The sequence below is a fragment of the Ixodes scapularis genome, unplaced genomic scaffold (genome assembly GCF_016920785.2).
Source record: "Ixodes scapularis isolate PalLabHiFi unplaced genomic scaffold, ASM1692078v2 PGA_scaffold7__128_contigs__length_106722199, whole genome shotgun sequence".
Classification (NCBI taxonomy): domain Eukaryota; kingdom Metazoa; phylum Arthropoda; class Arachnida; order Ixodida; family Ixodidae; genus Ixodes; species Ixodes scapularis.
This window is the reverse complement of record NW_024609882.1, coordinates 58,190,586-58,262,674: the sequence shown is the minus strand read 5'-3', so window position 1 is coordinate 58,262,674 and position 72,089 is coordinate 58,190,586. Positions and strand designations below refer to the sequence as shown.

Genomic DNA, 72,089 nt, shown 5'->3' with positions numbered 1-72,089 from the left:
ATGCTTCGCAATCGATTGTTCTGCGTTCTTAACGGCATCATCTTCGGAGCGATGATAAGGTGACATGGTCTCCGTGCTTTAAGAATTTCTTAAGCTGACGGCGAATCGGTGACTGTAGTTGAAGTGATCCTATTGAGGCGGGATTCCATTTTTCATGTATTTTGTCAATAAAGGCAACATGGGCAATATTTTGTTTTCATGCTACTAGAAACTCGTTACATGACACGTAAACAGCGTCTCGGTACGGATCATGGCCGGGCCCGGGGGGGTGGGGGGGTGGCACCCCTCAGGATCTCACCAGGGGTGGCACGAGCCCCGATGCCCCCCCGTAGTCTACGCCTATGTTTCCACTGAAAATTTGTCCTGAACTTTCCCAGTACATTTAGGCTCTGTCCGCTCGCGCCCGTTAATGCTACGTCAGCTTTTTTCAGCTGGCCTGGAATGCCTGGGAAGGTTGAGGGTACTACGGTTACCTCGGCGCCTGAGTCAATCTTTGCAAAAACTGGTACCCCATTGAGAACTATTTAGGTATATCTAGCTTTCGCACCTTCTGTGTTTAGGGCTCCAAGAAAGAAGTGTCCAGTCTCTTCGTCTATGGCCGAAACCGGTACCCTCTTTTGAGGTATGCGAGATGTCTTTCGGCAGACCTGGCGGAAGTTTCCCTTATTCTGGCAGTTGAAGCACTTTTGGCTCCTCACAGGACACAGGGACCACTGGTGCTGGTCTCCATCGCAGAACTGACACGTCTTTTGGAGAGAAGATTCGTCCGGAGTATTGCTCTTCCTGTCCGGCAGCTTGGAGTGCCGGCGCACAGCGTCGACATCCAGGTCAGAGTCGTGGGTACCTTTGGACGGCAGGGGATCGGTTGCTCAGAGAGTGTGTTGCTGCTCGTGCAAGGTTTCTTTCAGTCTCACCTTGGATGTCGCAGGGGCAAGAGTAAGCTTGGCATCCATCTGCAGGAATTCCGAGAGCTTCTCGTCGAGAAGGCCAACCACGAATCGGTCTCGAATCATCCGCTGTTTCATTTCGCCGAAGTCACAGCGTTCAGCCTGCACGTGCAGCGCCGTGAGGAACTGATCGACCGTCTCGCCCTTCTTTTGTTGCTGACGGTGGAAGCACGCGCTCTCGAACACGACGTTGCGTTCCTTGACGAAATATTCATCGAACTTCTTTTTTACGATGTCCAATTTCTTTGCGTCTGCTTCTGCTACGTCGAACGTTGCAAAAATGTCTCTTGCCTGTTTGCCCATGGAGTATAGCAGGATACGGGCTCGCGCCTCTTCACTTCGCTCGTTGATACCAGACGCGTAGCGGTAGTCATCAAAGTGCTGTATCCAGCGAGGCCGCTCCGACGAATTATTGAAATCCAACAGAGCGCTCCACCTCTGCCGGCAATCTCAGGTCGCAATCCACGGAAGTCTCTGGATGACGCTTGCCGAAACTTGAGGGCTGCCATTCATACGTCATTCAGTTGGCGGATCGGCAGGAAGGACCGCCACAACCGCGATGCCACCCTATCGTTTTTTCAACCGCAACAGAAGATCAGACATGTGTTCTAGAGTGCTCCAAGTGGTCCACTATTCTCGAAAGTTTCAAATGCAACTGCCTGCACGATCTTCAACGAGATCACCTACAACAAAAGTACGTATTGTCTTTTAATACAGCCGCATGGGTAAAATTTTATGTTCAAGGCCGGACTTACATATACAAGTGTACCAGTTCATTGCACCGTGACGTCATGTGATCACTGCTGACAGGGCCATTATTTGACAGAACCGTGGTGACATTTTGATGGAATTTAAGGTGATATGGAATTTATTTAAAGGTCGAAGTCTTTTTACATCACTCGTCAGACAAACAGGATGTCAGGCAAGGGATCGTCGATTCTTGATGGAACGTTTTTTGAGCCCACTGAAGACTCTCCTTCATCCGGAACCACTGCCCTCAACGCGAGAAAGTACCAAGGTTGCAAGAAAGTAATTTCGGAATCAACAACTTCCACTTAAACTTCAAACTTCATCTCAGTTGGCGTCTCAAACAAATATATAGAATGCATTGTAGTATCAGTATTTTAGTATTTGTATTTCTGCCATCCCTAAATTGTATTCCTGTATTTTTATTTCCAACAACTCTTTGCATCCTTCTAAAATGTATTTCCAATACGTGTAGTGATACATTTTTACAGATATCTTTGAGTAACAGTACTTTAGCTACTGTTTTCACGTATGCCAGTATTTGTATTTCCAAATACACTTTTGAATACTTCTGCCAGACCCTGAAGACAACACAAGACCCACCCTCTCTGCTCAATCCATGAGCCTGCCAACTACGAAGAACGCAGGTACGAGATCCTCGAAAAATGCTTCCATTATAGTGCCTTTCCCGCAGCTGACCCTGTAGGCAGCACGCCCGCGGCCTAACGCTTCTGGTGCTTTGTTCCCACGCAAAGTGCCACGGTTCGATTACAGGCAGCGGGCGTACATTTTTATTATCTTCGTAACTCTCACATTCTTGTAAATTCGAAAACCCTGTTGTGTAGTTGAGGTCCGAATGTTTCAGGTGCCGAATGTTCTACGCCGAATGTCCCAAAAGCCTATGCGTGTACATGAGGGGCTCCACGGGGCGAGCCGGAGTCAGTTTCGCCCCAGCGCTCGGTCCTGCTGCTTCGCCGACATCGACGCCTGCGACGCTAACCTTCTCCTCTTTTGTTCTGAGCACAAGTTCGCCCCATTAAGCGATCAGTTCCTTTCGTTATTTGCCGCCTCATCATTTGTCATTCGTGACATTTTGGTAGAGGTGCGGGATACCACGTTACATGCCAGTGAAACGTACCCCTCAGACGATCTGTGGAGTTCCATATTTCTCAAGTCCCGGAAAGCGTATCCCCGTTGACGAACCAAAAACCTGGACCAGCACCCGTACTCAAGGCCTGCCCTCGGAATTCGTCCCTGTACCGTCGAAGCCAACGAGGATTACGGCCACGACGCGTCGGCTCTCGTCGACACCGGAGCAGACTACTCCGTCTCGAGTCGGAGGCTCTCCCAACGCCTTCGGTAAGTGACGACACCATGGGATAGCCCGCAGATACGGACCGCCGTTGGGCACCCCATCACACCAGTCGGGATTAGCATTGCTCGTGTCGAGATTCACGGTGAGACGTGCCCTTTCAAGTTCACCGTTCTGCAAGACTGTGCGAGGGATGTTATCCTCGGAATGGATTTTCTCTTCGAGTATGGCGCCGCCATCGACCTCGAAGCAAACAGGCTCACGCTGCGAAAACGTGCTCTACGACCGAACGAACCCAAAGCGACGTCATCTGCGGTCCGAGTCCTCACAAACCCCGTAAACTAACAGCCGCGGTCAAGTGTTTTCGTACTCGTCGGGATCAATGAGGCTTTCTGCGGCGACGTTATGCTCGAGGGAAGCCTCCAGTTGCTTCTAGGAAGAGGGATCGGTGTTGCAAGAAACATCGCGGAGCTCGAAAACAGACACACTGTGGTCACTCGTAACGAACTTCCGACAGGATACTCGGCAGCTTATGAAAGGCACTGTCGTGGGTCACGCCGAAGAATTCCCGGACTCAGCCGCAGTCACCGGAATATCAGAAGACCTCTCTTCGTGGCCACCCAAAACAACGCTGTCTTCACAGTTCGACATCGATGAAACCCTGCCTACACCACAACGACGACAACTTAGTGACCTTGTCGACGAGTTTAGTGAATGCTTCTCCACGCGTCAAAGGTGCACCCAACGACGCTTCCGAGGCATCAAATTGTTACTGATGACCCAACGCGCTTTCTCTTCATCAATCGCCGTACCGTGTCTCTTTGAAAGAGAGAAAGAGGTCATCCAGAAGCAGGTCCAAGAAATGCACGAGGACGACATCGTCCAGCCCCTAAACAGTCCATTCGCTTCACCGGTAGTCCTGCTGAAAAAGAAAGGCGGGACTATTCTGTTCTGTGTGGACTCTTATAGACTGAACGCCGTAACAAAAAAGTGAAAGCTGTTTACAACTCCCTGTAACACCGAATTAGAGCCCAGCTCTTGAGGAGGAGGAGGGAAGGGTACCGGGGGGGGTGAAGTGACCTGGGGGAGGGGGTCACGTGACCCCCCAAGGTCACGTGACCCGTGATGACGTCATCAGTGACGATGACGATGCGGACTCCGATGACGTCATCAGCGATGGTGACGATGACGATGCGGATGTCGGTGACGTCATCAGCGACGTCACTGATGATGTCATCTGTGATGATGATGACGATGCGGACGCCGGTGACGTCATCAGTGACGTCACTGATGACGTCATCAGTGATGATGACGATGACGATGCGGATGCCGGTGAGGTCATCAGCGACGTCACTGATGACGTCATCAGTGTTGATGACGATGCGGATGCCGGTGACGTCATCAGTGACGATGACGTCATCGGGGAGGTCACGTGACCTCGGCGGGGGGTCACGTGACCCTAGGGGTGGTCACGTGACTTTGGGGGGGCGTCACGTGACCCTGGGGGAGGGGTCACGTGACCTCTGGGGGTCACGTGACCTCAGGGTGAACTTGAGGGTCAGGTGACCTTGGGGTGACGTTGGCGGTCACGTGACCTTGGGATGACTTGTGGGGGCCGCGTGACCCTGGGGTGACCTTGGTTACGTCGACGCCGACGGCGACGCCGACGCCGACGCCACTCAAGCCGGGAACGGGCCCCTAAGAGCTGCGCTCTAAAAGGGCGTCTACCCGGTGCCACGCATCGACGACACTCTAGACCGGCTGCGCCACGCCCGATACTTTTCGTCGATGGACCTGAAGAGTGGGTACTGGCAGATCGAGGTCGACAAACCGGATCTTGAGAAGACTGCCTTCGTCACGCCGGACGGACTGTACGAATTTAAAGTGATGTCGTTCGGACCGTGCAAAGCACCGGCGACGTTCCAGTGCGTAATGGACACCGTTGTTTCCGGCTTGAAGTGGCCAAACCTGTCTCGTCTATCTCGACAACTTCGTGGTATTCGCAAGCGACTTCGACGAGCGCCTGAGAGGTTTGCGAGCCGTGCTACAGGCTATCCAGAATGCTGGACTGACACTGAAGCAGTCAAAATATCGGTTCGCTTACGGCAAGCTCAAATCCCAGGGCCATGTCGTGAGTGCTCAGGGTGTAAGGCCTGACCCTGCGAAGACATCTGCTGTCGCCGAATGTCCGAAGCCATGAGTCAAGAAAGCCGTACGAAGATTTTTTGGGCTGTGCGCTTGCTACAGACGTTGCGTTCGCGATGTTGCGAAGATTTCTGCACCGCTCACGCATCTGACGAAAAACGACTTGAACTTCCGGGGGGGGGGGGGGGGGTGGTTGAGGAGCAAGAACAGGCTCTCAACCAACTGAAGGAAAGACTCCAGTCGACCCCTATCCCGGGACATTTCGATCCATCAGCGAAAACAGAAATTCACGCGGACGCCACCAACGCCGAAGTCGGCGCGGTACTCGTCCAAAGACAAGACGGAGCAGAGAGGGTGATCGCTTACGGAAGCCAGCCACTGTCTAAGGCAGAGAAAAAATACTCAACGAGTGGCAAGGAATGTCTCGCTGTCGTCTGGGCGTTAACCAAGTTCTTCCCGTACCTGTAAAGGACCCCGTACCGCGTTGTGACGGACCGCCACGCTTTCTGTTGGCTCGCCAACCTCAAGGACCTGTCAGGACGCCTCGCACGCTGGAGTCTTCGACTGCAAGAATTCGACTTAACCATTGTGCATAAGTCTGGCTGTAAGCATAACGACGCCTACTCTTTGTCTAGGGCCACAGTTGAATATCCTTCCGACAGCGCCGACGACGACGATGATGCCCGTTTTCTCGGCGCAGTTCCAGATACCGACATGGGAGCACTTCAACGAGACCACCATGAACTTCGCGTCATGATCGACCACCTCTAAGGTCAACGAAGTTCAGATCAGGGAGCCTTGGCCCGAGACTTGTCAATCTTCGTTCTCCGGCGAGGCGTGTTCTTCAAGAACTTCCGAACAAGCAACCCTGCCTGGCTGTTGGTTGTTCCTGCCAGCCTGCGAGAAGAAATCTTTCATGAATGCCATGACGACCGGACGGCTGGACACCTTGGCTAGAGAAGGACGCTCGCCCAAATTCGTGACAAGTACTATTTCCCGATACTCCCGAAAACCGTCCATCTGTAGACATGGTCGTGCCATGAGTGCCAAGGACGTAAGAAGCCTCCGACGAAGCCAGCAGGATTCCTGCAGTCGAAATCCCGACTACGCCCTTCCAGCAGGTCGGAATGAATTTGCTTGAGCCGTTCCCTTCGTCGACGCAAGGAAAGCGGTGGATTAGGGTCGCGACCGATCGTCTTACACGATACGCCGAGACGAAAGCCCTTCCATCGTGAACAGCGATTGAAGTCGCCAAGTTTTTCGTTTAATTCCATTCTCCTTCGACACGGCGCACCTGAAGTGCTGATCACAGATCGAGGGTCATCTTTCATGGCACAGCTGACTCAAGAGGTAGTTCGGCTCAGTCACACCAGCCATCGCCGAACCAGCGCTTATCATCAGCAGACCAACGGGCCAACGGAGCGGCTCAGCAAGGCGATCGCCGACATAATCTTCATGTTCGTCGATGTAGAGCACAAGACGTGGGACGAGGTGTTGTCGTATACGTCATGTTTGCGTACAACAGAGAAGTTGAACAAAACACGGGAATTGCGCCGTTCCAACTGGTACACGGTTGAGCGGTTATCACGATGCTCGACACCATGCCGCCCCACGTGCCAACCGACAATGGAAACGACGACGCTCATCAGATCTCTCAACGCACGGAGGAAGCTCGTCAACTGGCAAGGATGAAGATTCAAGACCAACAGCGAGTCGACTCACGGCGGTATAACCTTCGGCGCCGGGACATCCACTTTTAACCCGGAGACCGGGTATGAGTGTAGACACCGAAACGGCTCTGCGGTCTCAGCGAGAAGCTTCTGAAACGCTATTTCGGACTCTACAAGATCATCCGACGCCTCGGCGATTTAAGCTACGAAGTTCTTCCTGACGGAACGCGCCCATCTGCAAGACGCCAGCCGCGACCCGAGGTGGTGCACGTCGTCCGGCTCTAGCCGTATTGCGAACGATAGAACTTTGGACTCTCGTCAAAGAGTGAACTGTTGCTCACAATTTTACTGTCCTTTTGTTATGGATTTGTTTTTTGTTTTGTGCTGCATCGGGACGATGGGTTTTTTTTAAAGGCGGAATAATGTCGCGCGCGCCCGTGGCCTAACGGTTATCGTGCTTGGTTCCGCGTAAAGGGCCACGGTTCGATTCGAAGAAGCAGACGTAGATTTTTATTATCTCTGTAACTCTCGCATTCAAGTAAATTCGAGAACCCTGTTGCGTATTCGAGGGCCGAGTGTTCTAGGCGCCGAATGTTCTACGCCGAATGTTCCAGAAGCCCATGCTTGTACATGAAGGGCTCCGCGGGGCGAGTCGGAGTCTGTTTCGCCCCAGCGGTCAATCCTGCTGTTTCGTCGACATCGACGCTAACCTTCTCCTCTTCTGTTATGGGCACATGTTCGCTCCATGAATTGTTCAGTTTCTTTAGTTATTCGCAGCCCCATCATTCGTGATTCGTGACAACATCACAGAAGAATTTGAGATTCCAAGAGGTACAATGAGGAACTTGAATGCCTAGCAAACAACAAAAGTAGGAAGCAGATTGCCGCTTCGACCGAATAAAACTGCTCCTTCAGCAAATACTAAAACAATCAGCCAGCCTCCTGTGACCACAAGGAATGCCCGAATGCGCAGAGACGAGAAAAAACACAGGACCCTTCGTTATCCGCCACATTTTGCAGTGGAACTGACTTGTTCCTTAGGCAGTCTCATAAAAACTGGTCCTCTGTCTGAAAAAACAAAAACAAAAAAAGAACACTCTATCTGTATTTTTTTACAGCCTACAAGTCCCCTTCCGAAGGCTTGACTTTAGAGTTACAAATCATACCCCATAAACGCGAAAGAAGGCTTGTTGCAAAAGAGGAAAAAACCCCAAGCGACCCAAATACGCAAAAAGCGAAGCGTCTGGAAGCTCTCTACGTGATGGGTCGATACCCAAGTCGACACTGATTACAAATAACCTCTGTACGCAGCTCAGGGAAGTAGTAGCGGTGGTCACTCAATTTGGAAACACGCGAATCACTCTTGTCTTTCTTTCTATAAGGTGACCCAAGTCACCAGGCTCTATCTAACATTAACCGTAAAAATTGACGCGTGCACGTAGCAATCTAAACTTTTTGCCAAAGGTGTATTCTACAGGTCAGTTTTTTCTTGTAAAATTAAAAAGCATCGCTCTCTTTCTGCGATAAATAGGGCCAGGAAACTCGCCAGGGTATACGGTGGGCAGCGACGCAGACGACCGAATCCAGTAGCGAAGTGTGTTTGGCGTTCGTATTCACAGATGGCGTCGGGAGCAGCTTCCGTAGGTGGAGCCGACCAGCGAAAGAAAGCAGACGACACTGAGACGAAATCTGTTGGCAGCAAAAGCGCAACCATAATGTGGACACTTTTTTTTTTTTTTACTTTCAGTTTTACTTTCAATGTCCACATTTATTTTTTATCCAAAGGTACATTTCAAAAAGATTATGACCATTTTAAAAAACCGTGGTGGCCACAATCTGTCGCGATAAGGAGATAGCGTTATCTATTTATACAAACGCCAAACACACCCCACTTCTGGTCTTGTTCGCCTGCACCGCCACCCACCATAGACCCTGGCAAGTTTCTTGGCCCGAATTTGTTTACAGAAAGAAAGCGACGCATTGTAATGTTACAAGAAAAATCCGACCTGTGAAATACAGCGTTGTCGAAAACTCTAGATTATTACGTCCAGGCGTCGATTTTATGGTACGTGTTAGATCGAGCCTGGTGATTTGAATCACCCTATTTACGACCGCAACAAACAGATGCAGACGACATTGGCTGGCTTCAAACGGAACGCGGTCGCATCACAACGAAACTCACACTCGTTGCTGGAAAGAAATGGATGCCTGCCACACGATGTAAGGATACCCTAACACGACAAAGGTGGACAAAAGCTAGTGAAGGCTATACGCCTCGCAAGTGGGCTCATTTTCGTCTTCTGCGCATGAGAAAGGAAGTAGCGGTGACGTCAGAACGCCGAGCCCTGATTGGATGATCGCGACCCCCTATCTGCGCGTCGTTTGCTCTTTTGCAACGTCGTCTGCTCCTTTGCAACGTCGTCTGCGTCTGTCTTACCTTTCCTGCGACTTTTGGAAGTGCAGGTCTTTACGAGCGAGCTCGACTTCGCCTTTCAGAGAGGGTAGACGAAATAACTCGAGCAGTACGTTGTTTTTGTCTAACAAATAGCAGACGGGCATCCTGGAGGGAAGTCAAAGGACTCACTGGCGAGGTGTCCCGAGGCGCCGAGGTTTGTTTGCTAAGAACTGGGAGGTGAGCGGAAGTTCCCTCCCGAATACTTTTTGTCACCTTTCGTGTGCGGCGAGACCCCTCCTTTAACGGCGTCTGCGGGTTGGCGCAGTTAACGTCGTCTGCTTTACGTCTGCTAGTCAAAGCGATGGCTGCTTTACCTTTCCTGATTCTGTCGGAGATTCACCGCTTTTTCACCGGCGAGAGTCACCGTTGCCTCGGGAAACAAGGAGATAACAAGAGGAAGGTCAGCGATCAAAGTATAATACGGGAAGGGTTCACAAGGGTCGTGCAAGCATATTCCACTCAGCACGCCAGCCGGTCGTGGGCAGACGGTCGCCGAGTCGCGGAGTGCCTGCTAGGCCTAACTGCCGTGCTCGCTTGGTCGCGTTCGGTGGAATCGTGGCCGTTGGAGCTTTTCCCGGGTGTTTGTGGATCCAGCGTTCTTGTTCGTCGTGGTCTGTTTCAAGTACTTTTTACTTTTTTCTTGCTGCTTGAAGTCGGGACGCGTGAGGAGCGCACGTAGAAAAATAAACGTCCATGGGTCGTCGCGACCGCGACGCTGTCGGCCATGGTGATTTGATCGTAAGAAGTCCGTAAGACAGCTTCGGAGCTGTCGTAGGATTTCGTCGTAACCTGCGCAAAACTTAAGAAAATTTCGTTTCGTGAATACGAATTTGTTCTTAACTTATGTCTTCCGCACATTTTTGGCGTAAGATCGTTTCGTGAATCTGGCCTCTGCACTTCCGAAAGTCGCAGGAAAAGTAAGACAGACGCAGACGACGTTGCGAGCAGACGACGTTGCAAAGGAGCAGACGACGCTCAGATAGGGGGTCGTGATCAGCCAATCAGGGCTCGGCGTTTTGACGTCACCGCTACCCCCTGCGCAAGAAGCAGACGAACTTGCCCTCCGCATAGAGAAAGCCGAACTTCTGCTCCCGAATAAAGCTATTGTCGTCGCTGTACCTGGAGTGTAGATACTGCCGCCTCATCTTCGGGAGGGCTTCGCTCCATGTCTTGAACAGGACAGGACAGGTCCAGGACAGGAAGTCGACGTTCGAACGTGGTAGAGTGCTACCGGTCAGCCGACGCGTTGCCTGATGACTCAGCAATGAAGTCCACCTTCGGTGTCCGTCTCCGGGTCAGCATTTGAAGTGGCCAAATTGGCCCCTTCGTTTATTTACACGCCTGGACGGAGTAGTAGCTGATCCGAGAGCTTTGCTGTTGATCAAAGGAGACGGCTGGTATCGATGTTCCCTCTCGGGCTGGCCGGCCTCGAGTCTGAGTGCCCAGGCGGCGCGCGCTACTAACGTGAGGCTCTTGTCACGAGCCACATTGTTATTGTCGTCGCCGCTTAGCCGCAATAAGTAGACTTAAAGGAGCGGTGCAACGATATTCAATTGGAATGTTTTTCACTTTACACGAGCTTACTGGCACTAGTGGGACTCAAGGATACTCGCACGCAACGCCACTGACCAAGAAACTCCTTTGTTGCAATGTAATTTCGAGGACAAAACCGAGCATTTTCATTAAATCTCTCCTTCGCAAAACCTGATGACGTAGCTGGGCAATAGCAGTACCGCCCAGTGACGATTTTGAATGCGGCTCATAGATTGGACCCGAGCATTGCGTCGGCACTCGATTTGGGCTCGTCATAACTACTAGCTCGAGAAGCATTCGGGTAGTGACCCGTGTCCAATCGCTGCAATGACGACAACAGCCGAACCATAACAATGTCTGGAACGCAGCGCGTGTCCCGTGCCTTGCCAACCCCAGCGCGTGGCTATGATCAACACTGGCGGCATATAATCGGCTCCAGATCACGTGGCCGCTTGTTCTGGCTGCGAGTTGAGGGAATGAACTCTGCTTGTTTTTCTTTATTTTTTTCTGCGACTTCGATTGCGTGTGGTGAAAAACGAATGGGTATTTCACAGGTCATTAACGCCAGGGATCCGCTCTAAGCGGTATTTCCGCAAAATACAAAACTCGTTGCATCGCCCCTTTAAGGCCGGTTCAGACACTTGCGTTTGAGTGCGTTTGACTGCGTTGCGTCGAGTACCGAAAGCGAGTCACCGTCACATCTGTGCTTCGTATGAAGCCTGGAATTCAATTCAAGAAATCATCTTGGCACGCGATATAAGCAGCACGGATTTCCTGGTTTCTCACTGCCACAACGCAGTCAAACGCAGTCAAACGCAACTGTCTGAACCATGCTTTATAGACGCTTTACACACGCGCCAGAATACAGCCGCCATTGCTGACCTTCTCTTGTTTTACCACAAAAGCCAATGCTGGGGAGAAAGACAGAATAAAATCTAAGATTGTAATAACCTGGCCTGCTATAGTAATAATGAAGTGAAGTAAACGTAATAAGGGGAAACAAAAACTGAAGGTCAGTTATGGCGGTGCCCATGCATAGCTGCTGCAAAGCGTCTACGACAAGAACAATGTGACTCGTGACAAGAGCCACATTAGCAGCGCGCGCCGCGTGGGCACTCAGTCTCGAGGCCAGCATGCCCGAGAGGGAACATCGATACCAGCCGGCTCCTTTGATCAACGGCAAAGCTCTCGGACCAGCTACTACTCCGTCCAGGCGTGTAAATAAACGAAGGGGCCAATTTGGTCACTTCAAAGCAATGGTACCGACAAGAGCGGCGGCTACAGATATAAATATTTCTCACTTGACGTCATTCTAGTTGCCATTCGCAGGTACTAAGCGTCCCATTAATGCAGTCGAAGGTAGGTTTGCACGCCCCTCCACGAGCGTCTGACATCGTGCTCTTTATTCTGTAGAAGGCTGGCCGCACGTGCAAAAGAAGCCATTGCTGGGTACTGGTTGACGTCAGTGCAAGCTATGTATACAAGACGACACCACACCGAAAAATAAAGCATCGCGGCAGACTCTTCCGGACTGAATGGGTAGCGACCACTTTGCAATAACCGTTCACATAATAATCTTCCATCTCTAGACAGGCAAACGAAGTGAACAGTAAATATAACTGTTCACTTCGTTTGCCTGTCTAGAGAAGATCCAACAGGCCAAGAAAAGTCCCACGCAAACCAATCGAATCCGACCCGAAGATCCGGTCTCAGACCTTCACACCTTAAATAATAATTGGGTTGTGTGTGTGTTTGTACAGCCTAGAACTTGGTCTGCCTCACGGGGGCGACGAGTCTCCCAGCTGTAGATGAGCGATTTTGCCAGTGCGGTACCACCGCTAGCCTGGGGTTTTTAACGTGCATCACGCAGTAGTGATACACGACCGCACGCCGGTACGATGCTCATCCAGATCGAAACGGGCAGGGGTGGGGCTCGAACCCAGGATCCCTGGGTTCTGCAGCGCGAGCTTTCGCTCCACGTGCTCCGAGCTGGTGTGCGCTAGACCACTCGGCCACCGATCCTTTTTTTTTCTTTATTGCATGGGAGGATAAACGTAAACCACTTATTCACAGTTCACGGGCATGGTTCAATGTCATTTGTTAAGTCAAAATTCTTTGATATCTATGAGACTACTAAACAAAGGTAACCATTCCGGAACTACTTCTTGAATGTCATACACACTTTTGATACGGGTTACAAGGTCAATGAAATGTAAGCGTACAGTCTTTGGGTACAAATTCTCATTTCTAATGTCAAGGCGTGATTTCCACATGCTGTATAACGCTACAAGCATCACCAGATCGAAACGAAACGTATCTTTATATGACACAGGAAGAAAACGAATCGTGTAAGTTGTAATATCAATGACTTTCTTTAGTGTGCGCTGCAAAACGTCCCAAAAGAAAACCGTGTCCCAGCAGTGAATAAATACGTGTTTGCATGTTCGACTGTTTCGGGCATTTTACATAATGTGCAGTTTACTGACCACGGAACATATAGGCCCTTTTCCTGCAGCCATACCTTGGTAGGTAATACCGAACAGTGCAGTTTAAAAAAGAAAGTTTTTGCCGCCGGGGGGGTGCACATTTTTTTCACCCGGCGTAGTACATCTTGGTCAGGACCATCGCCGAACATGGTGCGATAAACTGGCGTTGGAAAGAGGACACTTACAAGATCTCTTGTCAACTTCTTACGTGCTACAGATGTCAGATAGTCTCTTGAAAATCTTACTGACAGAAAGTGATAAGCATCAACTACTTCCTTTAGGTATCCTACCAAAGCACATGTTTGATATCCCGTGGAGGATACAATAAAGTCCGTAAGAAAGCATCCCAGCTTGTTCTGAATGACATCTCGAAGAAAAGGATGTTCCTGGTCCCGTAAGAAAAGAAATCGCCAAACCAATTGGCGAATAAACAAATGAGGAAGGCCTAGTCTCCCCTCTGATACACGTCGAAACAAGTTGTCACGACGCATGGGTTCCCAGGAGGACTTCCAGACAAGAACACTAAACACCCTGTGCAACTTCTGTATATTTATCCTTGCACAGTGCAGTACTTGCAGGACATACCAAAACTTCGCCGCTAGAAAAATGTTGCAGACTGTCGAACGTGCAAAAATGGACAAATTTTTCTGGGACCAGTTCTTGGCTCGTTTCTCCAAGCCAGTCGCAATTCCGGACCAGTAGGACTTGCTATTCCGGAAGTGCCTCAAGGGCACACCTAGGTAGTCACACGGAGTGCAACTCCACTGCATGCCTTCATAATGTTCTGGCATCGTGGCCCAAGCTCCATGCCAGAAACCTCGGCACTTTTCTAGGTTCACTGAGGCTCCGGTGGCCTCGCAAAACCTGTGTGTGAGTTCCATAGCATGGGACACACTGTTCTTGTCTTTGCAGAAGTAAGCAACATCATCTGCATACGCCAGTACTTTGACTTCGGTGTTGCACATGGTGAAGCCTTGAAGTTTCTCACTTCTCAGTATACTTTGGCATAAAGGTTCAAGATATAAAGTGAAAAGTAAAGGCGATAAGGGACAGCCCTGTCGAACTGAGGAACGGACTGGGATACTTGCTGTGACTTCGTTATTTATGACTAAGCGTGTGGAACAGTTACTGTAAGACATTTGTACACCTTGAACTAGAATATCCCCAACACCAATATGAGACAAAATTTTGAAAAGAACATGATGACTGACACGGTCGAAAGCTTTCGCCAGATCAACTTGGACCATTGCAATCTGATCACTACTGTTGGTCACACACTCTAACACACTTCTCGCAATGTGTACATTTGTTTGAATAGCTCGTCCGTGAATCCCGCAAGTCTGGTGATCTCCAACGAGACCACAAATGACACTTTGTAATCTATTTGTCAGGAGTTTAGCAAAAATCTTATAATCCACATTACATAAAGTTAGGGGCCGATAGCCGGTCACTTGTAATAGTTTGTGTTTGTCCTCGGTTTTGGGAATGAGTATAGTATGCGTTCGCAAAAATGAGGGGGGAAGACTCTTGGTTTTGTAGGCCTCTTGAAAAATCTCAAGCAGTATGGGACATAAAGTGTCTTTTTGTAGTTGATAAAATTTTGCAGGGATGCCGTCTGGCCATGGCGTTTTTCTTCTTGGAAGGGCATTCACTGTTTTTTCTACTTCATCTAAGGTGAAGGGGGTCTCAAATTCTTGTTTGCATTCTTTTTCTAATTGAGGCAACAAAGAGACTAGTTTATCTAGATATTCGTTATCTGTCGAGGCAGGACCATTGCCGAATATATTTTGGTAGTGTTCAAAAAAGACATGTGCTATAGTTTCTTTATCTGTAACGATAAGGCTGTTCTGTTCTATTTCATGGATTTCTTTAGATATTGCATAAAGTTTCTCCTCCTCCATTGCCCTTTTCGTTGGCTGTTCTCCGGAGCAAAATTTTTCAGCACGGGCGCGCACAACCGCGCCTTCATAACGCTCGTGATGAAATTTGTCCAACTCAGCTTTCGTTCGAGTTATATCTTCCAAACCTTGCCCAGGGCTTTGGCATTCTAGTTCTACCAGAACACGCAAGTTACGTAGCAATGTTTTTTCTGTCTCAGCCTTCTGAAATTTAATAATAGTACCTCTCTCAATTGCTAGGTGTTTTAGTTCTTGTTTAAGGAGCTCCCATTTAACAAATATATGTTCGGTTGTTTCTCCTATTTGCTTGATTAGATCTTTCGTACTGGCTACAAAGACTTTATCTTTTAATAATTGAACATTTAGTTTCCATACCTTCCAATTTATATTCTTTTTTTTTCGTTTCTTCCCAACAGTTACTAACACCATGCAGTGGTCTGTGAAAAATACTGGCTCAACTACATAACCACTTAAAGTGTTAATTAGGTCTACAGAACAGTAGATTCTGTCTAACCTCGCGTGAGAGGAGTTCTGAAAATGTGTAAATTGCAGGTGGTTTTCTTCCAGCTGGAAAGGGGCAACGTCAAAAAGATTTCCTTCGTCAACTATGTCCAGCAGTAGACGTGCGCTCTGGTCAATTCGCGGTTTAAATGGAGTTCTGTCTGCCTTGTTGCAAGCACAATTAAAATCTCCTAAAAGAACTAACATTCTATCTGATATTAAATATGGACGCAGGTTATTAAAAAATACAATTCTGCTACTAACCTCATTCGGAGCGTAAATACATATAATTCTCCACCTTATGTCAGAGACTTGAAATTCGCACATAATGAAGCGGCCACAGAGGTCTATGGTGACCATTAATTCATACAGTTGGAAAGACTTCTTAATAAACAGTAAACAGCCCCCAGAGTAACCAACAGCGTGACTGACACATACTTCATAGTCACGCAGAAAATGCTGCAGGGCACGCTCTACCTGTTCATCTGATGAGAGCTTTGTTTCCTGTACGGCCAGAAAGTCGACCTCCTTGTCTTCAAGTAAACGTTTCAGTTGATATTGTTTTTTTCTAGAATTCAAGCCTCTAACATTTAGTGTTGCAAAACGAGGGCCATCAACTAGAAGGGAAGGAGGAGAGAAAGGGGGAGGGGGGGATGGAGAAGGAGGGGAGGGAGAGGAGAGGGGCTATGAATTTTGGTTTAAACACTAGCAGCTTGGGTGCAAGGTAGGTTTCCGGTTACTCGCGGTGGTGGTGTCAGGTGGTGCATCTTGTTTTCGTTTGGTGTCGTTAGTGTCCTTGAAACTGTTTTTGATCACGTCCATTGAGTCCGGTAGGTCGTCATTGCCTTCTGACGTCGTCGGCTTCTCAGCAAGATCTGCAGGCTGCTGAGTTAACTTCTGTTGTAGCGGGGTATTTTTGTCCTTGCATTCCTGCAAGTTTTTTCCTTCATTCTCTGTCTCCGAGCTGGTTTGTGGTGTTTCCGAGACTTCCTTGACAGCTGGATCTTCGTTCTTATCGGAAATAGGAGGTCTGGCTTCTGCAGACCCGGCTTGGGTTGGGAGAACCTCACCAGTGGCGTCTACGACCTCGGAGATATCCGTGAACTCTTGGTTGGCATCTGGTTCTGTGCCAGAGCCCCGTAGCACGGCTGCATAGCTGGAGTAGCACTCGTCACTTTCGTGTCCGAATCTGTTGCAACGCGCACACTTTGGGGTGCGACACTGCCTGCGTATGTGACCCACTTTCTTGCATCTCAGACACAAGGGTGGTCGCCCGGACATGACCAGAAGGGACTGTATGCCGGCAACTCTGAGCAGATGGGGAATATCTTCCGATGTCGTCATGTCATGAAGAGTCAGACAGACCTCTCTGTTCAGCGTTTCCATGTTTTCCATCCCTGGCACGCGCCACTTTTCTCTCCAGACGCTACGCACAGTTCCAAATGGCGATAATGCTTCAGCAATCTTCTTATCTTCTAAGTACGACGGAAGCCAGAGGAGCTTGAGCTTAACGTCTTTTGAATTCGGGTCGATGACCATGCACTTTTTGCCCTTCGCCGTCAGCTCTTTTGCCGCTTTGAGCTTCTCCGCGGCTTCAGAACTCACTAGCGTAACCATCCAAACGTGGCTCATTTGGAACTGTCCAAGGGACAACACTTCTCGGAGTTCGATGGCGTCTTTGAGTCCGTCGCGAAAATCAATTGCACGGTAGGGCCTGCCCGACATGTCGGCATGAAGAAAAACAGAATTGATGCAAAAGCTTCCGGGAGGAAACCGTGGAAGTAGGATTCGATACTCATCTGGGCTAGGCGACTGAGCTTGGCTCTTTCCTGGGGCCGCGGGTGCGGCTGCAGCGTTGACCGGTTGCATCGTTTGAAAGTCGTTGTTTGCATATGAACCAGAAGGAGAAGGGTTTCCTCGGCCTGGGGCCGATTGTTGATTTGCAGCGGAGAACATGAAAACGCGTCCGTTCGAAACGGCGTCTTCTTCTTTCTCCTCGGCCACCGATCCTCCCAGCCTTCACATCTTCTCAACTTGAAAGCAGTGATTCTACGAGCGCCGTGTAAACACCGACAACATAAAACTTACCCACGAGCGCGCAGTGAATACCACAAAGAAATCACCCATGTGCGCGAATATACTAAAAAAGCTGCGGCAGAAACTCAGAAACAGGGGCGAGAACTCATTGGAACGTTCTCTGCAGCGATTCACCGAGCAAAGATGTGGCGCGAGGTGAACACCATGAATTTCATTCTACCGGCCAGAAACGCCGTTCCATCGCTTGCACTTAAGCGTAAAACACATGAGCAAACATCTCGTTGTTTCGCATCGCTGAGAGGCGTAAACATAACAACCGTTGCTGCCATTAGCGTTACTATAGTTATGCCACGCGGCGCTGCGATGCGAAGCAATTTTCGCTCAAATTAGAGGAGATCAGTGGCCGTGTGGGCTAGCGCACACCAGCTCGGAGCACGTGGAGCGAAAGCTCGCGGTGCAGAACCCATCCTAAGTTCAATCCCCACTCCTGCCCGTTTCGATCTGAATGAGCATCGTACCGCCATGCGTTCGTGTATCATTACTGCGTGATACACGTGAAAAACTCCAGGCTAGTGATTGTACTGCACTAGCAAAATTTGTCATCTACAGCTGCGAGGCAAGTGGCCTGTTGAGGCAAACTAATTTATAGGCTGTATAAACATAGGCACACACAAATTATTAATGCGAAAGCATTAACTGTCCCATGGAGCGAACCGACGTCATCAGCTTTGAAACTGCGCCAAACGGCACCTTAAATCCTTTCTCCAAGTGAAGCCAGCTCCCGGCTATGAAACCACGCGAAACGCCTAGCCAAACGCGCCTAGTTTCCCCGATCCCAAAGGAGCGGAGTAAAGCTGATGGATTTCGGCTTCGGTCCCGTTGGCTGGCGCACGTCGACGAGGTTACCATTTGCCGCTGCACTTCAGTTTCAACGACCGCCACCCCATGGCGCTGGGTGTCCGCGAGGCAGCACCTCTACCGCTCCACGCCCAAGGTCAGCGCGTCTCCAGCTAGTTGCTCGCCCTCCCGCGGCGGAAAAGGGAAGCGCTCTAGTGAGGGTCCTCCGACTCTCCTGCTCAGCGGGCACGGCGGAACCGCTCGCGATCATGGCTAGTAAAATGTCATTTTTGAATGCAAACAACTCTCCACTCTCCCAATGTAGTGCTGCAGCCAGAATGGTATTGTACCTTACTAAAGAGTTTTAGTATTGCATATAGAAGCAAACGCAAACGCTGTGCGTTTGTGTTAGAGTTGCGTGCTCAACGTTACGCATGTGCGTCATCGCCATGCGCGATTACCAGTATTAGCAATACTAAAATTCATTACTGTTTCACCGGCTTCCAACGCCAACGAAACGTGCTGCAGTGAGCATACGTGCGAGCAGGTAGGCGTGCCTTCGAAATAGAAAGGATGAGATTGGCAAAAAGATGGGGCGTAAAAATGAAAGTAACTAAATGTTATGAAAAGGTGGGTAATTAAAAAAAACATTCGTCTGTTTCTTTGTTTTCTTGAGGAAAAGGGGGGGGGGGGGGCATTTTGTTTAGAAAGATATTAGCTGCGACTTTGGAAGAACATGGTTAAAATTGCGCTCAAATAGAAAGGAACAGAGAAGAGGGAAGAGAGAAGAGGCAAGCGCAAATCCACAATTCGATGTATTGAAGGAAGTTTTGCCGATTGTCAAAAGTTGCCACTTCGATAGCACAATATGCTTTACGCACAATTAGTGCAATTTTAGACGGATTTCTCACACTAGCTAGAATGTTTTCATTGATTTTACACTCTTTTTGTTTTATAACTTGGTAATTAAAAATGCTGCAAGTGGAGCCAGTGATAATAATTTGCACCGTTTTGATTGTCATACTTGTTCACGGGTTTGAAATCAGATCATAAGCAACAAATTATATTTGTGCTTTAAAAATTACGTATTAAAATATCTTAATTTTAATATTAATAGTATTAATACACTTCGCGGCAATGCTTGCCACCAGTTAATGCCACGATCATTAAAATACGCCATTTGACTATAATAGTATTTCCAGAAAGGTATAATTTTGTTTTCTTTCCAGCATATAAAAAAAACTCTGACATTGTTATCAAAATAGACAAAGAGTCAAACACTGGATTGAACATAGAGTCCTATGCTTCACGGGTTGCTTTAAAAGACACACACATTTCAGCTCTCTGACTGAAATTCCGTCTTTGTGTTTTTTGTGGTGAGAACAGCGTTTCTTAATTTATACTTTTTGGGAACATACGGTAAAAATTGGATTTATTATGTTATTCCTGTGCTGGGAATGTAAACGCAATTGATAATCTAAATACCCCAAAATTCATTAAAAGGCCCGCAGTTCATTATTTTTCATGATAAAGGTATTAGCGAGAAAAGGCAGGGAAAACGCGCAAATATAAGCACTGATTTTTTCAGCAAATGCAATATGCTGTTACCTCTTAGGTGTACGAAAGACACTTTCTCTAAAAGGACACTGAAATCTCAAAACTGCTTTGAAGTGCCTGGACCGAACACGTATGCCACAAAATAAAGTTTCCCTGAACAACTTATTGAACTAAATAATTTTGATGTGAGACACATCATGAGTTCTGAAATAATCCGAAATTAAGACGTATACGGAGAAATTAAATCCCAAATAGCGGTTAGTTTCGGTTTCACTCCAGAATTAAAACGTGCCTCCTGGTGTAAGTATTGCGCTAAACCCCGTTTTAGTTTTCAGAATAAAAAGGTGACCTGCACTCATGACACCCTAGCTTCCTCGTATTACCAGAAATAATTTGTGTCGCTCAGTGAATCCAAAACACCAGACAGGCTCAGCAGCGGCACGCAACTCCGACCCTCACTATACCAGCCATTTTGAAAAACGAGTGGCGCCACCTATAGTGAATTGGAGTCGCGAATAAAGAGAGAAAAACCGTTGTAAAAAGAAGGCCGCCCCTCTCCACTTCAGCCTTCCTACGTGTGCGCCCTTTTGCCCCTCGCCCTGGCTTTCTTATGCTGTATCTGACTGTAGCGCGCGCGCTTAACCGTCGACGCAAGCACGCTGCAGAAGAAATAAGGGAGCGGAAGAACGACGTGCATATTTTCGCGTTCACATTCCCTAAGGAGCGTTTAGGTGTACCTCGAGCCTTTTTTTTTTTTTCTGACATCTATTTCAAGTTTTAAACCCGGCTGCTCATCCGAAGAGCTGGCAGAACTTCTTAGTCCACAGTTTTTCCCCTAGAAGCACACCTGCTACAACCAGCCCAGAGGAGAAACTCTCTCCAACCACACGCAGCTCGCACGGAGGCCTGATAGACAAATCCTTCACGCTTTTTGAGTTTCACGTCGCACTAGAAATGACAAACATAAGAAGCACACAACGGGCATGGGTGGCATTACGTGTTCAGTACTAAAACCCTACCAGACGAACGACTGAAAGAACTCGTGGCATTGTACAACAATATCTGGGCAACCGGAGAAACACCGCAGGAATGGAAAACCTTGAAAATCACACCGACTGGCTAGCGGGGAAAGAGGATTGACTCGTCGAACAACATGCGACCAATCTCTCTCACCTTCACCGTATCCAAGATCTTTTGGCACATAATGTCTATGCGGCTACGTTGGTTCCCCGAGCGTAACTAAAAGCTGGCGCCCAAAACAACCCGGCTTTAGGAAACACTTGTCGGCCAAGGGTAGCCTGTCCATGCTCCACCAAGACACGGCAGACACCCGAGGAAATCGGGGGAAGATTCGCAACGTGGCCACCATCAATGTACAAAAATCTTTTGACAATGCATCATCTACATTCGTCGTTGACAAGCTCAAAAAGATGGAACTGGAGGGCCGATTGACAAACTTCCTCTCTGCCTTCCTTAACCCACGTGTGTTCATGGTCACAGTACAGGGGGCAGAACCTTGACCGAGGGAACTCTCGCACAGTGGACCACAGGTCTCCGTCCTCAGTCCCCTCTTATTCAACGTTCTTTCGCCGGGCCTATCGTAACCACTCGACCGGGTCGAGCACCTGGGTCACTTTCTGTATGAGGAAGACGTTGCAATCGGGAGCCGATCGGTCTCTATCGAAGAGCGGCAAGATGCCATCCAAGAGGGCCTGGATATCATTGACGCATACTTGACCTTCGTGTGCCTTACTCCATCTCCCAGAAAATTGTACATCGTACTCAGAGGCAAGCATGCACAAAAAGAGGCGGCTCTACCTTTCTAGGCTCCCCTTGTCGCGGATCATTCGCTGCCATGAAGAGTCAATCACTGTCCTCGGCCTTCCTATCGTTGCCAGCTACAGGCAAGAGAGCTGCGCTGCTCCGTTGCTGTTGGCAAGAGACCTACTACCTGATAGCGACCCTTGTCAATCCTCTTCGACCGCCGGTTGTGAATAACAAGGTCATCGTCGACGCCGTGAAAAAATCCCATGAACGCGAAGCCGTCTGAACTGTACTCAAGGCACGTCTTTTCGAAACGTGACCAGCAAGATGGAGAATCTATCGCTGACTACGTCAGCGCCTTGCGTACGCTAGCTCAAAAACTGCCGGGTTCGGGGAGCCACAGTTTCCGCTTGCTATAATGCTGCGCGACCGTTTGGTTTTTGGAATTGCAGACGGCCTGGTACAGCAACGACTGTTGAATGAAAAGAATTTGACGTTCGAGGCGGCATACGAGGTAGCAGTCACAACCATAGGCGTAGACTAGGGGGGGGGGGGGGGGGGGCAACGGGGCTCGTGCTCCCCCTGGTAAAATACGGGGGGGGGGGGAAGGCAGAGCCCCCCCCCCCCCGGGCTTGGGCCATGATCCTTACCAAGACGCTGCTTACGTGCCATGTAACGAGCTTCTAGTAGCGGCATGTAAACAAAATAACGCGCACGTTGCCTTTATTGACAAAATACATGGGAAATGGAATTCCAGCGTGTTTTACGTTAGTTTTAATCTCCAGATCTGGCAAAAAAATAGCGCGAAGCACCGCCCCCCCCCCCCCCCCACCCCCCGGGAGAACTTAGCCTCCCCCCCCCCCCCCTCCCCCCGGGAAAATGGAAAGTTAACGCCGCTGGTTACAGCGGAAACTGCTGCCAAACAGTAAGTTCAATCCCCACCCCTCCCAGTTTCGATCCGGATGACCATCGTACTGGCGTGCGGTCGTGGATCGCTACAGCGTAATGCATGTTAAAGACTCCAGGCTAGCGGTTGTACTGCACGGTCTAAAGTTTTCATCTACAGCTGGGTGACAAGTCGCCCGTTGAGGGAGACTAAGTTCTAGGCTGTATTAACCTGCACACACCCATTTTAGTTTACTGCCAAACAGCAAACGGCAAGAGAAAGGTCATCAAAAAGTGACCAAGAAAGTGTACGCGGTGCCATAAGGCACGATAAGGAGACAGGCCGAGAAGGAGCGGGACGGGAAACAGTCTATGCTTCGAAAATCACCAAGCAATAAGCTGCAAGTTTAAAAACGCAGTTTGGTTGAGCTGCTCGGGCAAGGGGCACATTTCAAAAGCGTTCCGAGCGAAGAAGAAATCATAAATGCAGCAAAATGTCGGCAATGCTGCGAGTCCAGCAAAGACAGACTATGACAAGTTATTCAATATCGGTCAAGTAAGTAGCGGCTCCCTGAAATTTATTGTCACTGTAGAAATTGGTAGCGAGAAGGTGTCCATGTAAGGAGATTTTGGAGCGGCACGTTAGATTATCGGCGAAAATGATTTCCAAGATCTGCAAGTAGCGAAACGCTTCCAGCTAGAAGAGCCGGACAAGCAGATCGTAACCTGGACAATGAGAAACCTGGGCGTCCTTGGAAAGACTATTATGCCTGTCAAGTTCAAAGGGCTGAATCTTCATTAGCCGCTACTGCTGCTAAAGAAGGCAACATGCTGCTGGATCGGCATTGGTTCAGTCCACTGGGAATCGAGGTAACGGCTCTGCATAAAGTCAGCAACAGCCTGGCAGTCACTGTTTCAAGGTTTCCCCAGGTTTTCGGCGACTCATTTCCCGGTCCTTCTTACCGCCAATCCACATGAAGCTCAAGCAAGACGCCCAATCAAGGTTATTGAAATGCCGAAGCGTTCCGTTTGCGCTTAAGGATGACGCCGTGCCCAAGCTGGGCAAGTTGGAGCAGCAAGGGATACTGGAGCCCACACAATATTCAGACTGTGCCACCTCTGCCGTCGTGGTGAGCAAGAAGAACGGCTCCCTGGGGATCTGCCGAGACTGCAGAAGCACAGTGAATCAAGCGATAAAAAGAAACTTTTACCCTTTACCTACGAGCAAAGATCTTTTTGCCAAGCTTGGAGAGGGCTGTATTTTCTCTAAGCTGGATTTAACACAGGCGTATTAGGAACTGTGTGTCGATGACACGTCAGCGGATTTGCTGATGATTAACACGGTGGTCTTTACGAGGTTCGTCGGCTGACGTATGGGTATCTGCGGCGCCTGGTATATTCCTGTGAACCATGGACACGATACTAGACATATTACCACAGGTAGCAGTGTATCAGGACGATATTTTGTGACCTGTGAAACTACCGAGGAGTATGATCAGGTGCTCCCCGAGGTCCTCAGCCGCCTGGTGAAAGCCGGACTCCGGGTCCAGGGCAACAAGTGAGAGTTGTTCAAGCGGAGATTGGGATTTTTGGCACATCGAATTGACGACCAAGACACCTACCCTTCAAAGGCAAAGGTCGAGGCTATCCACCAGGCCCTGCACCGACGAAAAAGAAGGAACTCCAAGTCTTTTTAGGTATAATAAACTTTTAAAACCGTTTCTTAAGGGGTAACACCGAAGTCGCCGACTCTTGGACAGAAATGTTACGTGGAAGTGGGACGAGAAACACAAACAAAATCTTTTGACGCTTTGAAGCAACTACTCACATCCGGCTACTCAGATGCAACTACTCGTGCACTTTAATGCAAGCACTCTTTTGTTGTCTTTTGATGCATCCCCAGTGAGCGTTAGAGCAGTACTCGCGCATCGTGACCAAGAGGGACGAGAGCATCCCTTGGCCTACGCCTCAAGAACGCTAACAAAGACCGAGAGGAATTATGCCTAAGTAGATGGAGAGGCACTAGCCGGGGTTTTTGGGGTTGCGCTGGGGTTGTACATTTTCACCAGAATCTATGTGACAGAAACTTCTTGATCTTGACTGACCACAAACCATGACTTGGAATCTTACAGTTGGAAAAACCAATACCAGCACTAATCTCATCTCGCATGCTGCGGTGAGTCTGATGCTTGCAGCATAAGTAAAAACGTCTATTCAGGCGTGCCAGGCACCGTGACAGTCCCTCCCACTGGCATGCATACCATAAGTGCGAAACAGAATATAAACAAAACGTTGCTATAACAAGAAATTCTTACTACCAAATCACTCTCCCCAATATGTTGCGTAGAAACCCTCAAAAAATTTTAGACAGTAATAAACCCTAAATCGGCTTATACACAAAATCTTATTGAGATATCAGGAAATTCACTATCTGACCTCGAAAGTGCTCGTGTTTTGGACTCTGCATTTTTTTGCAGTATTTTCATGTGAGAATACGGCCCTACCTATTTTGGATTCGTTCTTTGAACATGATCAAATGGAAAGTATAACGATTCATTCCTCTGGTGTGGTAAAGCTAATTGATAACTTGAAAGATTCTTCTTCCAGTGGTGAAGACGAAAGTAATTGGAAAGTTTTAATGAATACTAAAACAATTGCCAGTGTCATATTGTCCGGAATATTTTTGCACAGTCTTTGCTTTCTCATTCAGTTCCTAGGGACTGAAAAGTCGGTAACATTATCCCGTTATTTAAATGAGGTGAACGCAGTTCCCCCTTAAACCATAGGTCCCTATGCATTACAAGCATATCCTCAGATATTTTTGAACATATATTGCATTCGAAATCCATTCGCTTTTTAGAGGCAAATCAATTAATTTTCAATTACCAGCATGGGTTCCGGAAGGCTCATTCCAGCGAGACCCAACTCGCAGGATTCATTCATGATATTCATCTTTTCATTGACTTCGGTTCCCAAATTGATGTTATATTTCTTGATTTTGCCAAAATGTTCGACCGGGTCCCACATTAGCGTCTGTGGCAAAAAGTTACCCATCTAAAGTTAGATAGTAACAGAATCCTGTGGATCAAAGACTCGCTTTCTGACCGAAGTCAGTACACGCTCGTAAACTCTCATAGTTCAACTTCTTTTCCTGTGCCTTCGGGTGTACCTCAAGGCTCCGTCCTTGGACACTTGATTTTCTTAATATATATTAATGACTTACCTTCATGTATTCTCTCCCGCATCCGTAATTTTGCAGACGACTGCGTTGTATACAGAGAATTTTCTAACGAAAAAGATAGCATGCAACCACAACATGACCTCACTAACCTATCATTGTGGTGCTCGATCTGGCTCATGAAGCTTAACCCTTCAAAATGCAAACTCGTCTCATTTGTTAGGAAAGAGGCCTCTCTTTCTCATAAGTATTTTATTGATACAAACGTTGTTTAGTCTGTTTCCTCATATAAATATTTAGGTGTTCACGTCGATTAGCATCTCTCCATGAAGGTACATATTCGGTCGTTGTTATTATCGTGCAATCGTTGTTTGGGCTACCTAAAACATACACTTCGTTGTGCTCCCCCTCACTTAAAGAAAACTGCATACCTTTCGTTGATTCGGCCGAAACTTGATTACGCATCGAGCATTGGGTATCCTCACCATGCATATTTGATCACTCAAATAGAAGCCTTTAAAAAACGTGTCGCGCGCTTTATTTTTTCTGAGTATTTTCGACATTCCAGCGCCACCTTATTAAAACAAAAAGCCGACCTCCAAGAACTGGCCTTAAGACGCAAGCTTTCTTGCTTACGCCTTTTTCATTGCATTTACTATGTACCTTCTCTCAGCCAAGGCACCCTAACACAGTCGCATTTCATTACACCTCGTCTTAATCACTCATGTAAGATTGAACGTTTCACCTGCCGCACCTCTTCTTTTTTGTATTCCTTCTTTGCCAAAACAGCCGTGCGGTGGTATGATCTAACAGAGCGCATCGTCACCGAGATTAACCCTGATAGTTTTTGTTTTCTTATCAGCAGCCATTTAGGTATTGTATGACTTACGATTTCCTGTATGTTTGCACTGCTGTGCAAGATTTTATTTTTTGTGTTGCTTGATATCCGAATTTTTGTATGGTTGCACTGCTGGCCATGTTTTTATTTTATAATTTTTTGTGTGCTTCAAATATAATGTACTTATCCCCCCCCCCCCCTTATGTAATGTCCTGCCCAGAAGAACCTTTAAGGTATTTCAATAAATAAATAAATAAATATAACTAACGCCTGGAGTACAGAACGACTCAAGATCACGGCAACGCTGACTGCTTGAGCCAGCTGTCAACCCCTTCACTCCGACTGGAGATCGAGCGCCCCGGAGACGTACTTCTGCTGGAGGCTGTGCAGTACCCGCCAGTTACAGCGGCTGAAGTTTCATCACTCACGCAGTGCGAGACCAACAGCTCTCAAGGGTCAAGGCGCGGATCGTTTCAGGGCGGCCCCGGGAAGGCGTAGCCGAAGAGTACTCGGCATACCAGGTGAGGCAATAAGAGCTGTTCATTCATCCTGACTGCGTTCTCTTTGGAAACCGGGTCGTTCTGCCTGAAGCATTACACAAGAAAATCCTTGTTCTTCTACGCGTTAAAAACACGGGGGTGCCTGCGATGAAAGCGACCGCGAGGTCTCTTATGTGGTGGCCTAAGATTGACGCACAGATAAAATAACATGTTCGGCACTGCAAGCCGTGGTACGAGAACAGGCAGAGTGAACCTAGGAAGCCTTCTCATTTCTGGACTAAAATGACCTTGGAGCCGAATTCACCTCGGCTTCGGTGGACCCGTCAAGGATCGTGTTTCCTAGTTGTTGTGGACGCGCTATCCTGCTGGGATGAGCTGGAAGAGATGAGGTCCTCACTTAGCTCGTCCCCAGTTATCGAAAAGCTGCGTAGAATGTTTGCCAGCTACGAAATACGAGATTTGGTAGTGTCCGATAATGGCACCCTTTTCGCAAGTCGGGAGATGCAAGTATATTTTTTTAAGTTATATGGCGTCCGGTACTTCTGTAGTGCGTCGCACCATTCTTCAAATAACGAAAGAGCTGAACGGATGGTCTGCGAGCTAAAGGGAGCGCCTCATGAAGCGAACCAGTGCCACAATAACGTGTAAAGTGTCTTGGTTTTTGTTCAAGCATCACTCCGCGCCTGACTAGGAGACAGGGAAGGCACCAACCGAACTCAAGCTGCGAAGTAATCTACGATTGGCTCTTTCAAGATTGCATCCCAACGTGATCGGGGAGGTGGCATGTGCCTATCGCCTTCGGGTAGCTTCCAGCGCGGCGACTCAGTGTACGTACGAAACTTTTGTCAAGGTACACAGTGGTTAGCAGCTTGTGCATTACGACATCTTGGTCATGTCATGTATGAAGAGCAGATGTCAGAAGGCAGTGTCCAACGACGCCACCGGGACCACCCGCGAAAGTCGTGCGAGCCAGCATAATCGCCTCAAGCCAAGGGAACCAGCCCTTCCTTCGGACTGACGACACCGTCAAGAACCGACTCTCGCTCCCCTGCTCCAGAGGTAACACAGCCACCAGTGCCACCTTCCCCCAAGCTGCCGTCAGCGCCAACAGACATGCCTGGTTCCCCCCCACCACCACCGCCACCTGAGCTACTTCGACGTTTAACCCGCCAGTGGTGACCTGAGCATCGGTATGGCATTGATGAGGACTAGGGAGGAAGGAGTGTGATAACTCACGAAGATAGCGAGCGCGCCTACGTTTTGTTTTTTGCACCGCGACTCGCGCGTCCGATAGGAATTGCTGCCGAGACAACTTGAACGAATGTTTTTTTCCGGAAGCAATTCTTCTTGAAAGCGCAGTTGTTACGCTCGCATCGGTCACTACAATTATAACATTTTCAAGGTACTTCACCGGTAACATAGTTGGCGTCCTATCAAAAGCTGTTTTACTAACATACTCTCTAAATGGACCGTCCGGAGGAAACTTCGCCGCACAGACAATAGACCCTTTTAAATATCCCACGAATCAACATTCGCTGTCGCCATTGCTTGGGCACAAAGCCCCTGATTGAACCCGTGTCTCGCCGAACGCTGACCCCGCCCTCGTTTCCAGTACATACTCGTAGGGAACCTGCAATACTGTTTGGTTTGGCGCCATCTAGCGACTGAAGCAAAACATTGGGTATATCTGCGGGAGGCGACGGGCATTGTTCAAACATGAGCTATTACTCTGGGGGCGCCGCTTAGCCCATTGTCTGAAGCAAGAAATGCCCGGTGGGCCAGGTAGCCGTGATCGCATAACATGCCAGTACGGCGGAAGCTACGGCCCTGGCGTGCCAGTCGGAACGTGACTACGTATCACCGGAGTGCGCTTCCACTGAAAAGAAGTATCAGGCTTGTCGCTACGTCAAGCTCCAATATGTGTGCGTCGCACTCTTATACGTAGCCCATATCGAAACTGTCGGCACTCAATGGGTTACAACGAGACAGGGTATAACCGTGGGCTCTCACACTGCTCGCGGCGCCTGGCTGTTTCCGGCTGGTTATAGGAAGCTGTTTATTTTGGGGGTAAAGAGAATTCGGCCTAACAGCGGCCGACTAGAATTGTTGGCATAGCAGCTGCTGATAGCACACCTTTTTGAAAAGTCTCATCGCTCCACAGCCATAATGTATCATTGGTAGTTATTTGTGAGCTGCGGAAAAAAATAAACATATTAATCTTAACATATTTAGACAGCGCACTCTAAAAAAAAAAAGGGGGGGGGGGGCATAGACGCTACGCCTTTTTATCACATACACGACACCCCAAAACTTCAGTTGGATGTACAGCGCGCTGACGTCGAACTGACTGCCCCAGCTTTTGCGAGAGGGTTGATGACGGTGCGATATATTATATTAAACAGCTAAAGTACGTATAAAAGTCAGCACAAAAAAAACACAGGTTTTGCAGTTGAGCCTAGAAAAGCCCGATGGGTTTTTGCAGTCAGTCACACTTACATTAATTATTTTAATGAGTGGTACAACTCGGCTATCAACCCGCTCGTGAAATTTGGTAGCGTCGTTACAACGTCAGTGCGCTGTACATCCAACTTAAGTTTTGGGGTGTCGTATATGTGACAAGCGGTGTAATGTCTACACCCCCTTTTTTAGAGTGCGTGATTACAGTCTGCCAGGGTATGCGACATTCTTACATGCTGCGGTTGAGAAATTTATCTAGTGCAGTACCACTGCTAGACTGGGGTCTTTCACGAGCACCATACAGTATAATACGACAGCACGCCGGTACGATATTTGTCCCGTGGCCCTAACCTGGAGCATAGCCTCCTCTATACTCACAAAGCCTGGCAGTTCGATGACGGAGCCATAGAGTGCCCGGTCGCAGATTTGGAGCGCAAGGATCTGCTAGCACAGAGCATTTCTGGGGAAACCTGGACGTCAGCGCACAGCTTTTGCAGCGGCGAGGACCCGAAACACACTTGTTTGTTCGCGAGAAGTGCGTTTTGGCGTCTCGCCGCAGCGGGATGCCAGTCATGTGGGTCCCCTTTCATCCGTCGTCTGCCGCTCCTCCTTTTGCATTTCGGCGGCCGCTTCTCGTGGCGATCTGCCAGGCCTTGTCAGTATACGGGAGGCTATGGCAGTGCTCTCTTTCGCCAAGTCCCAGCTGAGACGCCGTTTCAAGCAAGCCGGGCTAATATCCCTCTATATTGCAGCGTTACCTTTTGCTTCAGGCTCTTCAAGTTGCGATGCGTTACAGAAGAGTGCGGTGTTGTTTATTTGCACACGAATAAGTCAACCCGCTCCTTAAAGCTGATTTATTACTTCGCGAGAAAAGGAAAGAGGGGAGTAGGGTTGGTGGCTAGAAAGAACAAATATAAGAAAAATCATAGGCAGTAATATAAAAACCAAAGACGTTTACAATTCTCTATAATGCCGAATTAGGGTCACGTCTGACGTTACGGGGGAATTTTCCACCGAACAATGTTCCCGCCAAATTTTGCGGAAGGCTTTTCCGCCATATCTAGCAAGAAAATGTTTCCATCGTGACGTCACACGGGATGTCACGTGTGACGTCGTTATGGGGAACGTCCCATAATGAAATGCGCGGCTACGCCAACGGCGACGGCGTCGCCACTGAAACCGCAAACACGCGCCAGGGAGCTGCGCTCTAAAAATATGTGTACACACTATGTACACCTAATTTTAAAGTATTTTGTATAAACGAGTACTGGTAAGATAATTAATCATTGCGTTTGTGGCCTCATGTCTATCGTAACGCGTTGGCCCAAGAAAATAGTGCAGTTCGATTTCTTTGCTTGTTCTTAGGCCCGGTTGTATCTGCATCGTTTCACTTTGGGAGTCGTATGTAGTGTAGTTGCATAACGCGTGGATGCTATCTTTGGAGTAAAGAGCACGAAACGCACACATAGGTGATCCTTCCCTGCCAACCAAATTGATTTTTTTGTGTATGTGTGAGCTACATTGAGACACAGTCTGTGAATTATTGTTGATTTAGCTGTTAAAGGGACACTGACAGGGTATTTATGCTCGCCAAGGTCTTTATTTGTACACGACTCATGAGAGCTTAACTAAGCAGAATACAATTTGCGGCTCAAAATTTTCTTTCCGCCCGAAAACCGCCGATTGAGAGCTGGGTGGTTTGAGTCGCGCTCACTCTCCTCTCCATAGTCACAGGCCGTTTTCTATGCTTTACACACAACCACCCACCAAAGATAATCAAAGTCGTGTTTTATCGAAGGCACACACTTTATCCTACGAACGGACAAAAAGTAAAGTACCCATTGTTTGCGACTTTTAAAAAACTGCAAATAATACCCCATTCACACGGTCAGCATAAAGGTGGCTTTAACATAGGTCCCTTTGCTATCGGCGAATCAGCCCGTAGGTGCCTTCACAGTCGTGTGAATGAGGTATTAGTTGATTGAAAAGAAAAAAAAAATATAATTTGCACAGTCACGTGACTTTTGGTATCTTCAACCTTGGATATATTTCTTCTTCCTCCCCAGTCCAGTTTAAGTTTCGGTTTCGAGCAGTTGCGTGTTTTTACTTTATTAAAAATATATGTGACACTAAAGCAAAATACTAATTAAATAAGCTTCTGACAAAAAAAAAAAGAGAAAAAGATTTTGGAATAAAACAACATTTTTTAGGGAGTGTCAGTGTCTTTTTAAATGTCCTCGTGGCATATGAAATCCTAATTTTGGACCAATATGTTTTAGGCATCTGCAGTAGTAAAAGAGATCTGTCCATAATAACGATATAATTTCGTTGCCTATTTTGGCTCACGTAGCTTTCTTTGTCTGCATAATCTCTGTGGAAGTTTGTTGCCTTAGAGCGTGCGAATGAGACAAAAAAAAAAAAAAAAAAAAAAGCTGCATGCGCCCGCTGCTGAGCTGGGCATCTGTACTGCCGAAGCCGTGCTAGTCTTGACTAGGACATTGAGGCACCCTAGTCTTGACCATGCAGCGCAAAACGATGGACACCGAATAAATTGTGGGGCATTTAAGGAGTGATGCGCGTGCGCTAGAGCACTCAAGCTGTTTTTGCGCCTGGGAACCCAGAGCTTTGAGTTCTGTACCCCAGAAAGCTGTCGCAGTGTTCCTATGTGTAATAGAACGCGTGGCCGGAATACATACATATTGAGATGAAAGTATACAAATATGTAAAATATAATCTCTACTCTCTACAATACAAAAAAAAAGTATTGCACGCTAACTATACGGCTGCGTAAGCTTTCTTTTTTCTTTTCTTTTTTTCGCATTCGGTACATTTTGTGTTATCTGTTTGAAAATATTAGGGCTAAAAAAAGAAAAAAAGAACAATTAGCGCAGTTTATTTGTTTTTTTAAGAATAATTCCGCGATTTTCAGGAGCTCAATATGTTCGTAAAAGTGTAACTCACAAATAAACGAAGCAAAAAACGAGCACACTTTTGTGTTCACCGGAATACAGCGACGCGTTAAAATCATCATCAGTATTGGGATTATTAGAACAAAACAAAGAAAGCAAAATCGAATAAAAAATAAATAAAAAAAGAAAGCCGGTGATTGAAAGCGGCAGTGGCGCACAATAGAAGCGTCCTCGTGAAGAACTGCACGTTCTCGGCACGTACACCGGGGGGAACGCTTGACCCGAGTGCAGTGGCAGCCAGCTTGAACGAGACAAGAAGGTAAGACTGCGTGCCCTGAGATGCGTGATCTTTCGCCACTTTTTCACGCGTTCCCCGCGACCATCACGCGATGTCCGGTCGGCAGCGGTCTTTGCAGTTTTCCAGACGCTGCGGGGCATCTGCCAAAACGCGTGGACGCGTTCCATTCGTGAGGCCTGCCTGCATCGTCCATCGCGTGTCGGCGATCAAAGATCTTTTTTGCCTCTTCGTTTTGCCTAGTCTTCTCCAACTCCACCTCGCTCCCTGAATGCTCGCTTAGGAGCGATCAGGTTTATTTCACCCGATCTAGAGGCTTTTTTTGTTTGTTTTTTTTTTTCCCTAAAATACAGTTTTTTTTGTTGTTTTTTTTTTCGTGGCATTTCAAACGTGTCACCTACCAAGGTCGATTTATTTCGTTTTGCTTACGTTTCGAGTAACTGACGGAATCATCAGGTGTGATTTATTAAGGGGGAAGAATAACTCATTATTGCAGGAATCGCAAAACGTTCCCGGTGTCTCGAAATTTCGCTTTCCACGACACACTTATTCGCCGCGTGGCATTGAAGAGACCAGCTGATCTTAGCCAAATTGTTTCTTCTGAAATTTGAATTTGGTGATCCCATGTTTACCTTAAACTTTTTCAATATTTTTTTTTACATTAATCTGGGTGGTAATTCTACACTTTGACACAAGCTTCTGCAAATAAAAACAATAATATTTTTCAATAAAGTTTACATATGCTATTCAATTTACTTTCAATGCGGATTTCTTGCCGACCAGTAAAGATGAAAACGATTGCCAAATACGGTTGCGTTGAGTAGCTGAGCTTGAAGATATATTGTTGCGAGACGCGAAAACTTGATTATTGTGAACGCAGTGCATGTCTCGACATTTTAACTCTACAATTTTTTTATTTCTTTAATTTTTGCCTCGTCATTAGGCAATAACTTTAATCCTTGTTTCTTCTTATATTTTTCTTTTTTGGAGGGCGGAGGGGGAGGGGGGCGAGGGGAGAGGGTCGGGGGTTGGTTGGACCGACACTGGCATTATTTTGAATGAAGTGTGATCCCAGCGCTCAGTACTGACTAATTTGGTGCCATTAATTTATTTTTGCTTATTCACCGCGATTTTTCTCATGAGCGTACTTTGTCTCATTGCAGTTTATTTCGGCCTCTTAAGTGAACGCGCGCTGAGTGATTCGTCGTTTCGATAATCCTGGCCGCTTATATTCTGACTAATTTGTGTTATTAAAAATTATTGGGGAAAGAATTGTTTTTGTTCAAGAGAGCTTGCGCGTTTACACTCATCTGCCAGTCACTCAGTGTGCCAATCGCTGCGCGCGTTTAGCAAATGGCGAAGGGCCAAACCAGGTTTGACCTAAGGACACAATCACCACGGCGTGAATATGGGCTAATAAAATGTCACTGTCATTTTTCACGTTTCTCTTTAAGCGAATCCACCTCACGGGCCTCGCCAATCGCTGGATGAGCAACGTCGATAACACAGATTGGGCTACCGGATTCTCCGCACGAGCGTAAAGGCCCGCTTATTTATTTAGGCAATATTAATTCAGTTTCTTCGTTTGTTCTGTAATTGAATGGGCGGGTTGTATTGATAATCACTGAGAACCTAATAAGAATAGGATGGGTTTTGCATCTGGCCACCTTATTTTCTATCACCAATCAGAGGTGTTGCAATACAATTTAATAGAATCGATCAGGAGCCAATCATGAATTTAAAAAAAAAATACGAAGAAAAAATAATTGTGCTTTGTCATTTTGCCGTTTATAAATATATGATTAATTTTAGCGTATGGCAAAAAAAAAAAAGTTAATTGGTGTTTACATTTTTAAAAACTTGACGCGTTTAGTTTTTCGCACAGCATTGGGGAAAGCAAATTGGTGCAGTCAACCGACGGAGCTCGTCGAATGACAAGTCTAAACATATAAAAACAGTTGGCTCTGTTGCACTAAGCGTGACATTTGACGTGCTTACGTCACGCTCAGCCTTGTCATTTGCCTAGCTCCGGGAATATTGACGCATCAAACTAGTTTTAAAAATGTACACAGATTTTTTTTTTTATTATTATTAAAATCCTCTGTGGTCAACACAGTAATAATGAGTGTATAACTAAATTAAAACCTTGTCTCTGATTCGTTTTTTTTTTTTTTTTTTTTTTTTTTTTTTTTTGCATTCGACAGCGAGAATTTGTGAGCCATGTGCGACAAGATTGAGAAGGAGGGCGGCGACTTCCAGCGCAGCCCAAAGTCCGAGCACTGCGATCGCCCGGACTCGTTCACCGACCCCGTGGACAGCCTGGCAGTGTCGACCACTCCGACCGAAAGGTGACGCCGCCGCCATGATCACAATACCAGCCTCGTTCAACGCCGATCGGAATTATGGTCGAAACATATTCTGGAGAGGTTTGAATAAAACAGTTAAGATGCTCTGGGAAACCGACACATTTGCCCTTCCGCATAAAGCTGCCTAAATAGATTTTAGCCAATCGCTTCAGGCATGCTTATATTATTAGCAAACAACATTTGAAGGTCAAAATGTAATATTAATTTATACTATACGCTGTTTCACCTTGTGTTGTACCGCAGGAAAGGCTACAAGCGCGAGCTCCTCGCTCTAGGGCACATCTCGACGGCACACGCTCTCGTGCAACAAGGGAAGCTGCCAACGCTATGAGCTCGCGCTTCTACCCTTCGCTGCGGAACAACATAAGGTGAAACGGTGTATAACTACAACCACGGACACCGATGCCAAGTATTCGCATGTTCAAAATATTTTAAATATTAGCTTTTTTTTTAAGATATTTTTTTTTTTTTTTTACCACAGAAGAGAAGAGTCGTATTCGCGAAGAATATAATAGCATGGGACTCATAGCGCACATTTGACGTTAATCGCGTGCATTGTTTTTCTCTGGAAGTTTTTATACGGAACTATTTTTGATTATCTTGACACATGCCTCGTGGACTTTTATAATGGTGACATTATTGCGTTCAAGAGAAGCGTTGAACATTTGATATAGTGTGCTACCAATGAGGTCGAGGACTGGATTTGTTTTTGTTTTTTGTTTTTTTTTTTAATTTGTGTAAACTGACTTGTTGTTTTGCCGTTTTAGGCTTCCCGCTATATTTAGGCACTGTAAATAAATAAATATAAAAATAAAAATAAATAGCACGCAGAAAATATATATATATTTTTTTATTTGTTTCATGTGTACGTTTCATTCCTGAGGCAAAAGGAAAATACCACGACCCACCTTTCGTGCTCCGTTCACCCTTAAGTTAAGACTGCAGCCAATGCCACAAACAGGAGAGCTCAAGGTTGTTGCTTTCAAGCGTTCAAACGCGCAACCAGCATTCGCGCCCAAAATGCACATCTCAAAGCCAGAGCTCTGGCTACCTCGCGCTTGTGCATTCTGAAAAGTGCCTGCGCATCTGCTTTCCCGCAAAACATTGGAAAGCCAATCTCTGCGATCTAGGAAATCAGCTCATCGAAGGATGAGGAGGAACATCCGTTTAGACCTGAACGTATGTTGCTGCCGCATTACGGAATGCAAACATGACGCTTTGCATTGCGCGCCACTTTATTTTTTGGTCTAAACGGATATTCCGCCTCATCCTTCGCTGAGCTAATTTCGTAGATCACAAACATTGGCTCTTCGAGTGTTTTGGGGGTAGTAGACGCCCAAACATTTTTTTTTTTTTTGAGTGTAACGTTGGCTGCAGTTTCAGTCGTTGGATGCGCTAAATTGCTCGCAGTCGTCGACCCTCCACCTGATTTGCGAAAAAGTATCCACAGAGTCATCACTATACAGTGACTGACACCTGTGATAACGTTGGACGTGGCGCGGTCCCAGCATGTTGCTGTCGCTCTGCGATCAATGCGATTGCCGCCTTCACCGATAAGGACAGCGAATAGCGATCCAAGAAGAAAGAATTCACATATTAAGCCACACCCCATATTTTCAAGCTGTCCGTCATCCTGATCACGAATATATGAAGGTAACAAGCGCCAGGGGAAAAAAATTTTTTTTCTTTGATATTTAAATCGAATTCTTATTGTTTATTGTACTCGATCGTCTTTTCGTAAACCTGGTGTTAGTTTTGAAATCGCATGTTTTTTTTTACGTTGTGCATGCAATGAGCATGCTAAAAAAATGCGTGCATGTGGGGCATGGCAACACACTCAAAATAGCCTAGAGTATTGGGCTAAATATATTTTTTAAACTACTGAGTGCAATAAACAGCAAAGGTACTGTTTTACGATGACATTTTATTTTAAAATAAATATAAAATTCTCTAAAACGTAATTTTTAACCTGCAAAGATTTTGTTTTCGTTTTAATGAATGCTTCAAGTGCACAGTGCACGGAAACTAATAGTTGCACTCCGCATAACCTCAAGCTTGGGTATGCGAATTTTTGGTGTCATAGGGCGACATTAAGAACACGAATTCTTGTGCACAATCAGTGAAGATTCCTCAAAATCGCGAAAAGAAAAAAACGCCTTTGGACATTACCATAGCTGTGTAACTTCACTCATTCTCGGGGGTGGGGGGCGGGGGGGGAGCAAATTATAATTCTTATTCGTGAAAAAAGTGAAGCTACAAAATATGGCGATAGAGAGGAGGTGACCACGCCTACATCTCAAGTTAACTGTGAAGGCAAGCAACATTGCAAATTGAAGAACGCGCACAAAGACATGCTTCACGTTGATGCCTTTCTGGGTTGCCAGGATTCCTTCAAACGGGAATTTGACAAGTTAAGCGGCCACGATCAAGCCTTTTTTTTATGCATAAAATACACGCTACACCTCGATATCACTATTTTTATTTTTAATATTGCCATTGTGTCTTGCATTTCCCCCCAAGCAACACTAAGATGACGAATTCACAGCCTGTTTTTATTGGTCCGCCATCCAGCACGTTAACTATCATTCACCAATAAGAACGCAAAGAAGAAGAAAAAAAAAGATTACGAAGCAAGCAGTATAAATATATTTAAAAAAAAACACGCTCTTCATTTTATTATCAGTGAGTGATTATAATAGCCTCGCGTCTACCTCGCCCCAGAGAAGCTGGATAGTCCGTGACTGCGACGTTAGGGGAGATTATCAGCTAACCACAGGCTGCAGTGGATGTTCCCTCCCATGCCTGCGATTCGCATTGCGGCACTCTGCAGGTTCACCGACAAAACCTAATGTACCAGAGCAGATCTTCTTTTTCAGCCAGTATTATTTCTATGACCGCTGTTTTCAAATAACCACCTGGTTAACATTTTCACTTTTATTGTAATATGTGTGTGCGTCGATAAATATTGTTTTAAAGTTTAATGAAGCCGCGTGGCTAATCATTACTAATAAAAGATATACATTGGGTCTAGCAAGAGGACGCGACATGCACAAGTAAGCATACTTTGACATGTCATGTGTGTAGTCTTTCTAGTCCCAGTGTCGTTTATTGGGAATCCTGAGCAGCGCCGTTCAGTCAGTGCACGAAATACAACTGATTGGCGAAACCCCAAGCACTGTTTTTTAGAATGTTCACCGTACATCTAGGCCAGTGTTATAAATGCCACCACCATTCGATGGGTACTTAAATGTTTGTTTATTTTGGGTGCGTTTACTTTTTCACTGGGCATGCGCACGCTATTTCGGTCTGAAGTAAATTTTACCTCCCAAGGAAACTGATGGTTTAGATGACCTGAGCCCTCGCAAGCAGGAGAGTTCTGTGACCTTGCGAAGGCTTCAAATCTGATGATGTGGTTGAGTTTAGACGTAGAACAGATCCTTTGTTGACCGCCTTTTTGTCGCGGATAAACGAAAACGCGCCCTTCATTCTAACCAACAAATATATTATGATAAGAAAGCCTGTTATTTTGCATTCTAAAAATTTTGGAGAGTTTAGTTTCCCGGAAAACAACTTGGGAGAGCCAGACGCTGCATTCTACACACTCTCGGTAAATGATGGGGTTGAAAATATCTTCAGACTTATAAAAACAACATAACACGAGAAACTGGGCATGATGTTGCGACGCGCTTGCGTCATTCTAATTGGCACAGCAGTACATGCTTCTTGTTTTAGTTCCAAAGTTATTTTGATCTAATCTATTCGACAAGCTTCCTCCGTAGGTTGCAGAGTGTGGCATTCTCAATGGACATAGTAACCCTAAAACGTGAGGAAAAAAAAAAAAGAAAGAGGACGGAGAGAAGCGAAACTCTGAACGCAGCTAAAGATTTTTTTTTAAAAACACCTCCTTGAATAGGCCCACAAACCCACGAGAAGACACACGTCGCCGTAGGTCACATAACCATGGCAAAAAAGACCGATAAATAAAATAACAAAAAAGAACCGGGCCACCGAAATGAGGGCACTAGTTTGTAGTCTATGCTTTACCAGCTCGCCGGCCTACTTGCCTTTACTCTCTCTAGATTTGCGGCGAAAGAGAAGCACTGAGTTTTTTACACATCACTGTCGTGCATAAAACAGAGACAGCCAATAACGGCGACAAAGGAAAGAATGTCAGCGAAGTTTGAAAGGCTGGGGGGGGGGGGGGGGGGGGAGGGGGGGGGGAGTACTTTCAGAAAATAAAAAGGGATGTGCGTTGTGACACTACTCATGAAATTTTATACGCCTATTATCCTGTTCACAACGCATTTTCTCAAATTATATCTCATTCCGAGCTTCGTCGTAGTCATTATTTTTGTGGCCTCAATGGGCTGTGCGTGTTCTGCGGGAAGGTAATTAATATCACGAATGTAGTTCTGTATTGCGACGCCCTTCACCTGAAGGCGATAATCGGCAGGGACGCCAATTAGTGCGGCGTGTCTATGACTTTGGCAAGCCGGAGGGATTATCTGTTCATTATTTTCTACTAAATCCACCTTTAACCGCTCGCCCCCATACTCGCAGAAAAAATGAAGACTCAGCATCCGCCGTCGCTGGAGGACACCAAGGAAATGACGAGCTGAAAAAAAGGTACGGACCTCTTCCCAGTTCCCCTCCGCAATCAACCAACAAAATGTAGGGGTACACAGACCAAGTGTTGTTGCACGCTCCCTGTTCAAGCGGAGGTAGTGTCACTGAGAACGCAAAAATCCTGGACATGGCTGATAATATTTTCGCTTTTTGCCTCGTGATTACTTTCTCTGTAACCTTATCGACCAAATAAGTAACCTCATTGGCCGCCGAGCGATGCTAGCATGATTGAAGTCCACGTGGCCCGGCTCCTCTGAACCTGGCAGTGAGGATGAGGGAAATGGCAATAAAAAAAAAAAACGCAGGACGTGTTCAGTCCCGAGAAAATCATTATCGCTTCGCAGCATATAAGATTTCGAATTTCGGTAATAGGATAGCCGACCAACAAATCAGAGAACAAGAGGCCTCAAAATTTAAAGTCGAGCCTTTTGTTTTTTTTAAGATGCCAGGAACTGTACGATGCTACTTCAGGTTGCCTAATCATCTGCATTTCATGATGGAATCGTATAGATTCAATATCTGCATGCCCTATTAGAAAAAGAAAAATGTCGAGGCTGCTTGATTTCTATAAAAAAGCTGAGATGCCTAGAACGTGACGCGGAATATTTTTGTTCGTTCGGTTCTTTATTATTATATTGGGGTAAAGGGTCACATTACAGCGTAAAGCGTTTCCCCACTAGAGTTATTGGGAAAATTAATGTATACTTCTATGACCAGCAAGTATTTCTTCCTGTAGTTAGGGGGATTATTACGTGTTATAGCTGTGAGTTACCGTTTATTTAGCATATTCTTTTTTTTTTAATGAAAATGAGCCTTAGCCATTTTTCGTGCAAAAAGTAGCTGTCTCGTTGGCACTTACCAAAGGCCTTCCAATGGATAGCAATTCTATGACTTCTTCGCACTTTTGTTTTTCTGCACACAAGAACGAAGCGTGTCAAGACACGTTATGGTGTCGCATGAGCGTCACGTGATGTGACAGTGTCACATGACGCCATGTCGTCACGTGGCGGGAAGCCACGATGTCTAGTCAAGGTGTCACTTGATGTAAAAAGACGACGTGACGGTAAGTCACGTCACGTGTCACCGTGTTGTAACGATGTGACGTGACATCGTTGTGACACCATAACGGCACGATATCACGCATTTTCGTGACATCCTCATATCTTTTATTCATTTTAGCATTTATGATATCACATTGACACGGTAGAGTTCGACAGCATCGAGGCTAGATCAGAGGAATCGTAAACCTTAAAGCTGGGCGATCCCAATTCAACTTAAGACTTTAAATACAATTCACAGAAGGGGACACCTGTATACAATATTTAGGATCGAGACACGGCTCGTTTTGTACAAACGACCTCGTCGATTTTGCAGGCCCGAGAGTCCGAGCACCACCACGGCAGGCCCCGGCGACAGGCCCCAGTTCTACATCGAGGTGGACGCCAGCGCGATGGTGAACCTGAAGGCCGGCACGCAGTACACACTCGTGCCCGTCGACTCGGAACAGGCTGCAGCGGCCGCTGCCGCCGCTGCGGCCGCGGCCGCCACGGCTTCCGGAACCTCACTGCCAAGCTCCGATCTACAGCCGCCGCAGGCCCTGTGAGAGCCTCGAGCACGTCTGCGCAAAACTCTTAAAATCGCAGAATTTCGGTTCGCACTAAGAGTGTCATGCTGTGTGTATATTCTCAAAAACCCCCGGCGTGTGGCTCGTTTCAATAAGACTCCGCCCCCCGGAGAGTAACAACATCCCTATACGTCTCTCAGTACGGACGCAGCATTTTCATGAAGTCACGGGACGGAAGGACCGACCGCCAGACTCCCTTTCCCTTTAAATGACTGGCGCATACAAAAACAACGGCCCGCCTAATCCCCAGCTCGGCTCTGCATATTGTGCACTGAGCCAAAAGTTGTAATTTTATTCTAGAGCCTCCCCTACACTGGTTTACAATCGCGCTAACTATGAATACAAAGCGCGCTTCGCGGTTTTCACACGTAGCCACATACTTTAGAGCACGGAGTGTCGTAGCAATGCCGAATGTTGAAATAAAATGTTGCGGAACCACGAACCGGCACACTCCGGACGTCTAGTAATAGTCATTATTTGGAAAGGTCGGGTCGCACTACTGAGTAACTTTGCACAGTGAAAATAGTACCACGACTTCTTCCTGCTTCCCATTGATGAGAGTCGTCATACTGGTCATCTGGCCACCTGTGGTGCTAGCCATTCTAAACCAGTTCTCAACAAACGCCGACCGTAATGGCTTGCCGCGTTTTCAACTCGCATTAAAATAGTCTTCATTGCGACACTTATCTGTGAATCCTTATGTTGTTCCACATGCTCGCGCCGTGCTCACAGTCCCATAGCACTTCTCTTTCTAACGTGGAGCAATTTTTATTTTATTTTTTCTCACGTTCATTTTTGTCCAGCTGCTTGCAGAGATCGAGAAATTTGCTTACGTAATTGCTCCTTTAAAAAAATAATTTCATGAGATTTCTTTTTCTAATGGTGAGACTATGTTTGGTTACCGCAGTTATTTTGTTTGGCTCTGTGCGAATCGTCCAGCTTTTTCTTATCCGTTACATTCCAAGGGCTCTGGTGCCCCTCCCTTCCCGCGAAACACGTGCGACAGCCAATAGGTAAATCTATGTAGGAAGTTCGGCGAATGGCGAGACTTCAAGTATTTTTAGACAAAAGAAAACTGTCTTCTCTTTGGCAAGGAGCACGCCCTTTTACGTGCTTATGACACGCGCAGTATCAACGCGCGTGCTCTCTTTTGAAGGACGAAACATATTTTTAGCTCCGTTCTTCGCCGTGCATTGCAACGACTAGCATTCCCACGTGTTTAGCGCGAAAATAAATGTACTGTTTTTGTTTTTTCTTCTATGGGAGTCTGATTGGGACTTTTCATGTTATATTAAAGTATTCTTTTCTTCAATATATATGTCGCTATGTTTTGTGCAGCTCCTGGGGTCAAACAATGGACGGAAAAATACCGGACGAAGACGGGAACGGAAACCCAAGGGAAGGACCTACCAAGGTGCCTAACGATCATCTACCGTGTTTTCTTATTATACTCAAATGTCTCATTTCTTTTTCATGCAAAAAAACAAAAAAAACAAAAAAACAAAAAAAAACAAAGAGTTAGAAATGACCTTCTAATAAGTTAGCGCTCGATGCTTGTTATTATCGACTAACGTATATTTTTAGTAGACAATTTGCGCAGGCTTCGCAAATAATGTACAGTGACTGACAGCTTAAGAATTGCAGGGCGTGACTCTTACATTCACCCTTTTTTTCTTGGTGACTCATGACTAGTGACTTGGTGATCGTATCGGCTGATGCGTCAATTTCATTGGCTACAGACCGAAAATGTGGTGCATAAAGTTCTCTGCGGGACAGGCCTTCCATGTTTTCAGCTGTCAGCGAGAATGCAATGTATGCCGTTTAATAAATCCTCAAGTTTCGATAGCCTGTTGAGACTCTGGAGAACCAATATGTGTAACCTAACAGGAACCCATAGCAAATCTCGACGGTCTGAAGCCATCTCGACACGGTGCATGCTCGTTATTATTTATAATTAAGTTCACTTGCTACACGCATAGAAACAAATCCCTATCTCCCTGTTTTGTCTCGTAAATTGGAGGGCCGATATTTCAAATAAACTGCACAGATAAATATTGAACGTTCGAAGTTTAAAGCTTAGGTTTCAGCACTTACGTTTCTGATGGTCTGTCTGTCTAAAGAGTTGTGATAAAAGCCTACTGACGGAAGGAGTAGGCAACTACTATAGCAGAAAAAAGTAAAAGAAAAAAGCGCAATGAACATTAGGAGATCAGCTCTACAATTAAGACTTCAAAAGTTGTTATAGCATGTTTATTAACGATAAAACTATTTCTCACTTTTTCAGAATGACCACCATTTCGATCAATTAAATACAATAAATGTATAGCTTTTGCACCTTATCCATTAAAAACTCACAATGCTTTGCAGCCTACTTTGTACTACAATATGTGCGATCGTTTCTAAACACACAAACACGCTTTGCACAGGGGCCCCATTACAGCCGCCAATGCTGACCTTGTCTCAGTTAGATGCCGAGGAACTGAAGCGGACGTTCACGCGCCCCCACAAAGGACAACGCTGGGTAGAAGGACGCAGTAGAATCTAAAATGGTAATCACTGACCCTGCTGCGGTAACGATGAAGTGAAGTGAACGTAATAATATAAAAGAAATATCATGAGTCATTCCACTCTGTGAAGGTGGACGAGCAGCGAAGGTGTTTAGCAAACGACATAGACGTGACACAGAATTTTGAACAAAGGTACGAACACATTTATTGTCTCGATAGGTGGTCATCGTGACGAAAGGTACGCACACACAAGTCGAGGGGTATTGCCGCCCCGAGGAGCCGGAGAAAACTAGACACGCGCGAACGGACAGCCAGCCGGCAGAAGGAAAGGAAACTAGGCACGCAAGCGCTTGGAATGACGACAAAGAGAGGGCGGTGTGAGCCCTCTCTGAGTTTTTGTTGACGCCCACGAAAAATCCACAGAACCCTAGGTATAAAAAACTTCGCTGTAAAACAAGAATTTGAAGGTCGGTTATAGTGGAGCACAAGCACAGCAGCTTCGAAGCGTCTATAAAATATAGATTAGCTATTGCAAATATACATTTTGTTTATGACGCAGAGCCGTTAATTTGCGGCCCGTGAGTGACGCGTTCTAGAAGAGAATTTTAGAATATAGGAGGCCTCCACATATGAGTGCGAATAAAAAAAGTGGGGGACCCAAATAGAATATGCTAGGCGATACCGGCTAATAGAATGCGGGGCGCAAGTTCGTCTGCTTCTTTTCCAGGAGTCGCGGTGAAGTCAAAAAGACACCGAGCTCTGATTGGCTCTGATTGAAGTATAGTAGATCTGGTTGAAGTATAGGCCTCAAAGCAAGCTGCCTTGAGTTTTACCGACTATCCTTCTGTCAGAGCCAATCGGCGCTCGCCGTTTCGACGTCCACCACAACCTTTCTCTCTCCTGGAAAAGAAGCAGACGAACTTGCGCTCCCCGTAGGGTTTTCGCAACGCAGAACGGCGCGCTTGAGTTTCAAGCTTGCTGCAGCAATGCGGCTAACGAGCGTAATATTCAATAAGAAAAATACTAAAAAGACTTAAAAAATATGCGCTTAACAAGTACTTTTTGTTTAAATGTAGTAGACAAAATTGAGTCAATATTGGGGGATAAGTTTTTCAAATCCGGTATGGTTTGGAAAAAAAAAAAAAAGATTTCTTTCTTGGCTAATTGCGGAATCTCATTGGCGGTTGCGAGATAACAAGGTGCTCGGAATTTTCCACGCCATATGTTTCTTAAGCTGTCCGTTAATAGTATTGTTTTTGTCTTGCGCCTGGCCCGCAGGAAGAGCTTCCGGGCGACGCGTTCGGCCTGGACCAGACGATGCTGAATGGCTTCGAGCCGACTCCGGGCCAAGCAAGGAAGCACGAGAGAAGCCCCGAGACGTCCCCGGCCCTGGACGCCGACTTCGAGTCGTCAGCCCCCGGAGACTGCGCCGACAAGGAGATGACGTACACGCCGCTGGTGTCTGTGCACCAGCAACAGCAGCAGCAACAGCAACAGCAGCATGACGCCGCAGCCGTGGCTGCCGCCACGGCCCACCTGGTAGGACTTGAAACAAACGTGCACCACGCTGACCGAATTTTTGATCTACCCAAATTAAACTTATTTTCGGAATACGTAGGCTTCACTCTTCCCAGCCTGCTGTTGATTTCCTCTAAATTTATAGTTGCTCTTAAGAAAATGGCAACCTTCAAATGTTCCCACATTTGCAGCGGAGTAATGTTACAGGTTGTATACCTTAAAAATCGAGGACATAAAAAAATAAGCATTTATTTTTATATTTTTTATTTTGTTGTGAGCTTTCGCAGCATTCATTTGACATCGCCACATTTCGTTTTGCACCAAGCTCTACTGCCACCTTATTACAACAATTTACGTCACCTTTTCAATGTTGCCTGTAGAACTACTCTCCCTCTAGGACGAACCTTGAGAATTCAGTAAGTTCGTAAACCACGGGACTTGTAATTTGAGTTACTAGTTCAGATGTGCTTATTAATCCGTCGAGCCAGTTTCCAGGCAAAATAATAACAATCCTAATTTCGCCACATAAAAAAAATAAAAAAATAACAATATAAAACGCGAAAATAGCAATTTGCTGCAATTATATACCAGTTTTAGAATATCTAGCATTATGGGTCACTCCGAGGCAAAGCGCGGGCATACGGGTCACCAAGTGACGGGTTTCTAATCCAGGCTGGCGTGTTCATAATCTGACGGAAGGTTATTGCGGAAAAGAAGATGCCGCGCGACCGAGATTTCGGTTGCCCGTAAAAAAATTCCCAGGTGCTGGAAATGAATCCTCCGTCTTTCTGCTGGGGCGTGCCAGATGTCCTTCGTTGGTTTGGCACCTAAAACAAAAACATTAGACTTTGACCCATTTCACACGCTAGAACCTACACAAGTCAGGAGCTCACGCAGTGGACTCAATATTAGAGAGGCGTTAAAACGCTTATGTGCACGCCGGAAGAAGAAAGATGTCTGAGCACAAGGCCAGAAAGGGGGCCGGAATTCCACCCCGGCTTCCCCCACCTCCCGTCAGGGGCACTATAGAGTTGGACACTATAGTGTAGTTGGACACTAAGAGGAGCGTGCCTCCAGGCCTTAAAAACATGTCCGTCTGTAAGGACGGTTCCTCGCGTTCCTGTCATGCTGCGCCGTCTCACGGGGTATTTCAGAAATGGGAGGGATCTTTGGCACACCTGCTCCGTGCCAAGGCGACGCTGTTTAGGTCTTGAATCTCGAATTTGTCCTAGGTCTTGAATTTTGGCTACTGCCTTATGATGGGTTAGAATTGGTGCGCACTGTGCAGCATTTCAATTGTCGTATATTATGAACCAAATGAATTGGTGCGTAAATTAACGTTATACAGCAGCTGATTTTGTACAGACTGTAAGCCAGTTCAATCAAGTTAGATTACTGTGAAGCTTAGGGAGAACATTTTTTTCTCTAAATGCAGCTAAAAAATTTAATATGTAACCAAACAAAAAATGTTGCTTGGTGAGGAGATGGGAACGGCACGGGGCAGGAGACTAGTAGCGTTCTAATTCTGCTTATCTTTAAGTACATTCTAAGATATCCAGTGTTTTCCGCCGAGCACTTTGGATAACGAATTGCTGCAACTTGCGGACAAAGCTGTAGATAAGTCTACACTTAAAAAAGCAATCTGCGTTGTGACACCTAGTGTTTGGTAAGCCCGACAGAAGTAGTGCTCACTGTCAAAGCGAAGACTGTTTCGTCAGGAAAGCATATCTGAGGCCCTGTCGTTCACCGAGCTTTCTCGATAGAGTGCAGCGATTGACACTTCGTAGTAGTTTGGGAGGAAGTTTGGGAGAAAGGAGACGCACCGAATTTCTTCGAGTGTGGAGCATATTTTGACTCCCGAATTTCGCGCGGAAATAGACCATTTTAAAAATTAAGTTTGGCAACCTTCATTGCTATCACCATCTCAGTGTATGACATGTGTACTAATTTAAAGGCGGCCTCCTTGAGGTTTGTCAGGGAAGAAGTTGATGCTACTACCAAGCGAAGGATAAACGAAGCCTGTACGTTCCAGTTGTAGGTGCAACACGACGCACGAATTAGATACGTAGGCATACGCGTCTATTTTGGCGTGCGATCTCCCAATCAAACTCAAGTATTTTTTTATCAGAGCGCTTATGGGTGGTTACTTCGTCCTGGCAGTTCCTATGTTATCGCCATTGAAACTGAAACAAACTAAAAAAAAACTATGAGGTGAATGATGATCCAATTCTCATCTGCCATTGACGCTCCAACGTGACGATGCTTGATGAAATAGCTTTACAACCGCCATTAGTTTGTAGAAAGTAAAACTCCCTTTTAGGGCCACCAGGGGCCACTGAATTTGAAAAGGGGTCTGTTGTGATGCTCTAGATGTGCTGCTATACATATTAGGAATTGATCATCAACCTGCTGCGTGACGACTGCAGCACGCTCACATTTTTCAGAGGGTAATGTGGAGTGATGATGAGCGTCCTTGTGGTTGTTAATAGCCCATGACACGTTTCGCGTACAATTCTAGCACTCGGCAGGCTACGAGGCGCTTCGCTACCGTCATCCCTCGCCACCGATGTACGTGGCTCCCCCGCAGCACACGATGCAGCACCAGACGCCTTTCCTAGTGCATCCCAGAGGAGCCTGGACGCCGTTCCCTTCGACGGCTGGCCCCCAGGTAAGGCGATATTCTCTATCTCTTTCTTCCCAAGAAGTTGTCCCACTTGAGCAACAAGCAGCAAAAACCGACCCTAAGCAACCTCGAGCAGGTGTAGCACACACGCGGAGGTATCTTTGGCCGTCTTGAAGTCACTCGTGCTTACTTCATGAGAACTGTGATTCCCAGCCTACTAAGGGACCTTTGGCGTGCTTTGATGCCCGTACTTGAGGTTGGTGGGTGTCAGTTGTTGCTGTTTGTCACTGAAGTGGGACAAAACATATAGGATTGTCCCCAAGAGCCCATAAACTAAAATTTAAAGGCGTGCACGTCAAATATGGCGGCCGAATGGGACATTTTCATTCAATTTCAAATGTATTTGAACAGCCAATTTGATGTTTTCACGCTAGTGCGAAGTCCCGGACAAACTAGTAAACTTTCTACATTTAGGGACAAAATAATCACAAAGTAGGAAGTACAAAACAGCCAAAGTTTGGCAGGGTAGGGAACGTACAGAAATACCATCAGGTTCGGCTTGCTTGAAGTGAACTGGCCAGGAGCATTCATCCGAGAAAACGTGGAAGGAAGCGCTCTTGAGATTCGACAACATTGGCAAATTCGCTCGCTCGCGCAGCTTGGCAATGTCCGCATGCATTCTTCCCCTCTGTGGAAACATGGGCACAAATATTTGACACCCTTCTAATCAGCCTTGCCTAGGAAGCGGCCGAGCGTCCTCTATTTCCAGCGGCCATGCAGGCGAGACAGTGGGCACCTATTTGTCACGTGACTCCATTACCCTTCCATCGAGATAAAGCTATTTCGCTCAAGTGGGTGTGCTAAATAAATGGAAGAATATAATTACTGGTGCTTTACTGCAGAAAACAATGTGCTCAGTTTACCTTTGTGAAGCCAGACCTGTGTTACGTTGATGTTTTGGGTTTCCTTCTTGATCACGGTAGACTATCGGTGTCGGATTAATAATGCAGTAGAAGCTTCCCTTCTAGTACGCTCAACGTCTTCAATCGAGCTTGAGTTGCGCGTGCTCACGTGACACCAAAGTAGTATGAAATAAAACGATCGTGCTAAAAGTGGAGCTCCTATTACATTTCGAATATCCCGCCATCCATACAGCTTTCATAAGGATTCATCGAGAGGTCACATTTCTTAGCGCGGAGCCATTTAAATAGGTAGGCTTGTAAGGCTGGAGTTTTTGTTTTTTGACTCCGAAAGCTCCAACTCACAAATTACTTCTCCCCGTGTCAGTGGCGTCACGAGGGTCAGCGGCACCCGGGGTGGTAGCCCGCCGCGACACCCCCCCCCCCCCCCCCCCCGCTCTCACGTAACCCGCTGCGACCCCCCCCCCCCCCCCCAACCTTCCCCCCGCTCTCATGGCCCGCCGCGACACCCCCCTGAGCGTTGCACCCGAGATGGTCCGCCCTCCCCCCCCCCCCCCCCCCTCTTGTGAAGCCACTGCCCCGTGTTACTTCTCTTTCATACCTATATCATTAGTCTGTGACCTCAGTTTTCAAGTAGTAATCTCAGCACTTCTAAAATAGTTTTATGGTTTAAACATATCCCAATTGTTGTATTTATTCCACAAATTCGGCTCAAAAGCCAAGATTTGATGCAGTCGTAAATATAGCTAGAAGACTAAGATATTTTTATTCTGTAAAAGTATTTCGATTAGGTGTTATTTCATAAATAAAACAAAAAATCAAATTGCCGAGACCGTCCATCAAAATCGACCAGAAGATAGGTTACCAACTTGTTCACTGATCTCCCAACATAAGATGTACGTGTATCTAATCTGCTTTATTAATGACCATGCCAAAGTATGCTCTATGAAGTGCGAGTAGTGTAGAATCTGAAATTTCCGCGGGTTATGATCACAACGAACGAACGCGCTGGCGGCGTCCTCTGAGAGGAGCAAATGAAAACCAGATTAATTCCTGGCAGACCGCCTAGATGGCGCCACGAGTACTTTCTTCAAGCTATCCGAGTATTTTTCTCCGATCGATGGTCACATTGCTAAAATTATTGCTTAGCGCTGCGCCTTGGAGACAATATGGGTTTAGGATTGAACGCGATGACCAGAAGATTGACGTTACAGAAATATAATAAAACCACCATTAATGTTTTCCCGGAGAGGAATCACCGGATGGCGCCACAGTATGTTCGCGCGATTATTGTTTTACTTTCTTAATGTTTACACATTAAAAATTAAACCGCGTCCAATTTACTGCATATCATTCAAAGGGACAGTCTCTGCAATATACCATTTGCTAAATTACCCAAGTACCAAGGAGCAAGCTGCGAGTGTAGTTACACGCTTTGTACCTGGCGGCGTCTGCATCAGTAACTGTTATAAAGCAAAAGTCTAAAACAAATTAAATCTTGCACGTGAGTTCGTCAACGCTTTCTTTTGTTTTTTCTTCAAATTTTTAGACGAGGAAGGCAAGCGCGTGTGGAGCCTAGACTTACACTCTCAACCACCGTGCTCTCAACATTCTCCTTAGTGCTTGGGTAATTTAGCAGTAGGGAATATTCACTGGCGGTCATAGCTGTGTGCGCAGCTGCTGAGCGCGTGCTGAGGGCGAGTTTTCGCAGTCATTTTGTAACATGCATTCCGCACCGTCAATATTTCCGGTATTAGCAAGCTATACGCCTCGCAAGTGGGCTCATTTTCGTCTTCTGCGCATGAGAAAGGAAGTAGCGGTGACGTCAGAACGCCGAGCCCTGATTGGCTGATCGCGGCCCCCTATCTGAGCGTCGTCTGCTCCTTTGCAACGTCGTCTGCTCGCAACGTCGTCTGCGGCTGTCTTACCTTCCCTGCGGCTTTCGGAAATCGAGCGAGCTCGACTTCGCCTTTCAGAGAGGGCAGACGAAATAACTCAAGCGGTACGTTGTTTTTGTCTAACAACTAGCAGACGCGCACTAAGGAGGGAAGTCGAAGGACTCACTGGCGAGGTGTCCCGAGGCGCCGAGGTTTGTTTGCTAAGAACCGAGAGGTGAGCGTGTTGTTAGTGTCCGCAAGTTCCCTCCCAAATACTTTTTCCCTCCTTTCGTGTGCGGCGAGACTCCTCACTCTTTAACGGCGTCGGCGGGTTGGCGCAGTTAACGTCGTCTGCTTTACGTCTGCTAGTCAAAGCGATGGCTGCCTCACCTTTCCTGCGTCTGTCGGAGATTCACCGCTTTTTTACCGGCGAGAGTCACCGTTGCCTCGGAAAACAGGGAGATGACAAGAGGTAGAGATTAACCTCTTAATCTAAAATTGAGGTCAGCGATCAAAGTATAATACGGGAAGGGTTCATAAGGGTCGCGCGGGCATATTCCATTCAGCACGCCAGCCGGTCGTGGGCAGACGGTCGCCGAGTCGGAGTGCCTGCTAGGCCTATCTGCCGAGCTCGCTTGGTCGTTGTCGGTGGAATCTTGGCCGTTGGAGCTTTTCCCGGGTGTTTGTGGATCCAGCGTTCTTGTTCGTCGTGGTCTGTTTCGAGTGCTTTTTAGTTTTTTCTTGCTGCTTGAAGTCGGGACGCGTGAAAAGCGCACGTAGAAAAATAAACGTCCGTTGGTCGTCGCGACCGCTACGCTGTCGGCCATGCTGATTTGATCGTAAGAAGTGCGTAAGGCAGCTTCGGAGCTGTCGTAGGAATTCGTCGTAACCTGCGCAAAACAAGATCGTTTCGTGAATCTGGCCTCTGCGCTTCCGAAAGTCGCAGGAAAGGTAAGACAGACGATGTTGCGAGCAGACGACGTTGCAACGGAGCAGACGACGCTCAGATAGGGGGTCGCGATCAGCCAATCAGGGCTCGGCGTTCTGATGTCACCGCTACCCCCTGCGCAAGAAGCAGACGAACTTGCCCTCCGCATTAAGTTGATCTTGTTCTGAGCACGCGCCCTAAACGTCGTCCCCAAATATGGCGTCCAGTGAATATTGTCTATATGTATACTTATAGAAAAAGCTCGACAAATCAAAAGGCGATAAAAAAAAAACTAATAAAAAAAAACGATTGTAATGAGAAGTTTGCAGCGCAAAATGGTGTACGACGTTTGATGTGGCTTTGTGCCGTTATAGTTTTTCGTTCTTGGTTAAAATATTCTTGCGACCTCTTTATCTGCCGATATCTTTATCTTTTGTTCATAAAATGATTGGCTGCGGCCAATTGCTCCGTTACTCGGAGTGATTGCCCCTCCGATTTATTTACGGAAAAAAATACCGACAGGTAGCTTTTTTTTTTTTTTTTTTTTTTTTTTGCAGAATAAGAGCATTTTACGACAGCAAAGTGTAAAGGGCTTGACACATGCACGGCAATGCATCCGACAAGCTGCACAATGCGTTAAAAGTCTCTGAAATGCCGCTATGCTAATTGCTCGCTGAGTACCTCGGATGTCCTGATCCAAAATAATTCCGTTCCTACGTGCAGAACGACGAGTCGGTCGTTTCGTTGTCTGTATATCTGGCTCTTAATTGGGGCCTCTCCCGACAATCCTCGCAATAAACGAGTGCATACTGATTTAAATTTTGCCGTTCCTGTTTCCGTCTTCCTCCCAGTTCCTGACAAGGTCCTATTCAGCAAACGAGGTTAGCATATAACTACTACTCTTTTCGCCGACTGATACGCTTATGGTGTGCCGTGCGCCCGTATTTTTGATGTGCATCCATACATATACGCTCTAGACATGCGTGCCCGTACTTACATACTAAACGAATTGTGCGCCTGCCTTTTACATCTCTAAAACTACATAAAGTGCTCCCCAAACTTCATGCCGCCACAAAATTGTTCGCTTACGGCAGTTTTCGCGTTATTCCTAAACATAGCGGTCTATGTATCTGAAGAAATATTTTAAATATTAATTCAAATTTTATTTTGTCTTTGAAAAAAATACAGGCGACGGGGGTTGGAGAATAATCCAACTGCTTAGTTGGCTAGCCCCCCCCCCCCCCCTTTTTTTTTTCAATCCGGGGCGTGCAGATGGTGGCGGCGAAAAATAGATACTAATACAATAAAAACAGTACTTTAACTAAACAAAAAATGCAAGAAATAGCACCATCACTAGAGATATGGAAATACAAACCACTCATGTTTACACGCAATCGCTCTGACAAACATAGCTTTCGAAAAAACAAACAAGCAAACCCAACTCACGCAACCTGATAAAAAAAGTTAAAGCACTCATTTTTACATTTGTGAAAGATGCAATACGATAAATGGTTTCAATAAATATAGTTTTGACAGAACGTTGTGTCAGAGTATCGAAAGTAATGTTGTTTTTTTTTTCACTTAATTATTTCATAACGATGGGAGATGGTACCTTAAAATTTCGGTTGCGTAAATTTTCTTTCGAATGGTGCTCTCCAAACGTTTCTCTTACCAACGTTATAGTAATGTGTGTTTCGTGCTAAATCTTGTTTACGGTTGATTAGAGAACTATCTCTTGTGTACCCTGTCTTGTATGTTAAAAGCAATGTATAAATATAGAGATTGTTGACGTGAACGAGATGCTTTGTATTAAAAAGGGGCTGCGCATGGGTGTCATATAGAACACTGCTGATACTTCGTACTGCATTTTTATTTAAGGTCATGAAACTTTGTTTATGTTAGTTGCAGTAGTGGTTTTCCACACAATATGGCTACAAATTAAATGTGAAGCTAGCAAAGAATTGTAAATGAGTAGTTTAATTATTGCTGGCAAGTCAAAGCGAAACTTGTTGATAATTCCAACAGCTCTAGAAATTTTGGAAATTAAATTTTTGATATGAAAATTATGTGACACATATTCCACGAATATTACGTTGAGTGTTTGGCAATGAAAAAAAAGCTCAATAATAAAAAAAAAAAACGAGTTAAGCTTGTAATAAAAAAAAAGATTTATTTTTGGGCTTAAAAAGTACGGCCCTTGCTTTAGAAGTCTTAACTAGTAGTAAACGGATGCTACTCCATTTACACAATTTTCTCAAAGTGTTCTTCTCATGTTGAGCAAAGTTTACTTCGAAGTCTGCCTAAAAAAAATCAGCTAGTATCATCTGCATGAATTAATACGCCACCGCTGTGCCAATATTTTAATGTTAATATAAATATTAAAACGCAAATGTCCTGGTATGCTCCCCTGAGGTATACCAGCAGTTATTGAGTGTACACTTGAATACTGGTTATTGATGACGACGCACTTTTCGCGAAATTGTAAGTATGATCATATTATTACAAGCGTTAAACCACGGAAGCCGTATAATTGAGGCTTGTTAAGTAAATGAGGTGATTTGTGCAGTCGAAATCCATGGAAATTGGAAAATGATTTTAAGATGATTTCTCTCTGTGTTAATAGGGAACGTTCAGATGATCGTCCGTTTTGAAAACCGCATTCTGAGGATGTAAGAAGATAGAATTGATTGCAGAATGAAGTGATTTGGCCATGTATAGTTTTTTTTCTTTCAAACGCTTAGAAAAGAACGGTAAAATAGAAATATGTCTGTAATTTGATTGGCAACTTTTGTCTCCATTTTTTAAATAAAAAACATCAGTTTCGCAAGCTGTATTTGTCGTGAAATCATCCCAAAGAAATTTGAAGCCTATCTATCTGTGACAAAGCTGGCGCTAATAGATCGAATACATGTATAACGAATTTGATTTGCATATCATTATTGCCCTGTGACTCTGTTTTTAGCGTAAGTATTTACCAGTAAATGATCACTGTTATGTACACCACTCACACCTACAACTACAGTGCACACTTCAGTGTTGGTTATGATTAGAAACATTACCGTGGATGAAACATTTGTTATATCTGTGGGCGAGATGACCACGTTAGCTCAATTATTTTATTCAAGGACAGATTGAAATTAATATTTTGCACTTGAGGCTAGAGGCATATTGATATCGAAATCGCCACCCACAAACATATTATACTATTTCACAGTTTAAAAAAAAAATTAAGGAATTTATCGAAAAAACGGAGATAATTATCCAAGTGTGTACGAAAAATTCGGACTTCCCAATCCTAGCCAAGCTTGAGTAAGACATCCCAGCAGCTACTGTGACCAATTTACCTTTGAGTATCCGGCAGTGAATGATTATTTGGGTGACCGAGTGTTGGCCATTTTAGTTCGGAGCACTCAACCTGGAGTTACAGAAGAAAAAAAATGTACCGGGCGTTTTTGCGAAACATTTTTGTGTTTGTTAAAACGCTTAATAAACATCTTTTTAAGAATAGCGTGAAGTGGAGTGCACCGGTGGCTACGAGGCCTGGCTACGCGGTCTTGAGAAAAGAGAGTCGCGGTTTTCGACCACGCGTAAATGAAGTGTGCTAATCCTAATCCTAAAATATGTGACAAAAGGTGACGTTATAGCTGTTGGGACAGAAGACGAAAGTTTGATCGCATGACGTTTCCTGGACCGCAAGACCCAGGAAAGACGAAATTTCTCTATGAAGCTGACGTGCACCTCAGCCTGATATCTTTAAAAAGAGAACTGACAATGGGAATGTTTGTGGGACTTATATCAATGAAAATCACTTCTCAGCAAGAAAGATAATACTGTTTTTTTCCTGCTTCCTATGTCGTTTCGCTGATATATATATATATATATATATATATATATATATATATATATATATATATATATTGTGAGGGTGTTTTGGGGACAAAGAATAAGCAGACGGAGACGACGGTTTGCCCAGCCAAGACTGAATCTATCCTGTCTCGCGCGCGCAATCACGCCTCAGCTCGCGCTGTCTTTCGAGCACTTTGGCGCCCAGGTTGGCAGCGCTTGTCGCGCCACTTGCTCGCCACAATATATATATATATATATATACTGGGATTGAGGGAATCCCAATATACATATAAGGCGCAGCCAGTCCCCAAGAGGAAAAGTGGTTTCCTAAATACCTTAAAAGGCGGGCCTTTTCCAACATTTGCAAGCTGAAATGATGTGCTACGTCACTGCCCAAGCTCGGAACTGGCATGGGCCTTAAAACACCAACGCCTGTCGTCTATCCAGTTGAGCGGATTAGAAACTAACAGTACACAGAGAGCTGGTCGGAAGCTTGAGCCTTCCGAAACCAATGGCCGGGATAGTTCAATCGGAAAAATGCGTCACCCTGGGTAGGCGAATGTTGCGGGTTCGATCCCCGCTCCTGACCCCATTTGTCTTCAGCTATCTCTTCCTTCCCCTTCCCCTAACCTTAATGCAATAAATTCAATGATTACTCCCTCCCCTCTTCGCTCACAACATTATTAAGGCTGCACTTGTCAATCTTACCTCAATCCCCATTTATATATATATAGGGTGACTGAAATAACCAGGCTCGATTTAAATTGGGCCGACGATCGCCCTTCCACCTCCCCATATATATATATATATAGGGAGGAGGAAGGGAGATCGTCGGAGAGAGAGACCACATTTGGAGTGTCTGAGTTAAGAACGAGGCGGAAATGAACAGCAGTGCGTGTACGGTAGGGTTTAGCGTTCGTACATGAGCTTTTTCTCTTTTTTTTTTTTTTTTGCAAAGGGGCATTATTAGCTACCACTGTAAAAAAATCGCAAGTTAGATAGAGGCTATTGTCGACAGACCATTCCGATTATCGCCTTCTGGGTGCTGCCATCTTTGCCTCCTTTTTAGTGGAACGCGTTATGCATGCATGTGCAGAATATGAGACTATAAGACGCCAGAATGCGTTCCCAACGCGGTGTCTGGACATTTTTCGCCCGCTTAATAGGCGCTGGAAAGCTAATGCACTTTTGAAATGCCCGTGCGTTAGCTTTTCCGCATAGCCTCAAAGCGCCAATCAGTGCGATCGGTGGAGAGAGCGTGGCAAATGGCAATGCCGATAAAAGAAAAAAAAAATTCGAGCCAAAAGTTAGCCTATGGTGTAGTGGTGAGTACAAATTTTCATATGCGTAGGAATTGGTCGGTGTCCCAAAGCAGAGAACTCTTGAGTCAAAAGGATATTATTTCCGCGTCGTGATTCGCGAACCATTATCGGAGGATTGCAGTAATGAACTTTCCGAGCGCTTTGAGCGAAAGTTGTCGAATAGACAGTTACACAGCGCGGCTAGACACAGAGAAGAGAAGCACCAAAGAAAGGTGTTACATCCTAAAAATAAAATCTGCATCGTGGTGAAACACCGTGCATGGTGGGCTCAGTGGTGCCTTTGAGTAGATTGTAGTTTGGCTATTATAGTACTCGGTGGGAAACGATACGTGTCGCTATTTTTCGGGGTAAGCGCCGCAGCCGTAATGCTAGGTGATTCATTTATTTACCTCTAAAGAACCACAACGGCATTACATGGATAGAGGGCACACAGAACGCCATCATAGTCAGCGCAGAATGTTAAAATTGTATGAAATATAAAAGGAAACGAAATCACGCTACCAGACCTCAATAACGCGTTACATGGCGCATTGTCACGCACACCAGCATGTGGTAAGTTCTAAGTCATTAAAAATTAAAGCAAGACATATACAAGCGCTACCAAAAAAGAGGGTACATACAAAACCTTATAGTAAAACCTTGCTCGGCGATGATGAAATTGACAAGTCAAAATATAAAGGTACGCGTGCTACTTAGAAAAAACAATACATGTCATGATAAAGAGAGGTATCATTGAAACAAACGTGTCATGGCTTGTTGTGTGAGCGATTTCGCTTGCCAAGTCATTCCAGTCGACTATGGCCTGCAGAAGCGGGGGAAAATGTATACAAGTCAGTATTTCCCAACGGAATATGAACTTTGTTGGGGTGATCATGACGAGTAAAGATGCGGGTGGATGGGATGACGGTATTATCGCGCACTTCAGCTGAAGGGTGAAAGATCGAGCTTACGAAAATGCCATAGCTCAGCAAGATATATTTTCTGCTGACGTGTTCGTACGGCAATTGAGGCTTTAAGTTTTGTCGCTTACAGGTATGTATTGTTTTAGTATGAATCAAGTTGGCCCTTTTGAAGAGATTCTAGCTTGTCAATTAAATACTTTTGATGCGGGTTCCGAATTAAAGATGCGTACTCCCTCTTTGGCCTAATCAGAGGAGTGTAGGCTGCTAGTTTCGTTTCTGTTGTTGCCATGCACAAGTGTTTTTTTTATTGTTATTTTTATGCGTCGCCTACCGGAGGTTAGCGCGGGACATACGGTGAACACACGTGCGGCGTCAGCATTTGTCTAGGACACCTGTTCAACTATACATATCTGTACGATCAGTCAATATAAAAATTACGTTGGCTGGTACTCGTGATTGTGCTGACTGAGCGCGTGTCCCAGCCCGCATTTATTATGAAACTTCATTATTAACCCATATTCGCCGTAGAAAAATAACTGTTTCGTGCTGCCCTTAAAGTCTGAGGGGAAACACTGGTCTCGGAGTTCTTTCTTCTTTTTTATGACGAAAACCAATGAAACTGCACAAGGTTGTTCAACTTTTTTGTCCAATTTCAATTCTATCTGCTTATTTTCTTAGTCAGTAGAATGGTCCTCTAGATAATTAAAACTGGCTAGCCTTAGTTTGGAGAACCAAGGGGGAACACAAATTGCTGAGCAAGATATGCTTTTTAACACATGTCTAAATACTACGAAGTGTAGATAATACAATGCTGTAAGTACTTTTAAGATTAACCCATTGTTATTGGTTTTACCAAACATTGAAATTCAGTGCTCAAAGAGCAACTAAAAAGTAATAAAGCAAAAGATTAATCGAAATACTTCCTATACGTATATTAAAAAGGGTGCACGCAACATTGTATGCTTCACACATTTGGCTTTATGTTTAAGAAAATGCTATATGTTTTTTTGCCCTAGATGCCGAGATATCCCCCCTGCAAATTTTCGATGAGTTCAAAAAGGTCCTTTCTCATATTTTATGAGAAAGGAGCTTTAGGGTAACTTTAAACCCATATTTAGCCAAAATTACCATTATAATTTGATTCACAGCTCAAATATTTATCCACACAGTTAGAAACCTGGTACATTCTGAAGAACAGCAGCTGTAAAGTTCAACATCGCCATTTTCAAAAGAATAAACCCTTAGAAATGTTTTGGCTTCAAAGACCCATGTCTCCCCCTAAACAGGGCGTTTTTGTGGTTGGAACGTTCTATGCATGGCCCTTCTACCCGCGGGCTCTTGCGACCTGCTTCCGTGCGGGCCTTAAGTTTCGTTGTAGCCATTTTTACGGTGCCTGGAGCGCGTCCCCGACTGACGCGTTAACCACTTGCTTAAAAATGTTTCTCAGATTTCAGCCTGATGACGGCATGGAAAGTGGATGGGACAGACGCCTGTTCCGCTGCGGGTCCCTATGCAGCCAGACAGACTGCGGAAACCGAACCAGACGCGAGTTGTGACGCCGCGACGACAGCGACCCCCGCGACCGCGGCACTTTTACGCCAGCATTTCTTGGCCCAACCGCCAGGATCGAGACATAGAACAGCATGACAGGCCGGCCCCTGTGGCTCAATTTGTTGCCACTTGGTAACCACTTTCGATGCGAGGGCGGGGTATCACGGTAAACGCGCTGGTTGAAGACGCATTTTATGCACCGTATTATTACGGTGGTATCCCTTCTTTAACCTTGGGTTTGTGCGCAGGCGTACCTCACCCCCGTGCTCCAGCCGACGAATTCGAACACGTCGGGTGGGAGTGGAAGTGGCCTGAGCGCCGGCACGAGCGGCACGACGTCTGACGGAGGCCTCCACGGGACGCTCGGAGGCGAGGACGTGTCCTCACCGCAAGACTTCGGCAGGGTGGCTGGCGGAGATGCGGCCGGGAACGACCTGATGGGCGTGGCTCGAGTGGCCAACATGGGTCAGATCCAGCACATGGTCGGCCCGCTGGACAACGTGCCCTACTACATGCCCTTCAACGGCCGGGAGAACCACAACGAGAAGGAACGCAAGAGGAGGTGAGTGGACATCACTTATTGCCGCCGTCACTCTAATCGTACATCATACAGACGACGGGGCCGTAGACACGGGGATAGAACTATCTTCGGATAGGCCTTAGGCAACGTTCGAACCATGTTTGCTTTACGCATGTCTAAAGAAGCTTTTTTTTTTTTTTTGAACTACAAATTTGACACGACCGAAGGAAGAAACAAACCGCAGATAATAGAGAGTTTTAGGGAACCGTTTCTGCACATCCGATACGGTACGATGGGCTCTCCGGTACGCACTGCGCATGTGCGAGCCATCTGTGGTAGCGCATGCACAGTTCGTACGTAAGGGTCTATCGTACCGTATGGGGTGTGCAAAAACGGTTCTCTAAAACTTTCAAGTGTCTGCAGACCATCTGTGATATATTAGTAATCAAACCGCGGTTTTATGATCATTAGCAGTTCCTGAAACGCAGGTTAATTATGCTCCCGCTCCTTGCTTCGGGGACTAGTTCTTTAGTGCTTCTATCGGCCTCCAATCTCAATGACTGAGGAGCGATTATAAGATGCCAGAGATTCGCCATGTCCTGTGTTTCTTAAGTTTGGCAATGACCAACATATACGCCGGTTCAAGGCTGGTCATCTGAACGAAAACTGCTGAGTCACTGGACTCTGGTCGCATGCGCGCCGTCTGGTATTCCGTAGAAGAGAGCTGCTCCCCATGCTTGGAACTGGTCCCACAGCCAAGGAAACCATAACAGGACAAGAAACACGATTGTTAGAATGGTCTATAGGGGTTATTCGCGGGACGCCATTAAAGTTCGTAGTCGTTCGCAGCGTATTCCAAGAGCTGGCAGACATTTACCTTCTGTCGAGGACGCAAATCTTGTAAAGTAAACAAAAATGTTTACCCGAATAATGGATCCATGGGATGTGACGCCGGGCACGAGTGTCTTATGCTCAGGCTATGTCACGTCGCAGATTTTGTAATGAGCAGGAAATTCTGTTTTCGGTCACGTTCTACAATCCCTGACGCGTCCTGTCTCCTTCCTGACCTCGTTTGTGACGTCTGTTGCTGGTTGCAGGACACGAATCAAGAACGCCTGCCAGACGCTCCGGTCCCTGGTGCCGGGTCTGAGCGAAAAGACGGACAAGGCGACCGTGTTCGAGTTTACGGTCCAGTATTTACTACACCTAAGAAGACATCTAGGCGCCAAGCACGATAAGGTACGCCATCTGTCCTCATTGGCTTGTATACCCTGAAAGGATGACTTCATACTGATTGTGCGGATGTTGGTATCTGCACCGTTAATCTAATATACGTTCCCGTGGCAACAAGATAGCCAGGATGAAATAGACCTGCAAAGCGTGCAACGCCGTTCACATCGGCAAATGGAATGCCGGGAAGTGGTTCTAAAGAACCGGTTTCACTACACAAAGAAGGCGACCTTGGAGGTGCGGAGGATACGCTGGCGTGTGGTCGAGAGCACGCGACCAAGCTCTTCACCGTCTCTCCTTTTATCTCTCGGTCTCTTTAGTGTTATTCGGTAAATAAACACCTCCTCGGGAACGCAATGGTGGTACTGGAATTTCTTCGTCACCTATCCGAAGCCACTGCGGGGAAGAGTTTTGACACAAGTGCAACGTCACTGTTGAGCCTGGACTCGTGTTTACTTTTTGAGATCACGAGTACCAGCAAAAAGAATGCTTGCTTTTGTGTGCCAGCAACCTTTTTCCGTGTTACTGTGATCAGAAATAAGTATTAATGTATGTAGGTAAGCTGAACAGTGACCTAGCACTGATGTCTAGTATGGGCCTTGCACTGGCTTCAGCTGGATGACGTAGAAGGTTCAGCACCACGACTTTGTAATATGTACTTCTTCTCACGCAAAAAAAAAATGCGCATGATTGATGTAGTCTTTAGATAATTTGGTTGTCGAAGGACGAAACGATGCTCTTGGCGTTGAACCGTGTACGTCTTGATAAAATAACCTAAAGCTAACCTAAAGAGCACGCACATATATGATAAATCAACGCTCAAAATGGGAAATTCTTAACGTCGCCGGAGGAGGCGTGTTTTTTTTCTAATTTTTACTACGGTTGGTGAATTAAATACGAGTATATAAAAGGTGTTGGTTGGTGAATATTGGCCAGAAAGAGCAGGACGTTAACGTAACTCGTTGCAAACCTTCTGGGACTTTTGCGAAATATCTAATGCTATTAAGTGGCTCCCCTATTTTTAATGTTTGGCCTTTCTTTCATTTTTACGTCTATGTGCTAAACCCTGCGCAGGAAATCTGTCGAGGATTGTGCTGTGGTTACTCATGCGCATAGAAATGGAGGGAGAGAAAGAAAACAGAGGGGCGCGGGGTCGTGCACAACGCCGAGGTTTGATTGGAAGGATTAGTGGGTGGACCTAAAGCCAGCTGCCTTTGTCTCCACTACGCTCGTCGAACACGTTCCAATGTGAAAGCCAAACACCGGACGCCAGCGTTTCGCATACTAGAGGCTGAACTCCGTGGAGCGAATTATGCGACGAATAACTGACTAAGTTTGCCCGACAGCGCGCTCCCTTTGCGCGCGATGTAGCAGCCACTGTGCTGATGCCACTCGTCGAGACAAGGGCGCTCGGCAACATTCGTCGATTTTTCACAGCACATTCGCCCCATGGAGTCTCTAGACTTAAACGGATACTACAACAAAATTTCGGCGCTTGCTTCCAGGTCTCTTCGTGTTCAAGGGAGGATTATCACATCAGACACAGCAATATCTTGTTAAAAAAAGACACGAAAAGGGATTTCCAAAGGATTAAACAATTAACTAAGAGCACCCGGTGGATGTCGCTAAAGCATCGTTTGTAACACCCGTCGAGGAGCCTTGATAAGTAGTGACGATACCTGTCTCGCCTCCGGCCACCAGGAGAGAAGAGAGGAAGGAGGAACTCCCCTTTTCCCGAGACACTCATTTGTGTGTCTCGGACGTCACTATTGTCCCTATACAATATTATAGAATAAGAACCCGTCACTCAAAATTCGTAAAAAAGTAGCGTTGGGGTTAATTGCGGAGGCCCGATCGCGGGCGTGCCGCGGGCGTGCCTCGGCCGCTTTGGTGGCTGGAACGTCTAGGACATCCTCTCGATGTGAGCCTCGCCGCAGTTTTGCTCGTCCCGAGACAGACTACGTTACGATTGCGTCGGATGTCACGTGCTCTCCTCTGCTGCTCTCCGAGCGCTTGCCAGTTTGGTCCGCTTATAATAAACAATGGAGTCTCCAGGTTCAACATACAAAGGCGCGATTGTCATTTACTGATAGTGTGGATCATATTCAGTCTATATCTGAGCACGACGGGTATATTTCAAATTTCGTCGAAGTATCCCTTTAATGCGTTCGACGACTGCAGTGGAGATTAAGGCCGCCTTTGAGTCCACTGCACTCGTCGAAGGTGTTCAAACGCGAAAGCTAAACACCGGCCGCCTATGCTCCGCATTTTAACGCGGTCGACGAGTGAAGTGGATACAACGGCAGCTAGCTTTAGCTCTAATCACTAATCTCCCAACCAGAGCTCGCCGTCCTGACGTCCTCGTGTTTTGCCCTTAAGGCCAAAATGTAGGGACTTCAAGAAGGCAAAGTCACTTTACGACTGCAGGATACAAATGTCGTAAAGTGGTAAGCTGGGCGAGTTGGCAAACGTAGAACACGATGAAAAATCGCGCGCAGAGCGCGCCTCTCTATGTTATGTGTTCCATCTTCGTTTTCCTTTGCTCCTTTGGGCGATTTTTCATCATGTACAAATGCCGCTTTTCTCTAAACTTTTCGAGAACTCTATGTAAACTATGACACAATTCAGCACAAAGGCGTGCTTTTATAAAACGCGAACCAAAACGTCTTCTTTCGCAAATGTACGAGACAGAAGAAACACTTATAAAGATTTATGATCTACATAAACAAATAGGAACGTGTCAGACGCGCTGATTATTGATTTCGCTAAAACATATGCGGTCTTCAGTGCACCCTTCTTTTGCGAGAAACTAGCATATCTGTTATGAGTATATCTTCTGGACTTCATACAAGGACAATTCGCGAGATTGTATGTAAATATCTAGCGATCAAATTGCCGAAATTCATTTGATTCTCTTCCGAAGAAAATAAGTGCAGATATCGTGATGTCTATGAAAGTACTCAAGGACGGATCCTTCACTGCGGTTCTCATAACACATATCGTGAAATAGACGTCGGTTTCGAATGAACGGTTAGCAGAAAATGATTTCATGGTTTTGGGAACAGAAATTACGGTCTGATTGGGTGTCTATTAGTACAGTACTGAAAGAAAATAGGTAAAAAGTTACCAGAATGTTGTCGCCTCTTGCATTGGCAAAAGTATTGGGCAACGCACTTTGCGTAAATATATACTCTGTACTCTATTCGTTCGTACGCTGACCCACGGCCGGACTGGAAGCGCGCTCTCTCTCTCTCTCTTCTTACGGCCTTCGCAATTGGGGCAATCGCCACCTCCCGCCGCAATTCGCGGGGGGCGCTGTCACCTCACCCCTGGGCTGGCTACTCTTTGCCGTTTGCACAGAGCGCTTCTGACAGTGTATCTCAGCGCTGTCGCAACTTGCGGCCGAGATTTTTATAGCCTTTGACACCTGATCCTTACGTTTAGACTCCCAGCCACTATCTAGAGCGCCTTTGATGAGCCTGAAACGGTGAATATTTGACGCACATCTCCGAGAGATTCGGGAGTAAAAAGTAGTAAGTAGAGACAGCGAATGCAATTGCGGAAAAACCAAACTGGTCTTTACCTCCAGGACTTCTGTTGCAACTCAAGAACAGGATGAGACAGACCCCTTCTAAATGGAGGAATGTTCAATGATAAATAATTCGTACACTCTCGTGAAATGTAAGCAGGCCCAATCGATCTATTGCCGTGGTCTGCATCATCATTTCATAGGTCGCACATGAAGAGTACTGCGCCCTCTATACGAGGGTGTAGTAGTCTGTACAATTTTCGCACAGTGCATATTGCAGCCTAAAGTGCTTCCTCGAGGACTTGTGCGTATATCCAGCTGATTTTTTGTTTCTGTCCGTGACCGTCTTTGCACGGTTAATCAGAAGTATTCTGAGGAACTTGTTGGAAATTAAACCAGCCAAGCGCTTTGAGTGACTGCTGTCAATGCCCTCTGGGCAACTCAGGATTGGCGCGTCTTCAAGATAGGGTGCAATGAGTATAGTTGCAGAACTACGTGCACATTTGTATGCGGAAGGTTCTTAAGAGCCTTTAAAAAAAGGCAACAATGTTGTCCAGAAGTGCAAGGAACCTAGGATTTGGATAATGAAGTCCGCTTTTATCCTGGCCTTGCAATAAGACGAACAGAGGATCACCTCTGTTACTCGTAGTCAACAGCATAGCACAGGCGTCGCACCGAAACTTACTAATGAGTTTCACCAGGTAGCCACCGACGTACACCAGACCAGAGTATGTCACGGATGGAGATGGAGCGCAAGGCTCTTTCAGGTTTTTCATGTTAGTGGTAACCTACGAAGCTCGAACACCAGCGCAAAGTAGCTCGAAGGGACTCTTCGAGTGGGGTGAAGTGGGGTGAGCTGGTTGCGCCCCTGGCGGCAGGCAAGTGAACTACATACGGAGGAAAAATGCCATTGACTCCCGGGCGATTGCAAAGGCCGTAAGACGAGGAAGAGAGCGCGCGCTTCCAGTCCGGCCGTGGCTCACCATCTAGCAGAAGCAACGCACTCGCCGAACCAATGAACCGCCTCCCTTTCGTTCCCGAACCCCACTCTTTCTGCTCGTGGGCATGCGCGGAAGCGTGATCACGTGTCGAATGTAAAAGAGCATGATTGGTCCAACGAGCACGTTCCTTCCACCGCATTGTCAGCTTAGAGGTGACGGGAGTATAACAGCGATCGCCTGGGTATCCCCTTTTAGATCATTATAGTACAAGACCCATTTAAACGAACTAAATTACGAAAGAGCAATTATCGTACGACCGGTTATAAAAGTGCAGTGTTGGTGTCGAGGTGTGTGTATACTAAAACGAGGATGGTCGGTGTTTTAAGCTAAATAACGAGTTATATTTTTCTATCGACGAGGTTTCAAAGCTCCAACGAATGCTTCCCTCTGTACTGCGAAACTGTGTTTTTATTTATGCATAGTCAGTGTTGGCGGTAACGTGTTACAACTAAAGGTGCTAACGGTAACGCGTTAGTTTTTCCGGTAGCGTTGTAACCTACTCGATTTATTTTCAAAACACTAAAGGGCGACGTGTTTCCGTTACTTATTTCGAATAACTTGAGACGTCATTACTTAACTCGTTGCGCGTTCTTTCCAAAACTTAAAAAAAAACTACGCTTAACTTTTTTTTCACGTTTCTAGGCACCAAGCTATATTCTTTATATTATGAAATGCAAATTAATGCAAACATGCAAGCGAGCTGGACAAGGATGACAATAATATTCACTGGAGAATGACGATATTACTCCTTTCTCCAGGGATTATAATCACCATCATGTTTTTGAGTTTTTTTGCCTTTTTTGCCTATTTTGTCGTGAGTACTTAGCTGGAACTGTGACATAGATAAGGTTATTATGTTCAGTTTATTGATGTGCATAATGTTTCTTGAAATATGGCGCTTATGCATACCTATAGCATAAAAAAAAAAGAAAACGTGTTAATTCATAATTTAAAAAAAAAACGCAAAAATAACGACGAGCGTTACCTTTTAAGGGTAACCGTAACGCGCTTCTTTTATATTGAGGTGACGTAGGTCGGTAACGCGTGCCTTTTATTTGCAAGTAACAAATTACTTATTTCGTTACTTGTTTTTTGTAATGCCTACAAAACTGATATAGCCAACGAGTTTGCGACATGTGTTGTTACAAACTCCGAAGAAGGAATCATGACTCATGAGGCAAGCCTGAACATAATAACCCACATCTTGTGCTTCATAACCTGTCAGTGGGTATGGTTAACATATAGTAATATTATGTAGTTTAGCGTTTTCTTTGTCTTTACCTTCTCATGTTTTTTTGTGTTTTTTTTGCGGACTGTGGCAGTCAATTTCGCAGGAGTTCATGGAAAAATACTCGCCGTACTGAAGGAACCGATATCAACGGGTTGAAGGTTGCCCGCTTCGAAAGGACTGTGGAGCCTGGGTGGAACGCGTGGGATCGCCCGAACCTTGAACAAGGCACGACAGAGTGCACCGGACCTATGCTTCTCACCGTTTCTACTCCCGACTTAGACGGCAGGACCACAGATGAATGGATACAAAGCCAACGACACTGCCGTACACTGCCTTGTTGCCCGCATTGTATTCTTCTCTCGTTCGAGTTTTTTTTCCACGTCCGCCTTAGTGTGTATGTTTTTCCCTGTGCCAAATTTTAACGAGTTGAAATGAATAGCGTGTGGCCCCGATTAACCTGATTGTGATCGAGGTAATGAACTTTCTAAGCCAATTTACAGGCGTTCATTTAGGCTGTGAGACTGTTTTCGTGACTACGACCCTGGGTGCTTCATTAAACAATTTTGGTGTGAGAAATTGTGTTGCTGCTTTGGCTCCCTCTCCCGGTTCTTTTAAGGGTGGTTCGGGCATCAGAGTCAATGCGAAGAGCAAGTTCGTCTGCTTATTTTGCAGGGGTCGGGGTGACGTTAGAACGCCGAACGCTGATTGGCTCTGATTGAAGGAGAGGAGGTAGACCTCAAGTCAGCTGGCATTGGGGTATGTTCGCTATCTTTCCAATCAGAGCCAATCGGAGCTTGGCGTTGTGACGTCACCCCGACCCCTGCCAAACAAGCAGACGAACTTGAGCTCCGGATGGCGTTTGCGTAAATGAAAATGACAGTGATGACAAGGCCATGTGGACCAATTTTCCTCGAATATAGAATAGCGAATAAAGTATACCGCTTGCAACTGACAAATGAGACAGCGAGAACAGAGGTCCGCTGTTTTGCTTTTAATTGTCAAGAAGGAAATACATGTGAGCAAAAAGCGCGTCGCGTCCAAACCGAAACCTAATTTGACGTTCGTGTTCATACAACATACGGTCAGTCTGTATTTGAGGTGCGCCGACACTGGCTGACGCCGTAGATGACAAATTTAGCCAGTGAAGTTCCGCTGCTAGCCTTGGGCCTTTGACGTGCGTCACGCAATAGGGGTACACGACCGCACGCCGGTAGTATGCTCATCCAGATCGAAACGGGCAGGCATCGTTGAGCGACGTGCCGCGGAGCGGGGTGCTGGTAGATAATCTTTTGTCTTTATATTACAATGATTTTTCATGCATACCTATTTTACACAAATGTTATACTAATTGTGATTTGGAGATTTTTAAGGCGGAATGGGTTTTATCAGCCGAATGTTAGGAAACATCCCATTGATGCTTAAGCCACGTTCGTTTGTTAAGGGTGGTTCACACGCTTGCGAGCAATTACGACCGACTCCGATGCAATCTGTTTTTAAACCACATGTGACTGCTTGCGACGGGACGAACAGCAGAATCGATGGCGGTCGTAAGCAAAGTAAATGTCGACGGTGTTGGAGTCGGTCGTAGTCTGCTGCAAGTGTGAACTAGCCTGTAAAGGCCCGTTCACACACTTGCGTTTGACCACGACCGACTTGGACAAGGCCGTTTTCTATTTTTTTTTTTTTTTGCTTTTTTAACGTGAAACGTTTTTTGGCTATTTGCCCCGGATTTCGCGAAGCCAGATAAAGTGAATTAGAGACCCGTGACGTCGCACATCTTTAGCTTACCAGCTAAATTTTAAAAGGACATTGATGTCAGGTTACTCCACCACCCATTTATATTCCCCACTAATTTAGAGGGAAAAATGATGTCACATGACTTTGTGTCACGTGACCTATATATATACATTTAGTTTCCCCACTAGATTATCCGGGATGATTGACGTCACGCGACTCAAACGCCAATACAGTTTCCGCGCTAATTTTAGCGGGAAAAATGATGTCACATCACTCCATGTAACGTGAACTACACACACATTCAGTGTCTCCGCTAAATCTAGCAGAAAAATTGACGCCCTGTTACTGAACGCGAATTTAGATTCCACTCTAAACTGAGCAGAGAAATTGTTAGTATTGACTAGATGTTACGCGACTTATACTCCAATTCAGCTTCCACGCCAAATTTAACGGGATATTTACAATGCGTGACACCCCATTGCATATTGGTGCTGCCACCAGGGCCGGTTTTCTCGAAGCGATGGTAAACCCATTTTGGTAAGCCACGGTGCCTAAGAAGGAAAAAGTACCTAGGTACTGTAATAAACGGCTGGATATAGAACAATAATTATTTTTGATTGGGCAATAAGAGGCGCCATCTATCGGTGAAACAAGCCAGTCATTTTGTTTGTCCTCTTTTTCCGCTGGTTGTTATCGATCTAGTATGGTATTTTAAGTCACAATATAGTAATGTTGTACTTGAAGGCCAATTTATTTCCTTCAGATGGTACGAAGAAATTTTAGCTACTATGCTAGAGTTTGCCGACGATTATTCGAAAATGTAAGAAACATTTCTTTCAATATGTTTAGCCATAAACAACGCATAACATTCCCGTGTGCCTTCCAGTCTGGCAACGCCGGTGCTGTAGTCTCATTTTTGTTCCTTGCGACGCACGTTTCTGTGATTCCTGCTGATTTCAACTGTTTGCCCCTTTTCCTTTGCCCAACCGATCCACCGGTGACGAGGAGCTAAGCTTCTCGTCACCGTTGGATTGCTGGCCACCTGGGATTTGTAGAAACCTCGATGCTGTCGGCATACTGTCGGCGCACTGCGAACAAAGAAACAGTACAATGTCCCAGCTGTTCACCCGGAACGAAGACTTTATCGAGGATAACCCCCTTTCTTCGCAAAGTAATCGCTGCTCACGAGTTGGCGTGCATAGTGTAACAAATTGAACGTGTTAGTATCAATATATACCAACACTAGTTCGGAAAACATTTTTTTTACTCACCATAAAAACACTTGCAAGGCTTATGCACCGTCATATGTCTTGGATCCCGGACTGCTGAAGAGTGATGCGTTCGCGGAACGCTGCCGTCGGTTAGTTTAGTAGTCCCTCTGAACTACCGCTTTGCTTGACGTGCTAATAGGTTGATGGTGCGTCATTAATAAAACAGCCGGATCGAAATGAATGTTCAGCAGAACCAAGAAGAACTATTAGCCCTCATTAAGCGACGTCGCGGCCATTTTGCTTGTAGGTACTGCTCCTCCCTCGGCGCCCCTGCTCTCCCAGTCACGTGACCTAGAATTCCCTCTTCTAGGGACAATAGTTAACTTTAACCCACGGTTCGCGTTCCAGAAAACGGGCCCAGATGCTGCTGCTCGCAGTAGACAAACCCAGAAAGCAAATTTTGTCATGGATACGTGAGACTCGGAGAACAACTCTCAAGTTTGCAAATAATGCGCGGTGAACGATATGATGAAGAGCGCCGTAAGAATATCACTACACGTTTTTGATGCTAGAACGTGTCGCATATGCAACACAATTGCATAGCAATATGCTTTCCATTTTTGAAGCCCCTTGTGACTGCTTACGACTGCCATAATTGCTGCCCAAGAAATTGTAAGCCGTCACAAGAGATTTCAAAACGGTCTTGTCTGGGTTGGTCGTAGTCAAGTTCAAGTGTGTGACTGGGCCTTAACAGAGTTTAAAAATATCTAAAGTATACACTAACTCAAGTTTACAAACAACCCGGAGCGCCCATAGCGACACGCCAGCCGCGCCGCACATTCAAGGGGGGGGGCGTGAAGTTTTAGTAGCGTTGGATGTGACCAAGACAAGCCGCGTCCGGCATCAAAGCAATAGATCATATGCTATATTACCCAAGTGTCAAGGAGAATGCAGGAATTGGGGTTCCACGTGCCACACGCGCACGCCTTCCCCGTATAAAAGATTCCAAGTAAGTAACCAAAATAAAGAGTTGACGAACGCGCGTGCAAGGTGCAATATGTTTTGGGCATTTGCTTTAAAAAAGTTACTTTTGCTGAGGCCAGCATGTGCAGCGCGTGGAACACCAATCCCTGCATTCTCCTTGATGCTTGGGTAATATAGCAATAGGTCTATCGGAGTGTGTGTATATTCATATAGCCTAGAACTTGGTCTGCCTCAACGGGCGACGAGTCTCCCAGCTGTAAATAAAAACTTTAGCCACTGCAGTATATCCGGAAGCCTGGGGTCTTCAAAAAATGAGCATCGTATACTGCACGCCGGTACTATGCTCATCCAGATCGAAAGGGACAGGAGTGGTGATTGAACCCAGAATTCTGGGTTCTGCAGCGAGAGCTTTTGCTCCACGTGCTTCCAGCTAGTGTGTGCTAGCCCACTAGGCCACCAATTTCCCCCCCCCCCCCCCCGCGTCCGGCATCAACAAACCATTGGAATGCGCCTTTGTCTCTGTCGGTGTGAGACCCTGTGATCTTTTTCGCGTTCCAATTCTTGATTCTACGTCCTCCTAGAAATGCCTTACTACTTTCGTGGCCTGAGCGAAATCAACAAGGCTCGTTACACCGCAAAACTTCGCGTCAATAATAGCGAGTTTTAGTAGATCATGTTTACCCCCCCCCCCTCCCCCCCTTCCCCCCCGCGGGCTAGCCCTCCGCTACGAAGAAACCACCACTCTGCCTGCGTGCCGATGGATTTGGCTCTAGAATTCCGGGTAGCAAAGGGGCCTAGCGGAGGGGGAAACACGGTCTACTAAAACTCTCTAATAGGGAGTTTTCATAGACCCCGTTTCCCCTCATCTAATCTCTCCGCAACGAAGATGCCGCTACTGCACCTGAGCGCCGATGGCTTTGACTGTAGAGTTCCGGGTATCATACAGGTTGCGGAGAGCATTGCGGGACGGCGAAACGATCTATAAAAACTCCCTAATTTGGCGTGCGGCGATTCATTCCGCGTGAACGGCGCAGAATGGACGCTGGAAGCTCATTCATACGATGAGTTTCTGCTCAGTCGCGACG

General features: G+C 46.2%; 1 protein-coding gene and 1 pseudogene across 1 annotated transcript; one reads left to right on the top strand and one right to left on the bottom strand.

Moving 5' to 3' along the window:
- Window positions 1-16,378: 16,378 nt before the first annotated feature.
- LOC115329264 lies at window positions 16,379-17,080 on the bottom strand (annotated as a pseudogene).
- Window positions 17,081-23,268: 6,188 nt separating this feature from the next.
- On the top strand, window positions 23,269-67,285 carry LOC8039449. Its single transcript, XM_029995679.3, has 8 exons — window positions 23,269-23,330; window positions 41,318-41,509; window positions 42,906-42,981; window positions 45,353-45,613; window positions 48,111-48,260; window positions 59,810-60,123; window positions 61,179-61,320; window positions 67,176-67,285. The coding sequence occupies exons 1-8, from the start codon at window positions 23,269-23,271 to the stop codon at window positions 67,203-67,205; spliced, it is 1,227 nt and encodes a 408-aa protein (XP_029851539.3). The 3' UTR covers window positions 67,206-67,285.
- The last annotated feature ends 4,804 nt before the right edge of the window (window positions 67,286-72,089 follow it).

What these genes read in the sequence shown, in the direction of transcription:
- LOC8039449 (XM_029995679.3), top strand. Translation starts at nt 23,269, where the DNA reads ATGTCGGCAATGCTGCGAGTCCAGCAAAGACAGACTATGACAAGTTAT. An exon ending in AGTTATTCAATATCGGTCAA is followed by an intron (nt 23,331 to 41,317) that starts GTAAGTAGCGGC and finishes TCGATTTTGCAG; the next exon opens with GCCCGAGAGTCCGAGCACCA. An exon ending in TAGGCGCCAAGCACGATAAG is followed by an intron (nt 61,321 to 67,175) that starts GTACGCCATCTG and finishes TCAATTTCGCAG; the next exon opens with GAGTTCATGGAAAAATACTC.